The sequence below is a fragment of the Rhinatrema bivittatum genome, chromosome 3, assembly GCF_901001135.1.
Source record: "Rhinatrema bivittatum chromosome 3, aRhiBiv1.1, whole genome shotgun sequence".
Lineage (NCBI taxonomy): Eukaryota > Metazoa > Chordata > Amphibia > Gymnophiona > Rhinatrematidae > Rhinatrema > Rhinatrema bivittatum.
The window spans coordinates 584,425,691-584,485,367 of NC_042617.1; the positions used below are offsets into that span (position 1 = coordinate 584,425,691).

Consider the following 59,677-nt stretch of genomic DNA (forward strand, 5'->3'; position numbering starts at 1 on the left):
GAACGCCCTCCCCCCCTCGGTCAATGTGACTTAGCTGACTTGGCCTTTTTCAGTATAAAAAAACAAAACAAAAGCAGCCCAGATGATAGAGGGGTCGCGTGCGCGGCTGGAGGTGGCCAGCTCCGAGCAGTGAAAGACTCCTGGGCTGGAGCCAGCCCGCAGTCCTCCGGGGCACCGTACAAGCAAGGACCCGCTGAAACCCAACGCACACCACTTCATCCCGGCCTGGCATTTTTGTTAAATATTTCCACCTAATAGCAAAAGCACAAAAAAAAAAAGGCAATAACGTTTGTTTCCGTTGTGTTACCGTGTCTTTTGATCATTTACTGTTGTAACTGTTCTTTCTCAATGCATCAGTACTTATAAATTAAAATGCTGGCCTTCTGATCGCTCCCACGGTGCTTGCAGTGCCCAGAGAAATAACAAAGTTCTTCCCCCACCTACTGCTATTGACCTTCTTGTGGTACAAACCGGACCAGAAAAGGTGGTGGCGTGGGGGGGGGGGGTGAGGGGGAACGTAACAGGTTCTGTTTTGGGTTTTAAACAGAAGCACAATGTATAAGGCAGTCTTCATCTGAAAAGAAGTGTTTTTTTGTTGGTTTTTTTTGCAAACACAGCTGAGCTACCTCCACAAGCCCAACCCACCACTCTGCCCCAACCGTTAACACCGTAACAGGCTCGGCCTGTACCCTTTCCCTGCAACACCGGCACCACCGCGCGTGAAGGAACAGCAAGAACGGGTCCCAGCCTTCTTCCCAGGCAACCAGCGACACGTCCGGGGTGGTTTTTTTTTTTTTTTTTAATTTCCTCTCTCTGGCGGCTGTGTCTTCCGCAGGCCTGACGGAGGTTTTTTTCTTCGCCTCCTGAAACGCAAGGGTTCCTGTTCCAGTCACTGCCCCCGTTTCACTTCAAACGCTGAGTCACGTTGGCCAGAGCGACAGCAAAGGCCTGGACAGCAGAGAAGGGGTATTGAAAGTCGAGAATGTAGGCATTGCCATCAATTCTTCCAAACTGCATCACCTGGGGAGAGGGCCGGGAAGCGGGAGAAACAAGACAGTGAGTTCCCACACACAGCCAAGTAAAACCCATCACTGACACGTTAAGTATCAACACACGATTCCTCCTCACAAAGAAGCTGCCAGCAGGGTGGGAGGGAATTCCAGCCCCCCCCCCCCCCGGTTACTGAACTGTACAGCAACCCAGCACATGAAAACCGTACATACATGGCTCACGGTGGCTCTGACGTACCGCCCAGCACAAGCAAGGCAGGGGAAAGGTCTGTTCAGGCAAGTGAAGGGATGCGTGGCCACACCACAGATGGCGTTTAGGACTGTTTATTTTACAGAATCAGTCATTCTCTGCACCTTGAGACCAGGAGCTTGCTCTGCTGCCCACCAGCAAGTCCTTATATGCTTTACTGTTAGGAAGGAAATTCTGTAGACTATCCTAGCTATGCACTGTCAACACGCTCCCCTCTGGCCAGAGCACCTTGCCTTGGTAAATATATGAAACTGTCAGTCCATCTTTTTTTTTTTTTTTCTATTTTTAATGGGACCTTTAAACCTCCTTGTTTGGTCAGGGTCCAAATCAATTTTATTGTCCTCAGTAGGGTTGAGTTCTCAATCTCAGCCATAAAGTTATAACTCAGATCATACATTTGACTTACCCACAGAGGTGAGAGATTTTTTTTTTTTTATTGGAGGTTCAAGCCTCCTGCTTAATGATCCCCAATGAGGTCAGACCACAGGATGTTCGCTTCCACACTGAACAGGCTCTCAGCCACAAGGCCAAGAAGAGACAGTCCTCAGCTCTGGGTTCAGATTGAGGTTTGATTTTAGGCCAACAGATAGAGAAGTGAATGTGGGATCCATTGCATTGTAATTTCCATACTGTTGGGCAAAACCCTAATGAGTCGAATTGAGGAAAGTGGAGTCTCTGTAGCTAGTGAAACCTTTAATTGGACCAACGAAAAAAAAAAAAAAGCCTGCAGCACCTGAGCTTTGGAGAACTCGCATCAAAGGCAAGGCTGGGGGTTGTGTCTTTTAAGGTCTCAAACTGCCTCATGCTACAAGCTCTTTTGATAAAGGTTATCATAATTAGACTCCAAATTACTTCTTGCTTTTATTATGTACGGGCGGAAATGTTTTGATTTAGGATGCAGGGGTCATGCACTAATTTTATAATGCAGTGGGGGGTGAGACTTTGCTCGGGGCCCATCTTCGTTTACTAAGCATCTTTATAAGCAAACAGGAAAGGAGCACGCTATCACCACACCAGGTATGCCGCGATGGACGCATTAAAACCGAAAAAAAAGAAAATAAATGCAAGAGGACCACAGCTTCGTTTTCATACTTGCCCCACAATATAAGCTTTCATGGTGCTTTTCTGTCCATGAATTGATAGCAAAACCCTGGATGTGCATCCTCAAATGTGCCTAGAAAACCTGAGGATGCTCTGTATTCACATTCAAGCATTCACTGCCCCTCCAACAGGCCGTAAAGCTTGCTCAGCTGAGCGCACTGCTTTACCCTTAGTTGGACGCGCGTGCACTACCCGTTATACAGTAAGGGGTTCAGAGCATCAAACGTGCTTCAAAGCGCGTCCTCATCACATGCAAATCATGTTGATGAGGCTATTAGTTATTCACCTGGGATACTAAAAAAAAAAAATAAAAAAAAAAATGTATGGCCAATCCGCACGTTTTACGCTCAGAAATTAACCCCTGCCCAAGAGCAGAAAATGCTGCTTTTCTGTACACCCTCCAACTTAATATCCTAGCGATATCGCGTGCCCAGGAGAGGTGGCTGAGCACGCGTTGGGAGAGTGGCCGCTCAACACTGAATGCCTGTTTTCCCGCGGACCTTACAGAATCGGCCTGCAACTGTGGGTATGTAAGGTGGGGGGAGGGAAGAGGGTACAGAAGGGTCCTCGTCATCGCTCAAGAATGACACCCACTGGCTGGCGCAAAAGCACACGTGCGACAAAGAAATAAAAAATGGGAGACCCACACCCCCAGGCCGATGCAGTAATTTGGGTGCTAAGAAAATGTGCACTGGATTTCAAGAAACATTTTTAGTGCCCAAATTATTTTTTTTTTCTTTAACTCCTAATGCAGTAAGCTAATGCTATGCTAATACATTGGGAATTAAAAAAAAAAAAAAACAACACACCTAAACCTTAACTCTGGAAGAGAGGCGATGAGTGTGCCTGAACAGAAAACCAACATGGAGAAAGGAAAATGACCCAGAATCCTCGGTTTTCTTAGCCTGCCTTATTTATTTTATTTATTTAAAGAGACTTTTATACCAATATTAGTGGGGACATCATATCGGTTTACAGCGAACTATAGAAAGGAAATTACAAAGAACAGGGCGTGGAGGGGGATACAACAAACCAAAGGAAAGCAGGACAAGAAGGAACAATTGCAATGGGCGTAATTAATAACGATAAGAAACAGTAACAAGGCAAATGTAACATGTTAATATAAAAGGGCATATACAATTATAGCATGACACAGAATGAGGACTGCTAAGAGTTTTGGGGAAGGCTTGTTTGAAAAGCCAGGTTTTTAATTGGGATCTGAATTTTGTCGTGCATGGTTCTAGCCTGAGGTGGGTCGGAAGTGCGTTCCAATGCGTGGGTGGGGCCAGCAAAGGAGAGCGCCCGCTCCCTCGTGGATGTGAGGTGCGCTTTCTTTAAGGAGGGCACATGGAGGGCCCCTTTTTTGGAAATCCTGGATGGCCGAGTTGGGTATGTGAGGCGGAAGGGCTCAGCAAGCCAGTTGGAATTGTGAGTATATATGGCTTTATGGATGGTAGTGAGGGTTTTAAAGAGGATACGAGAGGGGATAGGGAGCCAGTGCAGGTCTTTCAGGATAGGGGAGATATGATCATATTTACGTGCGTTAGAGATAGACCTGGCTACTGCATTCTGCAGCATTTGGAGTGGTTATAGGGAGGAGTAGGGTAAGCCAAGAAAGAGGGAGTTACAGTAATCCATTTTGGACGCTAGTGTGGCCTGTATGACAGTTTGAAAGTCACTGGCATGGAGAAGAGGTTTCAGTTTTTTCATAACGTTGAGTTTGTAGAAACCCTCCTTGAGGATAGCATTGATGTGTTTTTTGAGGTTTAATTGTTGATCAATCTGAACCCCAAGGTTTCTAGCACAGTGGTGTGAGTGAATTTTCTGGAAGGCAGGGTCATGTTGTGAGATCAGGAGAAGTTCTGTTTTGGAGGTGTTTAAAGCCAGATGGAGTTTAGTGAGTAAGGTGTTGATATCTGCAAGATAATTTCCCCAGAATTCAAGGGTGTTGGATAGAGAGCCCTGAATAAGTATTATGATTTGCACATCATCAGCATAAAGGTAGAATTTGAGGCCGAGTTCTGTTAGGAGATGGCAAAGTGGGGTGAGGTAGATATTAAATAGGGTATAAGAGAGGGAGAAGCCCTGGGGGACTCCCTGAGAGAGAGCATAGTAAGTGGATTCAGCATTGCCTATTTTCACAGAGAACTGCTTATTGGCTCTATAGGAGGTGAACCACTTGAGGGCCGAACCAGAGAGGCCAATGTCAGATAGGCGGGAGAGGAGGTGATTATGATTTATTGTATCGAAGGCCGCCGAAATGTCAACAGTGCAAGGATATAAGAATGTCCTTGGTCCATTCCCCTAAGGAGATGGTCGGTTAAAGAGAGGAGGAGGGTCTCAGTGTTAAGGTATTTGCAGAAGCCGAATTGTGAGGAGTGAAATATATTATTGGTTTCAAGAAAGTCCGTTAACTGTGAATTGACGATCTTTTCCATGATTTTTGAGATGAATGGGAGGTTAGAGATAGGGTGAAAATTAGCAGGGTCCTTGGGGTCTAAAGAGGATTTTCTGAGCAGTGGTTTAACCACTGCATGCTTGAGTGAGTCAGGGACGGAGCCTGATGAAAGGGAACAGTTGATGATGTCAGCAATAGGTTTGGAAATGGTGTCAGGTACTGTGAGGAGGGTTTTGGTTGGAATGGTATCGGAAGGGTGTGTTGCCGGTTTAATTTTCTTGAGGTTTGAAGCGATTTTGGTGGATGAGACAAGATCAAGGGTGTTGAAGATGGCGGGAGTAGAGATAGCGCTTATGATTATAGGGAGCGGGTGAGGGTTAGGGGGAAATCTGAGGAGAATGTTTGCAATTTTGTTATGAAAATAGGAAGCCAGTTCTTCACATTTACTACTGGCTTCATTGTCTGGAATAGGAGGGGGTGTATGCTTGGTTGGTTGGATACATAGGTAAATAGGGCTTTAGGATTGTATTTGTAGTCGTGTATTCTTAAGGCGTAGAAATCTCATTTAGCTTTCAGAGTGGCGAGTCTGTAGAGATGGAAGGAGGATTTGAAGGTGGAAGCTTTTTGTGGGGTGGGGTTCTTGCGCCAGGATCTTTCCTGTTGCCTGAGTTCATTTTTCATTTGTCTTAAGTCGGAGGAGTACCATGGGTTTTGCTTTTTCATAGACGGTTTCAATTCGCGTCTGGTGATGGGACACAGTTTGTTCGCAATGTCTAAGGTGACAGTGCTCCAGGAGTCAAGGGCCGTGTCGGGGGTGGAGCAGTCGAGTTTAGAAGAGAATCCGGCAAAGGTTGAGATGAGATCCTTGCTGGGGCACGATTTTCTAAAAACAATGGAGGTGCTGGATGTGGGATTGTTAGAGATGGGTATATTTATGGAAAGAGGATTTAATGATGGCGTGGTCGGACCATGGGACAGGGGTACATGAGGGCTTTTTAGTGGAGTGGATACTGGCATTAATAAAGATGAGGTCCAAGGTGTGCCCTGCTTTGTGTGTGTGGGAAGAAATGATTTGCGTAAAACCAATGGCTTCAAGTGAGTTGAGGAAAGCTTCACAGGACAGGGAGCAGGGGGAAACCGACGTGGAGGTTGAAGTCTCCTAGGACGATAGCAGGGGCATCACAATCGAGGTTAATGGAGATGAATTCAATAAGGGGGGACGGGTTGAGTTCCAGAAGGCCGGGGGGTGCATATACTATGCAGACCTGGATTTCCTGGGATTTGAAAAGCTCAATCTCAAAGTTGGGTGGGGCGTCAGTTTTCACAGGTTTGATATTCATTTGCTTTTTGACAGCTAAGAGGAGGCCTCCGCCTCGTTTCTTGGGTCTCAGGATAGAGTAAATATCGTAAGTGATAATAGGAAATTGATTTAGGACAATATCTGAATCTTTAAGCCATGTGTCTGTGACCGTGCGGATTTCAGGCTTACAATCGACTAATAAATCATTCAGGATTACGGTTTTCTTGGATAGGGACTGTGCATTGAATAGCACGATGGATAGGGTAGTGAGTCCTAGGAGTTGGGTGAGTGGGGAAATAAGGATGGGGAGGAGGGACTTGCGCTGGGTGGTAGAGCTGAAGACGGTGGGGTGGGGAACTCTATGGGATGGGTAATGGATGCGCGGGATGGGGAGGCTTGAGCTGCTTGCCATTAAAGAAACTGAGGAGGGACAGAGTAACACAGCAATCACAAAAATGTCAGAGTATTAAGCAGCAACCACAGTCAGAAAATAATCAGCGATAGCAAGGAATAGTTGCAAGTGCTAGTGGGGTAATGGACAAATTTTGAGAAATGCATAAATTTAAGGCATAAGAGATATTTATGACATTAGGGGTGGAGTGAGGTCTTGTCGCTGAACGTAAAAATATAAGAGTAGATTCAGGTTGGAAATCAAGGCAGGCTTGGTGGTGACTGAGACGGAGAGGGATGGTAGTTTGGCCTTGCCGTGATAGGTGGAAAAAGGTGAGTCGGTGAAAGGGGGATGGGCACAGTAGGGATCAAGTGGAATACACAGGGAAAGGTGAGGTCAGAGGGAGGATGAAGAGTTTTAGGTATGAACTCTAAGTGACTTATTGAGAATGACTTGCAGAATTCCTAGGACATCTGGACAGGCAGTCAACCTGGCTCCGCCTATGATGCCTAATTATAGGGTTATAAAAGGAGAAGACAACAGCAGGAACTTCAGGCTATCCTGTCACAATAAGAGGCATTATTCTCAGGAGTATTTGTAAACACAACATCAGATGTGTTAATTGCCCTGACCAGCAAGATTCTAACAGAACAAAGGACTATCTAGAGAGTGATGGTAAATGGGCCCCACCTTGTAGAAATACTCAGGGGTAACTAGGGATGATCTTATCATGCTGTTGACATGACAACCAATGTAAATTATTTTCTAAGGCAGTCATGCACTCTAGAATCTTCCACCCTTGTACAATATTGAATGTTATCTATAAAAGAAGGATCACTTCCTGTATACGATGAGATACTGGTTTGTCAGAGGCATGGCATCAGCATCTCCCAAGAATACTTATATTGTTCAATAAAAAATTATGCTTTCTACCAAAATCTAAGTGTTCTTGTCTCCATGGCCATAAGCATCATAAAAAATGGCGTGGCGCTTAACAGAGGAGACATCCCTAACCGGCTACCGCCATTTAGCTGGATAAAAACTGATTTATCCATCTGATAGCAGGAAGCAGCTGCTAGATAGTCAGTATTTATCCGATCTGGTGTTATCACCACTATTTAGCTGAATAAGTACTTTATATGGCTATGTAGTGCTGAACTGCGCCAGAGAAGCATTGACTTATGAGATGGCCGCCGCTTACCCCGATAAGTCATTAATTATCCAGATAAGTGGCAGCAGCTGCTGGCACTTACCCAAAGAGTTCTTTTTTTTTTTTTAAACTTATTTTTACTTTTCTACTATTTTTCTCATAGCACTGGAAACTTAACTCCAGCCCTGACCCAGGAGTTAAGTTTCCAGTGCTAAAAAAGTGCACCGGCTAGATGCAGTCTCTCTGCAACAGGAAGTACTGCTTAATGTCCTCATTTGCATGGAATGAATATTTTCTGCACACAAAACTCCAGATAAATACTGACTATCTGGTGGCTGCTGTTGGAGAAAAGAAGAGAAAGCATGCCTTTCATTGCAAAAAAATAAAACACATAGGAGTAAAAATGAAAGACTTTAGTTGATCTAACAGGAAAGTTGACTTTTTGAAGCATCTAGCTAGTGTTGCTGCTTTATTTCCTGTTCAAACTAATTAGGGGATTACTGTAAGGTGCTGTTGGCATATACTCTAGAAGGCCTTCTTTGAATTCTTGTCTATAGATCTGCAAGTACAAATTTCACCTTGTCTTAATAGCCTCTTGCTGAACTGTAAATGCAGTGTGTCACTGCATATGATCCACTATCACTAACACTGTACTAGCAAAAACACAGCTTGGAAGCAAAGCATGTAGGAAATCAGTCAATGGATACTTAAGATGTATTCTCTTTGTTCCACCGATTGTGCTCCATCAGTTACCACGCTCTCAAGCTTCTAGCCACTAGTCTCATGCAGGCCTCTCAGGAATAGGAATTGATATACCTAACTCACTTTCCCCTTAGTGGTGTAGCCAGAACTGATTTTTTGGGTGGGCCATAGGTATATAGGTCTGAACCCTACTGGTTGTACTCTTACTGAAAATAAAGAGTACAACTAGTAGGGCTTGGCATGCATTCTTCAATGGATTTCTAAGTAGTCTGATGCAAGACCGCCACGAGGAAGGGCTCCTGCGGTGGTCTAGCAGACCCTCTCCTTTACCACCATAGGGATGGGATTCTGTGGTGGCTCTCTCCCTTCTTCAGCTGCAGTGGGAACAGGATCTGCGATGGCCATTCTTCAGGCCTCTTCCAGTATTGGTGAACCCATCCAGGCCCATCTGTGGCTAAGCCTGAGCTATGTTTGTAGTTATTGGGGATGGGGGAGTTACAGCAGTTGTGCAGTAATTAACCATACCAGACTGCTCTCTCCTGCTGCTTCTCATTTAAGGGGGACCTCTTGACATCACGTCATTGGGCCATTTTAACTCCCTGCAGTTAAAATGAAGAATGAATTTCTCCATCTGCCACTGGCAAGAAGAAACTCTATGCGTTCTTCTTGCACGTAGGAGTTTAGTCAAAATAAGAATTCTCATGTCTGATCAGAAAAATAATTACTAAATAAACCCCTTGGTTCTGACAGCTCTATGCAATGTGCAAGTCTTTTATGGTGAAAAACTGTACATTCTAATATTGACACAATTAATAACTTCTGTATACTGAAGAGAACGGGGAAAGCACTACTAATCTGCAATCATACCTGTCGGCCTTCCAGCTCAATCTGGAAGTTTTTTGCTGACTCCTGCGTCACTCGACCTCCAAAGTCCAACTGATATACTTGGGTTGCCTCATTCCACAGTGGCTGTTTATTAGCCATCACGTACACAAACCCTTGATTTCCCAGCCTTCCATCCTCCTTCTCATTGGCTTTCCGACACCTGAACTCATCCAGCTCACTGGCTGTCCTTAGATTTCTTTTGGTCTTCCATCCCTTCTTACCACTCTGACTCTGGTTCATCAGTTCATCCCCACTGATGAAAAGCTCTGGCTCGCTCTCTGAACTGTCTTGGAACTCATTGGTCTTGTTCAGCTTCTTGACTTTCAGCTGGTCCTTCTGGTTCTTCACCTTTTTCTTTTCCCTTCCCAGTCTGGGGCTGGAGATGAGAGAGTTGAAGTCACTTAAGGTCCTTGCCTCTTTTTTCACTTTGCCCTCAGTGATGGCTTGAACATTACCCTCCTCTGCTCGGCTATCCAACCGCTTACGGTTTTTCTTTACAAGCTTGTCTGCCCGCTGAGGTATGGGGCTTTCTGTCAGGGACAGGACTTCCTGGAAATTGTCTGCTGTCTCTACCATTACCTCTGTGCCCACCTGACTTTGGGGCTCTGCTGGAGGTGGAGGCATAAAAGGTTTCTCCACTGCTAAATGTGGCTTTGGGGGCACAGTGCCTTGGGTGCCCTGCATAGGTGGACATGCATTGTAGGAATTCCATGGGTGCAAGGCTATTTGTGGCAGTTGCAAACTGGCACAAGTGCTGCTTCCTGGATACATAGGTGGCAATGGGCAACAGGAGAGGTTAGATGGGTAGCCTGGCTGGAGCACAACTGTTGGCTCCTGTTGTGTAAACTGGGTTGGGGCTAAAGCTTCTTTGGGGGAGTAAGGGGTCTGCACTGTCTGGACAGGAGGGATGCTGTAGCTTCCTGGATACGGAAGTCCATAGCTCACCTGGAAAGTGGCAGTGGGACTGGCTGGTGATTTGGGGGAAACAAATGGCACACGAGTTATGTCCAGATGCTGGGTTTGACTAAGCATAAGAGGAGGCGGCGGCAGCAGTGGCTTGTGAGGGTTGGGCATTGAATTTTGAGCTGTCCTTTCCTGAGGAACCCAGATCTCTTCATTCACCACAGGGTCCCACTGGTATGGAGGTGGGCGTTTCACACCCATGCTGGCCTCGGTGAGAGAGATGTGTCTCAATAGTTTCTCTGTGTGAGTATGATGGGAAATTGTTTCATCCTCTGTAAAGGCAGAATTGACATAATCTGTCCGGTCTCTGCAGCTGTCCGCAGGGCTCAGCAAATTGTACGAGGACTGACAGGCCAAAGGGGAAGTACTAGCAGAGTGTACAATGATGGTGCTGTGCTGTGAGCTGTTCCCTGCAGGTACCTCGGATCTAACGTTGCTAACACTGGATGTGGCGGAAGTACTGACACCATTGCTGCTGCTGCTACATTGGCTGCAGGTATACAAAGCTGTGGGCACCCTTTGCTGGTATTGTGCTGCCACCACATTGCTCTTGGGTTTTGGTGGATGTTGCAAAGTGGCCCTCTGGTTGTCCATCAGCTGAGCCATTTTGAGAGCCGCCTCCCGACTGTTTCTCCGCAGGGTAGCATGAATGATACTGCTGTCCAGTCGTTGTGCAGCACCTCGGACTTGGGACAAATTGTTGGCAATCTCAGGGTAGGGTGGCGGGTCCCCGGTGGGTATGGAGTACCGAGGGATAGTGAGTCTGTTCAGTGTGGCGCTGGTGCAGGGCTGCTGGATTTTCTTTTCTGTACCAGAAACCCGGAGTGTGGCAGAGCTGCCAGGACCCGGCAGGGTGTATTTTTTCTGAGCACGTACTGCCTGAGTTCGCGGCCGGCACACCTCTTCCACATTCCCACTGCTGTCAAATGTTGTTATCCTTTCATAGCCTAGAGGAGTCTGGTAATGCCCCACTGAGAAAAGGGTGAAATCTCCCTTTTTCAGGCACAGGTCCAGAGGTGGCTGTGGAAGCGGAGGAGGTGGAGGAGCAGAAGTAGGGGGAGCTGGTATGGTCCCAGGGTACGGAGGGGGCGGGTTCATCTTGCTCATCTGTATGTCCGGGGCAGCACCAAAAACCACAGCATCGCCTTCTGCGAACTGCTGCACCTGCCGTAATGTTTTTGTCTTTTGCAACTGCTCATGGTCCCTTTCTAGGTGATCCAACACTGGCATCTGGGCTGCACTCTGGGGCTGGTGGGACAAGAGAGGTGGTGCCTGGATCACACGTCCCATTTCTACTCCCCCAAAAATGACCTGCCCTGGGTTTGAGTACCGACTGGGGACTGGAAACTGCATGGCGCTGTCCCCAGCGTGGTCTGTGGGTCCTCCGGGCACAGACTGATTAGTCAGAACATCCAGCTGCACATTCTGAGTGGCCAACAAGGACTGAACGAGGCCCATGCTCTGAGTGGGCGACATAGCTTGGGCTGAGCTGTGAATTGGAGCGATGGGAATGTTTACAGTGCAAGGAGGGTTGTTGTCCGGAACTCCAGATGCTCCTGTTACTGCAACAGAATAATAAGAATTCAGAAATTACAAATTCACTTACCATAATATAAAATAATGTTTATAGCTTCCTCAATATTTTCTGTTAAAAAAATTATCATTGACAAAAATCTGAATCTTGCATCAGAAGAAAACAAGTAGCACACAGGAAGTCTTACTTTAATAGGGTGCATCTTATCGGCATAAACGAGCACTTCTGCAGACATGATAGCAACTTCTTCAAATATTCAGAAGAATGAAATCTGATCTACACCTATATGACAACATATGGTTTTCTAAGGGGAATAGAATAGAGTGGCAGAAGCCGCTTAACCCAATGGAGAGAGAGAGAGAGAGACCACATCAGCAAATGCAGCACTAAATTAAATCTTTTAGGAGATACATTTCAGAAAATCGGCAAACAGAGAAAGCATATAGGTTTCCCTCTATTTTTTTAATAAGCGCTTCAATTTCCAATTGAATTTAGGTCAGGCATCTGTGGAGGTACCTTCATGTCCTACTGCAAAGAAAGAGAAATGGTTGTGTAACATTGCTATCCTCTCTCTCCACTACCATTTCCTCCCCTTCTTTGTACTTCTACAGTCTCCTTTCTAGGCACAAACCCCATCTTGTTCAGCAGGCAGCTTCTTCCAGAGGATATTCTAAACACCATTCCCTGGAGGAGGCACAGCATGGGCAGAAGGAGGCCAAACCTCACACACATTGTTGGGTACTTATAACAACTTGCACTGCAAAACAAATACTATACCAGACTCGTCTGTTGCCACAGTGCGGTTACATAGCACAACACAGCAGGGTTTATGCCAATTTATTTTATTCCCCGCCCCCATCAACCACCACGCACACCATTACTCTCTGAGCTGGGAAAATACAGCACCATCAGATTTTGGGCCAATCCACCAAAATGGCGGTAACTCACAGAACTGCACTGGATCCCAATGGCGGGTATGGGGGTGCAGATTAGGATAAAGGGGGGGTGGGAATGGCCTCACCAGGTAAATCATCTTCATCTTCACTGAACACATTTGGATTGAAGACTGGCAAATTAATGTAATCCATGGAGATCTTGCGCACCTCCGGGAGATAGATGGTCATTTGCCTGGGTTGTAGATGCAGCAAGCTGGTTTTATAGATCACTAGAAAACAGAAAGTGGTGCTCACTGTAAACGGGCCATGATGGGGCAGAAGGCAAAACAAAATATAAAGGCAGGGACTACGCACATTAAATACAGGTTAAATGGTGTTTTAGAATATTGACTACTGAATGCCCACAAATTAAGTGCTTTATTAAAAAAGCAAGATGAATAATTGTTTTCTACAGTGAGATGTAAGAGGTCTCACACAGAGGTGTTAACTAAAGCCAGAAGGCAGTATATTTAGGAGAATGTCTCCAGATATCAACTTGGGAGATGAATTATTCTGAACTAACTGGAGGGAATGTGCTTTGCTAATTGTGGAACTGCATGTCCTGACTGTGTAGAGCTGTTCAGAAATGGAAATAAATGTTAACGAACACAAATATAAGCAGATACCTTTTTTTTTTTTTTAAATTGGACTAACTTTATATATTTCTTATAGAAACCTAGAAATGACGGCAGAAGAAGACCAATCGGCCCATCCAGTCTGCCCAGCAAGCTTCACGCTTCTTTTTTCTCTCATACTTATCTGTTTCTCTTGGCTCTTAGTAACCTTTGGTTCTATTTCCCTTCCACCCCCACCATTAATGTAGAGAGCAGTGATGGACTAGCTTTAAGGTGTTAACACTCTCCTTTCCTTGGGTCTGAACAGAAAGTTATTTCCATGTATTTCAGTGGACTAACACGGCAGCCACACTGCTTTACCCACTGACTGCACAGGAAACTGAATGAGAGGGCGGTCTCCCTCCTGTCTGTCTGGGGTTAGAGCTCAGAAGCGAGTCTGGCCCAAAGCTTCCTAGCATGACGGAGGAGGAGGAGGAGGAGGAGCGGAGCTTCTGTGTATAAAGGATCATTATACTGAGGTGTTAAAAGGCATGATGATGGGGGACCAGACTCGTTGCGCTTTCCTAGGGTTACAAACTGGCCAGAGAGCAGGCCAAGCCAAGCCGCACATTTTACTTTCAGAAATTAGCGCCGACCCAAAGGTAGGCGCTAATTTCTCTGGGCACCGGGTAAGTGCACAGAAAAGCAATAAAAACTGCTTTTCTGTACACCCTCTGACTTAATATCATGGCGATATTAAGTTGGAGGTCCCGAAAGTAAAAAAAAAAAATAAAAAATAAATAAAAATTAAAATCAGCCCGAAGCTTGAAACCCGGACCCAATTTTGCCGGCGTCCGGTTTCCGAACCCGTGGCTGTCAGCGGGCTCGAGAACCGACGCCGGCAAAATTGAGCGTCGGCTGTCAAACCCGCTGACAGCCGCCGCTCCGGTCAAAAAAAAAAGAGGCGCTAGTGTCCCTAACACCTCTTTTTACCGTGGGCCCTCGTTTGAATGCTAAATCGCATGCACAGGAGAGTGGCCTGTGTGCGCGCCGGGAGAGTGGGCACTTGCCGCTCTCCCGCGACTTTTACTGTATCGGCCGATATGCGAGTACTTGCATTTCCTTCTAGGACTTTTAGATATTAACTGTACTTGCAGCTTGCCAGAGAAATCCATCTGCCGGTTCTCCAAGAGCCATATTTGGAAGAGTCTTGCAAATCACCTTGAGCACAACTCAAATGGCATCATGCCCAATGCATAGACCAGGGGTGGCCAAACCTTTCATCCAGCAAAAGCCAAGGAAGCAGAATACACAGTAGCAAAGAGCCTCACAATTTCAACAGACTGGCGGCAGAGGAGTGGGGTATATGTGGCTCTCAATCCGCCAACTCTGTCCCCATCCGTCTCTCTCTCAATCCCTCCATCCTCTCCCCACCAGTGTCTCATTTCCACCCTGTTTTCATGAGTCTCTTTCAATCCTCCCCTACTAGTCTCTCAATTTCCCCACTCGTCTTTCTCAACCCCATCCTGCCCATCTCGCAGTCTTTCCATCAGTCTCTCTATTAATTCCCCTACCCTGTTCCTACAGTCTCAATTCTTTCACCTTGTTCCTGTCTCTGATTAGCATCTCTCTCTCCCGCCACCATGCTCTGCCCAATCTCTCTCTCTCTTATCCTATCAGTCTCTCTCTCAATCCCCTACTCTGTCCTTAGCAGTCTCTCATATAACATCCCTAACACCTACCCGAACAACACAGGCTCAGTGGCCCCATCACCGCCCTCCCCACCCCATATGCACCTCTGCCCAGCACCAGTATCTCCCTCTGCCCCTACCCCCACTTTCTCTCTCTTCTCTTATTTCACCCCCTCTTACTCTCTCTCTCTCTCTGACCCCTCCCCTCCAGTGCCCTCCCTGGGCCTCTCGCATACACCCTCCACCCTTGCAGAAACCCTCCACCATCATGCCTCCCTCCACTTCCCCAACATCCATCTCTTTTGAAGTCACTCCCCCAGAAGCATTCACCTCCTCTTTCACTGCTCCCCTGTGTATGTTTCTCACACCCTTCCCCCTCCCAGTCATCATCTCTGCCCCCCTTCCTTTTCTTCACCTCTTGCTTTCTCTCTCCTCCTTTCCACCTTCACAACCTATGGCCCTCCATCACCAATCTTCCCCTCCACCCCCCCCCCCCCCCTTCATCCCCTCTGGCTCTTATACCCATGCCCTCATCACCTCTGCCCCACCCTGACACCATTTCTGTTTTTTCACCACCCCGGGCTTTCTTGCACAGATACCTCTCCCCCCCCCCGCCCCCTCAGCTTTCCCTGTTCTCTTGAACCCCTATTAGCCGCACCCTGGCTCTCTCATGCCCCTACACTTCTCCTACATGTCCTGGCCCTCTCTCACCCAGGGTCTGGCCCCCTCACAATGTGTTGCAGAACAGGTGGCGGCGTAAACCTTGGGAAGGAATAAGGTGCCAGACAGTTCCGTTTGCATTGCTGACTTCAAGGAGATTGGGAGGGAAGCAATACTCACCCCTCCATCTCATCTCTCCCCCCTTGTACTGTCCCCTCCCCCCCCCCACCCCCAAACTAATCACAACATTCACTCCTTTTCAGGGCACTGTCCCCAGAAGCATTCACCCCCTCTTACACTGCTTCCCCCACCACCCCCCCCAAGTATTCATCAAGGATATCCTCCCCTTGCCACAAATCATTCTGCTCTGACTGGCGTCCTGCTATCAGCCGAGCCCCAAAGTCTTGGGAGCAGAGTGAGCTGCTGGGCTTGGGCAGTGTACACTCCATCCCCTTCCTCCAGAGAAGAGCCCTCTACTCCAGGCAGGAGAGTTGCGCTCAGGATGGGGAGGGCTGGGGCAGGGAGCAGACAGGCTCTTTTTTTTTTTTTTTGCTATCCTGTTAATTCCAGCCTCTCCCCTCTCCTCCCCCTCCATTGCTGCTGCTTGCTGAAAGCAGGGAGGAGTAGAGCAGTGCCAAAAACCCAGAATATATATCAAATGAAAGTTAAAAAGTCAATACTGCAGCCCCCTCCGTCCTGTCTCTGCAGCAGCCATGTCAGGGGGGATTGGAGCAGAATGGCGCTTCTCTCTGCTCTACACACTCCTTGCTGCAGTCAGTGCTGCTCAGTAGGGCAAGAGCCACACTTTGCACAAGGAAGAGTGAGCCACAGGTTGGCCACCCCTGGCATAAACCAATCCTGTACAATTGTGTGCCCATGTGTGAAATAATTTTGGGACACTTGCCAAGAGAGCTGCTCTCCAGGGAACAGAAAAATGGAAAAGTTGCTGCTTAAGGAATTAAAAAAACAACATATATATATTTTATAAAGGGAGCGCACTGCTGCTTGCCACGTGGACTTTCAGAGAAAGGACACAAAGCACGGTAAACTTTTCTTTCAAAGGATAATCAGCAAAAACAGGACACCAAGCGACTGGATCTTGCCCTTTAAATATATTACTAACCCCCACCTGCTTAAATAAAACAAAAAGAAAAATCTGCCGGTTTATGCTCTGTGCTATCTTGCACGCCTCGCTGGTGCTTTTCAGCTGAGTCACTCACTCGCTCGGCAGGGCAAAACCGGCCATGAAACCGAGAGCTCGCTCACGAAGGTGAGACGAGGGGACAGGGAGCGTGGGAGTTCACCCTGAGTCACTCTGACAAATCCAAAACAGCAGAATAAAAAAAATAAAAGAGGTTAGGACCCGTTTCCTAAAGATCACCTGCCCTGTCCCTGCTAAAGGTGAAGGAGAATGTAAATAGGAAGGGGGGCAGGAAGCTCATTGCAGGGGAGCTGAGGGCGGCCCTCCTCCTCCTCCTGCTTGTGAAGCCTCCTTTAAAGTAGTCGGTGAAGTCTTGTTTTGCTTTTTTCGTCTCAGACTTTTAGAGAAACAGATGAGTAGTATTTCATTTCAGTTTTACCTGCACCCAGATTAGCTGGTAGAAAAGCAGCCAGGCCTACAATCTTAAACTTGGTTCCCCAGATGTTGGAGGTGACCTGAGCGAGATAGTTCTGCTGTAAAAACAAAAACAGATTTTTCTACTCAGCTTCCATTCTGCTATTATTAAACCTCTATGTATGAAACATTTCTAACAAGCAGGGCTAATACCGAGCCACGTGTACTTCACTAAGAAAAGAAAACCAAAACGGAGATCTCACATCTTCCATGCGTTTCCTCCTCTGTGTACAGCTGCTGGCTATTTCGCAACCTTTCATGACAAGCACAGGCACAAATTGGGTTTTGTTTTAAATCTACGTATTTTGCAATTCATCCCTGCTTTTCCTCTCTCCACTTCCACAAAAGTGGGTTTATGACTTAAAGAAGCCTACAGCTCCCAGGATCACCATGAACCAGCCGACACGATCAAATACAGAAAAATGCAGCTTAGCGCAGATATCAAAAGCCCTGCACACTCCCGCACCCCAAGGCAGCTGTCCCTGTGCTGCCTATCAGGCTGCTTCTAGCATTCACATATTTTATGGTTAATGGTTGCCTTTCCCAGCTATGATACGTATAAACACAAACAGGGCTTAAATTCTCATAAAATATTTCCCAGAGGCCTCCTCCCCTCTGGGCATGGGCAGAGGTGGGGGCGTGAGACTGCCTTGCTGCCTTGGAAGTGGAGGGATTCACTGGAAGATAAGCACAGCTAAGCCCCCCAAAGGCTGAAAATATTTGCTTGCTGTGCTGGCATGCCTTGAAAATATGTAGTGGCATTCTGCACTGGCATCTATATGTACATACACACAAATACCTGTATGCAGACATACATTATAGATGCATAAGCATGCACGTATACACACACACACGTCCGAATTCCACGCAGTAATGCAGGAAGGTCTGTTACACACACACACACACCCACCCATCCTGATGAATGTTTTACATCATGGTTTGGGCTGCCTGTGCATGCTTATTTCTCCATCTGTAAGATGCCACTATTATGCCTTTTGTTTTATTTAAAAAAAAAAGTTAAAAAACAAAACACAACACATTAAAGTATGTGTATACTTATGCACCATTAATGTGAGGTTTTAGGAACGTTAACAGAAGAAAACACTATGGGCTACATTTTAAAAGCCCCATTCGTACAAATCCCTGGAGATATGCACGTGGCCGGGCCGTGCACGCACCGAGCACATTTTAAAAAATGGCCTGGCCGCGTGCCTGTCTCCCGGGAAGCACAGAAGTGCCCGGCTGACCAAAAGGGGCGGGGTCTGGGCAGGGGCCGGCCGGGACAGCAGCCATTAGGCCCTGTCCCGGGGAAACGTGGGCCAGCGCATGGAACTTACTTCATCTCGTAAGAGGAAAGTAAATTCCAAAATTTAAAAAAAAAAAAAAAAAAGGAAAAAGTAGGAAGAAGGGTTTTAAGGGCTGGGGGAGGAGAGGGGAAAATGGAGGCAGAGAAGGTAGGGGGTTAGGGAAGTGCCCTTCCAGTCCGCTCCTTAATTGGAGCAGACTGGGAGGGAACTGGGAATGGGCCCTTTGTGTCGCTGTGCGTTTTGTTTTGTTTTTTTAAATCACCCCCCCCCCCCCACCCAATGCGTGTGAGTCGCGACCCATCGGCTCGTGTTATAAAATCCGCACATCTTTAAAAATCCACCTTTAAGCCTTTACATAAAATGAGAAAGCAGCCACAGCAAAAGCCCTCCAGTGACGGAGGTTTCGGGGAGGAAGTAGCTACAGCCAGAAATGTCTATCCTGGGGCTCCCTTTTACTATGATGGAATAAAGAAAGTCCCTGTTTGCTTGTTTTGGGGAATAAGAGAAGGCTTTCACATTTCGGAAGCAGAATATGACGGCTGATAAACATCACAAGACCCACCTTCCATGCCTACTGCGATAATACCGACTCCTACTCAATCTCTGACTTTGCCGCAACCACCACCATCCTACCCATTAAAGATTCTCCCCGTCCACCCAGGTTCTCTTATATTGTTACTGTTTTCGCTCCCACTGCCTCCTCAGGGAAGCTGTTTTCTGTTAAGAAATGTTTTCTCAAGTTATCACGGAGTTTACCCCGCCTCACGCTTTATACCATGACTCCTTGGTCTAGAACTTCCTTTTTATTGAAAGCCTTTGCCTCTTGCTTAATCAGTTCCAGGCTGCAATACCACACGGATAGTTAGCCGCATGGGATCCATCTACTATTTGGGATCCTGGCAGGTGTGTGTGTGAGAGACCTGGATTGGCCTTTGCTGGAAACAGGACACTGGGCTTGATGGACCCTTGCTCTGACCCAGTATAGCAATTCTTATGCTCTTATGATAAAAAGACACTCTTCACGCTCTGCAGTCACGTCCCCAGCTGTACCTGAGTGATGTCTTCCAAGGGAAACTCTCTGCGAGTCAGGCTGGGAGAACCAATAGACGTCTTCCTTATTGGCAATCGGGGTGATCGCGTTATGTCCTGGGCAGCTCGAGACAACTTTGGAGATTTTCTGGCTTCTATATTAATTCTGTACACAGAAAAACCATGTATTTGAAATATTATGTCTGCATGGAAACAGTACTGCAGTTGTTCTAGGATGCTTTTCTTTTTCAACTTGCGGTAACATTTGTTCCTCAATATTTTAGCTTCAAACAATTCTACACATTAAGAAACAGGCATGGAGACATTACTCTCTTCAGAACAGGGTTGAGGCACATGGGCAGGGCAGTGTGTGAGGAAAGCTTGGACAGCCCCTGACCATGCGATCTCCATTCTGCTGATAAATATAATTCCATGCTTCTTAACCATTTAACTAGAGCTGTGCAAGCAGGGACAAATGTGTACTGGGTGTGGCATAACCTTTGCCTCCATTGGATTATCCCACTAATATCATTTTTGTACCATTTTGTAAGCCATTCAATTTCGAACAGTCCCTTACACATTACTGACATTTATTTTTTATGTATGATACTGAAAAACAGCTTCAGACTGACTGTATTAAGTGTATTGCATTTTGTGAGGAGCAACCTTTATTACGAAAAAGTGGATTGCCTGAAAAATTAGGTCGAAGTGAAAGCTGGGTTGAGAGGACATGGGGCAAGACTGCCAACGAGTGTTTAACGGAATTTGGTGATGGTCAACCGCCAAAATTGTCTCAACATGGCCAAAAAATTATTGAAAATTCCAGCAACAAGCAAAAACGAGAAATTACTTACTTACCTGATAATTTCCTTTTCTTTAGTATAAACAGGTGGCTCCAGAACAAGTGGGTAATGCACCTCTACCAGCAGATGGAGATGGAACAAAGCTGTCTTCACAGTATATATATATATATACACCCCTGCAATATTCTCTGCAAAAGCCAACTGTGGACAGACTAACAAAACTTGATTAACAGATAAACATTCCAGCATTCAGCACTGAACCCAGACAAAGAACGTATTAACAATAGTCTAGGGACTGGACTAACACTTACAGGTAACCCCAGGAACAAGCAGCCACACAAGAGGAGAATAGCACAACCCGCCGGTAGCCAAGGGCAGGAAGGTGGATCCACCTGTCTATACTAAAGTAAAGGAAACAATAAGGTAAGTGGTAAGTTCTCATTTGTTAGTGTTTAGACAGGTGGATCCAGAACAAGTGGGATGTACCAAAGCTACTCCCGAACAGGGTAGGAGGCTGCCTGCAGTCCAGTCAAAACGCGCACTTGCGAAGGCTATAACCTCCTGGGCCTGCACATCCAGAAGATAATACCTGGAAGACGTATGTAAGAAGGATCACTTCACAGCTCGGCAAATGTCAATGGGAGACAACAATCTAACTTCCACTCTTGACACTGCCTGAGCCCTAACCTGACTAGGCAATGTCTGACCAGCATACACATGCGAGCCGTGACTATCTCCTTAATCCAGCGGGCTATTGTAGCCCGTGATGCCGGCTTGCCCTGCGCTTACTTCCACTATGGAGAACAAACAGGCGATCTGTCTTCCTGAGAGGTTTATAAACCTCCAAATACCTCACGATATATGCCTCTTGACATCCAAGGGCCGTAACAGACTATACGTCTCCTCATTTTTTCCCCTATCCAGAAACGGCAGGGAAATGGACTGATTCAAGTGAAAATCTGAAACCACTTTTGGCAAAAAGGAAGGAACTGTGCGCAGCTGTATCACCCCGGAGTCATTCGAAGGAACAGCTCCCGGCAAGACAAGGCCTGCAGTTTGGATATTCTATGTGCCGAACAAATTGCCACAAGAAACAGTTTTCAAGGTCAGTAACCACAAAAAGAGGGCAGGCATCTGTCAAAAAGTAGGGCCCGATAAAATCCAAAACCAGATTAAGACTCCACAAGGGCACCGGTGGCTGTAAGGTAGGATGAAGATGATTCACTCCTTTCAAGAAATGGGCCACATCTGGATAAGCAGACAAAGGTCCACCATTCACCCGACCCCTGAAACAGGCAAAAGCAGCCACCTGTACTTTCAATGAATTAAACCCTTTATTCAATCCATCCTGCAAAAATTCCAAAATGAGTGGTATCTTAACTGAATGAGGAATAACCCCTCGATCTTCACACCAAGCCTCAAACACTCGCTAAACCCGCATGTAGGCTAAGGAAGTGGAGAACGTTCTCGTTCGTAGCAAGATGCCAATCACTGCAGTAAACTATCCACACTTCAGCAACCAAACTCTCTCAAGAGCTATACTGTAAGACAAAATTGAGTCAGATCTTTTGAAGAACAGGCCCCTTAGACCCCTGTGCACTGGAAACCTGGAGGGTGGGGGAGGGGGGGGAGTCTAACAGGAGTCTTCGTAGATCTGCATACCATGGTCTCCTAGGCCAATCTGGTGCCACCAAAAGCACTGTCCCCCTGTGACTCTCAACCTTCCAAATCATCATAGGCCACAGGCGTAAGGCATACAGCAGCTTGCCCTCTGGCCACTCCTGCATGAGAGCATCGATGCCCAGGGACTTTGGATCTCTCCTGCGACTGAAGAAACAAGGAACCTTTGCAGTACGAGAAGTCGCCAGCAGGGTCAGAAATGGAAGGCCCCAGTGATCCACTATCAGCTGAAAAGGCTTGTCTCACAATTCCCATTCTCTTGGGTCCAGACTCTGTCTGCTGAGAAAATCTGTTCTTACCTTGTCAGGAGGCTGAGATCTCCTGAAGATATACTTCATCCATTCCATATGCTGGGCTATTTCCTGCGAAACCTGTTGGCTCTTTTTTCCTCTCTGCCAAATTGATGAAAGTCACTGTCATAAAACTGTCCAACATTATTCAGACCGCTTGACTCTGCAATCAGTCGCTGATCCACAAGCATGCCAACCAGAGTGCATGGGTTTCCAGCCAATTGATACTCCAGAGAGACTCTTCTGCACTCCAGCGCCCTTGCATTGTCAGCTCCTGACAGTCAGCCCCCAAACCGGGAGGCTCACATCTATAGTGAGTACCAGCCAGTCCCATGATCTTAGGAAAACTCCCTCTCTCAGATGATCTGATTTTAACCACCACTGCAGGTGAGTGCAGGCCTCCATTGGCAGGTGAAGCCAAATCGAATAGACCTGAGACTATGGGCTCCAACAAAGATAGCAGACAGTGCTGAAGAGGATGCATGTGTGTCCTCGCCCACACCACCACTTCCAGGGTAGCCATCCATTCAAGCACCTGTAGATAGGACCATACTGTCAAGCGTATTGTGTTCATCAAGAGATGCACCATCAACTTCTGAATACGACCCTCCAGTAAGAACAGCCTGACTTGCTTCGTGTCGAATCAAACCCAGAGATAGTCTAGCGACTGAGATGGCTGAAGACTGCTCTTGGCCAGGATCACCACCTAACCGAGTTCCTGTAACAAGATCACCTTGCATGACACCAGGAGGCTCTCTTCCAAAGTCTTGGTCCGAATCAGACAGTCTAGGTGGACTAAAATCTCATCCTCTCTTAACTCTGCCGCCACCTCCACCATAACCTTGGAAAAAGCTCTGGGGGCAGTGGCCAAACTAAAAGGCAGCACTCAAAACTAATAATCACGTTTCAAAATAGTGAATCACAGAAAACGTTGATGCTCTAGCCGCATGGGAATATACAGATATGCCTCGGACAGATCCAAGGACGTCAGAAACTCTCCTGACTGCATGGCCATTCTCTCTGAGTGCAAGGTTTCTATGCGAAAATGAGTCACTCTCAAATGACAGTTGATCCCTTAGAGATGCACAACAAAATAAATGGAGTATCAGCCCATATTTTCTTGAGACATGGGTACTGGAATCACAGCCCTCAGACTGAGGAGCCTTGACAATGTACATTTCACTGTCTTCCTCTTCTGTGGCAGGGAGACACCATGAACACGTCCAGAGGAACACTGTGAAACTCCAGCGCATATCCATCTTGTATCGCCTCCAGGGTCCACTGGTCTGATGTGATTTCGACCCACCTCGGATAAAAGAGAGATGTGACCCCTATCCTGGGATGGGTTGGCACACTTTCATTGGGAGGCTCGAGGAGTTCCACTACCCAAGCCTGCGCCCCATCTGGGCTATCTGGGAAAAAATGACTGAGACCTACCCAAAGGTAGAGTCTTCTGAAAGGCTGCTCTTCTGTAGGGTCGAAAAATTTGGATCCCCTCGCAAGACTATTCATGCTAAAGGAGCGAGGCGTCTGCTTCTTATCCTCTGGCAACCAGGGACTCGCCTCACTTATTGGCCATTTTCTCCAACTCACTCCCAAACAAAAGCGAGTCTTTAAAGAGTAACTTCATAAGGTAAGACTTGGAGGTTGCATTGGCTGACCAATTTCTTAGCCATAACTGACGCTGGGCCACTATTACAGAAGTCACCCCTCTGGCTGAAGTGTGGACCAAATTGCAGCTTGCATCTGTCAAAAAGGCAACTGCTGGTTCCATCACTGCCCTGCAATTCACCCCAGACTTACTGACCTCCTAAGAGAGAAATAATCAGGAACAAGGCACCAGGAAACAACAAGAAGCTATCTGCAAAGTCATTGCCACTGCTTCACATGCTTGTTTAAGGATTGTCTCAATTATCCTATCATGCGCATCCTTCAAGGCCGCTCCTTCCTCAATGGGGATAGTTGTCCGCTTGGTGACAGCACACACAAGCGCATCCACTTTTGGAAAGTGTAATTCTCTCTTACAGCTGGATCCAGGGGGTATGGTCCTTCCAAGACTCCTTCCCCTCTGAAATTAGCTTCTGGGATGCCCCATTTAAGATCAATCAATTCTTGATTGGCCTCCATAATAGGGAAAACACAAGAGGCTTTATGCAAAAAAATCAAAATAAAATCTTTCTTTGGCTAAGACATGGATTCAGCATCTTTAATGTCTGAGAAATCAAAGCCAGTAACTCAACTCTATGAATGAACCGCAACATAGTTCGATATGGTTCCAATCACGGAGGAATTTCCCCATCCTCCAATGGATGGGGAAATTCCTCCCATGGATTGGCATCACCTCCCATGGATTGGCATCACAATTCCTCCCATGGATTGGCATCACCATTCGTGCTATCCAGGTCTCTTTTGGGAAAGACTGGTCACCGACCTAGGTGTATTTCGACACTTAGCTGCAACAGGTGTGCAGGAGTTCACCACCTATGACTCTGACCTGGCAAGATTGGTCGGAACAGAGGACTGTGCCTGATGAAAAGACTGCAATCCTTGAAAAAATTCCACCCAAGAAAACGCAGAAGGATCCATGCCAAAACCAGGAAGCCCCTATCCTATACCCACTGATTTACCTTCCCCCACTGATGAACCAGTTAGGGGAGTTTCAAAGTCAGGCGCCCCTTCTGACACGTCTTTATCCAGGCTCGCATCAGGCTGGGAAGAACCGGGCTTAGTAAAATCAGATGAAGGCAATTCCTCCTGAGCCTCCTCAAAAGTGATACACGTTCACCATCTGCTGGAGACGGAGAATACTGGCAGGGTGATGTCATTGCAGGGTGTATATATACTGTGATGACAGCTTTGCTCTGTCTCCAACTGCTGGGAGAGGTGCATAACCCACTTGTTCTGAATCTACCTGTCTTAATTTATAAAAATTAGGGAAAAACATGCAGAAGGCTTGAGTTTGCAAGAGTCTTCTAAGTTAAGCAATGCATCAGTGTAGTAATACTATGGAGAGGAAGAGATTGATTGTAGGATAACCACCCCCCCCCCTTGCCACATTCAGCAGAGAATGGGGTTAACAAACTTTGAGGCGGCTTTATATTTCCTTCTCCCCGATTCCATATCCTGTAGTGCGACAGCGGGCTGGGAAAGAAGAGGGAGGGACGAGCTGTTCTGGAATGGACAGAAACATGTCAAGAGCACCATCTATGCTGGAAAGCAGTCCTGAAGCCTTGTCTCTGCATGCTTTCCCTACTTGTCTGCTTTAAAGACAAAGGATGAGTGGCAAAGCACAGGGGAGAGGGGCAAGCTGCCTAGGCAGTTTGGTGAATGGAAGCATGGGAAGAGGCACATTACCTGGGCAGTTTGGGTGATTTGCTAGCTCTTGTTAATTTAGGAGATTTCTTGGCAGCCCAGTCATCACTCAGTTCAATGTCACTTGAGTCAGAGCAGTTACAGCTGTCAATCACTGTGGAGATCAAACTGCTCCCATAGATCTCATCTGGTAAGACATATCCCCCCCCAAACACACAAAATGGAGAAATGTGAATGAAAATCTGATCAAAACTGTAAAATCTGTACCACAAAGATAAATTAGTCTAAACTTCACATTTTCAACCCAAAGCATACCCACTGACATGCGATACACTAGCTTGCATTCAGGCTATTATTTGCTAGGGCTCTGCATTCGTTGCTCCATTCGTTTCATTTATTTTGGCGGTATGCGCATATCTAATGAATGGATAGTAGGTGCGCAAAATGGATGGTATGCGTGTACATCTACTGTTGACTATATACGTGCACATCCATTTGTGAGATATGTGCATACATTTGCCTGATTGTTCTAGTTTATAAATAATTAATTTTCATTAAAAAATTTTCTATGTATAAGTTTTGGTGTTGGTTTTCACTCAGTAGCCTAAAAGACTGGTCAAGCAAACCTACACAGCATTCTCCTAAAGTTAGCCCTTGTATGAGCTCCTGCACACCTAATCCAACACATGCACAACCAGTTTTCAACATGGCAGGATTTTTTTTTTCTTTGCCTGGCAATTTCCTTCTTCTTTGGGGTTCCTGATCTATATGAATCTACATCTACTGGATTACATCACCATGAGCTTTCATTCACAACTGCCTGGGGGTTTTTCCTCCATTGTATAACCTCTTTACTTCACACCCTGCCCAGCAATTGCAGCCACAGTCCTCTGGAATCCAATACATATGCACGCTGTGTTTGGCCACCAGGGGTCATCGCTGAGCAGTGGCTGGGACGGCTCCTCTCCAGGGTGTGTGAACACTGCCTCTACAGTATCCCTAGCACCGCTTGGCCTAGGATGTGGAAGACCTGAGCCAGGAATTTACGCCTGGGTGTTTTGCAACATTGCCACTAAGCAATCAGGCTGGTCCTTGTATCAGAAATACGACATACCACCTGCAGTGCTGTCCCACCAAAAACCAGGAATTCTATAATGCATTTTTGGCCTTCTCTTTTTCACACTAGTAGCGTCCCAAGCATTTTACCATTTACCTGTTTTTCCATCAGTCTTGGGATCCATGATGACAAATTCAGGGCGCAGTTTGCTGATCCGACGTCCTTTCAGGATAGGCACCAGCCCCCCAAGGTACTCTAGGTAGAGTGTGTAGCATGGGCCTCCCACCTCTGGATCATCTTCTGTGCGCTTCATGGTGCAATGCAGACCCTCATTGCCAGCTGTTGGGTAGCTGACAAAATCCCGCATGTTGTTGGGGTCTGGGATGGGAGGCTGGATACAGCAGAGAAGGGAAAAATTGTTTCCATATTATTGTGCAAGGTGGATCAGCTGCAAGAAATCTGGCAGTCTTCACTGAGTCACAACTCTGTGACTTCTGACCCCATCTCCCCCTTTAGAGAGTCATCCACTGTGTGACAGTATACTTGCTTTAGATAAACAAAATAAAAATGTTTACTCTTTAGTAGTGAAGAAATGAAGGTAAGATGTCTTTCTCGGGCTTTGTCTGGTAAGGCTACCAGGAGTGCAAAAATCCCTCCCATCCAACATGCAATGGGGTCTTTCCTCCAGGCAGCAACAGGAACAGAGAGGCCTCAGCGCAGAGACAGATTGCTTCTGATTCCTATAGCTCCCCTCCCTCTCTTTCCTCACATGCACTCTCTCTACACAGGAAACATAATGAGATGGGAGGGAAACCATGGGTACCGAGAGTGCATGCACTCTTACTCTGTTCCCATGCTGCCACCAATCTGCTGAACTCTTATTTGATCTGAGCTGGGGGGGGCAGAAGAAACATATAGGAAATGAGATTTTGGGGGAGGAAAGGAGGAACACAGGCAAAAAATTGGGGGGAGGAGGTAAAATGGATTGGCGTTAAAGGGGGAAGATGAGTATATGGGGTCAAGGACGAGGTAGAAAGAATTCTGGATAGAAAATACAGAGGGAGAGGAGAGGAGAGAAGAGGAATATAGAAAAGAACAGTATCAAGAAGATGAAGTGGGGAGTTCCCGGCTGCAACAACTGACCACCCACCTCCTACAGATCAATGGGGAGAAAATCACAGCAACATTGGTCATGCTGTACAAACCAAGTGACTTCACTTACCACCACTTACTTGGGATTATGGCATTCCCTCCACCTCCCAATCCATTTCTAGTAATTATGTTCTGGGAATGTGATCTAATAAACCTTGCAAAAAAGGTGACTGCCCTGATTAAGGACAGATTTTAGGAGTGTAATCTCAGATGAAAACTCGTCAACCCATCTCTAATTGATAATAGAGAGATAATTGATGGGGGGAGGAGAATAAACCCTACAGAAGTGTAAAATGACGACATGTCATCATAACGAAACATTTCACTCCGGCTACTGGAGACAAAAGTGGTTCCTGAATTCAAGAAAGCATGGGACAAACAGCGGGGACCTCGCAGGGAGTGATGGGAATTGTAAACCTGAATTAGCTGGGCAGGTGGTCATATGGACTTTTTCTGCCATCATGTTTCTCTGTTTCTATTTAGGGTTATAATTTATTTTTGTCTGTACGTCTTTTCAGTCTGTCTTGAATAGATTGTAAAGCTTCGGGGAGTAGGGCCTGCCCGATATGGTGAGTAAATTTACACATGTACTGGCTGCATGCACATAAGTTTACCCTCAGAGAACAGAGGCACTCCTGGGGAAGGGTGTGCACTTACATACATAACTTTTGTATTTTCAAAAAGGTAGGCACATTTAACCTCCTAAAAGAAAATCCGTGCACAAATTATCAGGTGTAAATTATGTGCGTGATTTTGGTTGGGTCATTTTCTACTAAGGGAAAGCAATACGTGCACTTTCCCTTTGAAAATTGGTGTCACTTATGTCATATTTAATTGAAAATTTATGAGGGCTGTTATGAAATTACCCCCATGTGTCCCTGTGTACATCTGGTACGTGTGATACAAATCATGATAATAATTTGTAATATTGCTATTGACTGGACATGCTCAACAGCTCGGAAGAGGGCTGGTCAGAGTAAACACAATGACTGAAGATACGGACTTCCAGTCCACACTAAAAACATCCTGGTAATTTCTTCAAAATCCATTTATAATAAAAGTCAAAAAAGGAGGTGTGCGGAGCAATATGCACATGGCTGGATGACTGCAGGGCTACTGAAATTAGGCTTCTGCTGGTGAAACATACTTACAACCAAATTTGTATAGTAAACATTAAATATATGTAGATAAATAAGTGACAAACGAATGCGTACGTCCTGATGGAAACCCCCCCCCCCCCAAACAAAATCTCAATACCTAAAATCAGTGGAGGTAAGAAATTCCAAAGCAGCAGAAAGGCCTCTTCCAAAGTTAGCAAAAAACAAACAAAAAAAAAAAAAAAACAACCTTTTACTGCACTCCACCAAAAAGAATGAATCTAAAATATACATCTTTAAACTATTCTTAAGTAAGTTCAGCAGCTGGACTCATCATCAGTAGGCCCAGGTGCCTAAAAATTGGCACCTGACAACTATTGCTGGCCTAGGCTCAGGAGGAGCCACTGCAGCAGACCCAGGACTAAGAGGAGCCATCGCCATCAGGGTGGGACTAGGTCCAAGAAACGTTGCTGCCACTGCAGTGGGTCAGGACCTGAAGAAAGTTGCTGCTGCTTAGCTCCAGAAGGAGCCACTGTGACCTAGAGTTGCTCCCTGCCTACTCAGAAGAGAGGCTGGAGGGAGACAGAAAAATAAAAGACCATTAAAAAAAAACCAAAAACAACCCAAGAGAACAAAAAAAAAAAAAGCAGCAAGAGATTACAAGAATTTTTTTTTTTTTGGCCATACCTCAATTTTTGATTGGTGCACAAGTTTATCAAACATGTTTTTATCCCGATCATTAGGATCATGAAAGTTATGGGGTTGACAACTGGAGAGATGCAAGTCTGCACAAAACTGAAGCCAAGCATGGCACAAGAAGACTATACTTGTACTTGCTTGTCAAATCCAACAAGATAGATGGAAGTGATATGAACAGGGTTAAGAGGTTGGATAAAGACAGAAGGGGTACGAAGTAGATGATGTTGATTTAAGTATGCTAATTTATATGCTCAACCACTGGAAGTGGCAGAGAACCAGGGAGGAAGACAACTAGACAGGTTAGATGGATTAAATTGGCCACTATCCATTTGGCCAAAAGGAATAACTATGACAATAAGATAATTTCTGCAGAGAACAGATCTAAGGAGGTTTTTTGTGTTACTCAGGAGATGTATTTATTTAAAAACTTTTATATACCGTCATTCTGTTTTTCAATCATGACCGTTTACAATGAAAGTTGAAATAAAAATATTCAAAAAAATACAATAAAAAAATAAGTAAAATATTCAGATAATACCATAAAATAAATCTGATTTAAAACACTAACATGGTTAAATTAAATCATAAGGTTAGCTAAAAATTATAAAATTAAACAGTTAAGCTTAAAATAATAAGATACAAAACTAAAAATGAAAAACAAATATAAAACAAAAGGCAATAAAATCAACAAATCATATGAAATATAAATCCTGACTACTCATTCCAATGCCTTTGCAAATAGACATGGGCTTGATTCATCAAGGCATTTTCCCATAGACACAGAATGGGAGAAATCCCTCAATGAATCAGGCCCCATGTTTTTAAGTTCTTTCTGAAAATCATATGATATGTCTGTGATCTTAATTCCAAAGGTAATGAATTCCATAATTTTGGTCCTGCTATTGAGGTGGCTCTCTCTCTCACTTCGCTGAGGTGGGCTGTGATTATGAAAAAGATTGTATGCCAGTTATGTTTATTCCAGAGGCTCTGAATTGTAAGAGTTTTGCATAGTATTGAAAACATAAGATGGAAGGATTGAGAGGTAGGTTGGTTAAGAAAGGGGAGTTGCTCACTACTCTAGTCCTAGCGGTAGAAGCTGCCATTCAGATATCAAGGGGGAAAGGAATGGGGACTTTAGAGGAAGTGGGTCGGTTAGAATGGAAGAATAATTTATCTGATTGTAATCCCACTACGTATTATTTGGACCCTTGTCCATAATTTTGGTGCAGAACCTTCCGATAGAATTATTAATAAGACTCCAATTGATTATAAACGTGTCCTTGAATAAGGGAGTTTATTTGGGGATATTGAAAAAGATCATAATTTGCCCCCTCTTGAAAAAGATAGGGGCAGATAAGGACGCTATGGTGAATTACCGCTCAGTTACTAATAGTCCATATTTGTCTAAAATTTTAGAAAAAGGTGGTGACCATTTAGTTAACTAGGTATTTAACAGATAATTATGTTCTGGATGAGTACCAATCAGGATTTCGACCTGGCTATAGTACGGAAACTTTTAATAGCACTGAATGATGGGATTGTGAGAATTTAGACAAAGGAGAGGCTCTGGGGCTAGTTTTATTAGATCTTACCAGTACCTTTGATCTGATAGATCATCAAATATTGATCGGTAGATGTAATGTCTTACGACTGTTGGAATGTGTGTTGAACTGGATATATTTCTTTTCGAAGGATAGGCAGTTGGAAGTGCATGTTAGGGAGGAGAAGGCAGAGGCCTATAGTCTAGATTGTGGGTTACCCCAAGGCTCCCCTCTAGCTCCATTGCTTTTTAATATTTTTTGCAACCGTAGGGGGGCCTTAATCCATTGTTTGGGGTTTAGGGGATACATTTGTGAGGTTGATGTTCAGATATTATGCCCATTTGGAAAGGATCCATTGATGATGTTAACTAAGATTCAGACAGGATTGCGGGAGAATAAGTTGATTTTGAATGAGGAAAAAACGGAATGGATGGTTTTACTACAAAAGCCCCTCATAGAAGTTTAGAGTTAAGGGTCGGTAAGAAAAGATGTGATAACATTCTGGTAATTCAGAATTTGGTGGTAATTTATGATTATAGTCTGTCATTTGAACCACATATCTTTTGATGATGAAAAGGATATTTTTAGTGTTGCGTTTACTGAAGAAAATAAGGTATAAATTGAGTGTAGTGGTATTTAGATCAATAGTTCAGGCCACTATTTGACTACTGTAATGGAGTGTTGATGGGGATGACAGCTAAGAACTTACAACTTCAGGTGATGCAAAATATGGCAGGTTGATTTTTGGCTGCCCTAGACATATTAGTGCCAAACCATTGTTGAAAGCACTACATTGGTTACCAATGAGAGAATTGTATTTAAGATCATGACCCTCCTGTTTAAGGCATATAAGGGAGCAAGTTATCTGGCTAATAGGGTGCAGGAATATATTCCAAAGCATCTGTTGCATTCAACAGAATCATTGTTCATAAAACCAGGAGTGAGGCAAGTAAGAAAAGAGGGGTTTGAAAAGGAGATGTTCTCGGTGGTAGGGTCTGGATGCTGGAACTCAGTTCCATTAGATATTAGACTGGAGGCAAATTAGAGTTTTAGGAAAAAAGTGAAGGTGTGGTTGTTTCCATTCCATGATTCATTTTATTATGAAATGTGATTTATGCTATTTTGTTTTAAACCGCCTTGATCAGCATGCTGTTAGTGCAGTATAAAAGATTTGAGAAACAAACAAAACCCTGTGGCTCATGGAGAGACTAGATTTGGTTAGCACAGGAAGAAAATATTCTGTGGTGCCGTGTAAGTGATACCCATGATGCTAAGAAAAAACAATTCTAACATTACAGTTAGACACAAGGCTAGAGTCAAACCCACATTCATTAAAAAAAAAAACCCCCAAAACTGAAGACATGGTTATTTGAACAAGCATTCATACAGTCGGGATGATTCCCTAGATATAGTTTTAATTATTTTATTCTCATTTTTTACTTTGTTTTATTCAGAATTATATTACCTTATTTTATTTACTTTACTCATTATTTATAATTTTAAGGACAGTTTTAGAGTTTTTCTTTTTTTTTTTTTTTTTTTTTTTTTTTTAGAGTAATTGGTTGGGTTTTTTAATTTTCAGTTAAAAGTTTTTACTTTATTTTAGCTAAAGTTTTGAATTGTTGCAAATTGTTCTTACCAATGGATTTTGTAGTATTTTCTTTGATTTGCCTTGTAAACCGATATGAAGCCAACATGAATATCGGTACATAAAAAGTGAATAAACAAAATAAAATAAAATAATCTGAACTGAAAAGATTAAATTTGCCCAGGGGTGGGGAGAACCTGAAGAAACATGGTCAAGGTAATGGTACGGGGGTTTAAACACTGGGTGTGCCTTATCCCTGGGCCTAGGTTTACACTAAGATTTTAATGTGTGCTACATCCGAATGAATTCAGATAAAATTAGACACATTTCTGTTTGTATTTTTATTCTCCATTCTAACTTAATGGCAGAAAAGGACCAAATGATCCACCTAGTCTGCCCCCATGCTTATCAGTTTACCAGCAATTTCCCTTAACCTTTGCCATGAAAGCAGAGAGTAATGTTGGAGTTGCATCAAAAGTATCAGGCTTAGTAATTAAGGGTAATAAGCGCCGTATCAGCTTGTTACCCTCATGTTCCCCAAACCGTAAATTTCAGGGCATTTGTTGGTTGCTGTCTGAATCCAATTCCCCTTTTCTCACTGCCGTTGGCGCAGAGAGCAATAATGGAGTTGCATTAATAGTATCAAGGCTTAATTGTGAAAGGTAGCAACTGCCACACCAGCAAGTTACCCCCAGTTACTCCCCATGCACTCCTCTTCATTTCCAACCTTTAGCCTTTAGGGATCCACAGTGTTTATCCCATGCCACTTTGAATTTCTTGACTGATTTTTGTCGTCACCATCTCTTCACCACCCTCTCCATAAAGAAATATTTCCTGACATTGGTTCTGGGTCGTCCTCCCTGGAGTTTCATTTTTTGACCCCTAGTTCTATTGATTTCTTTCCAGTGGAAAAGGTTTGATGATGGTGCATCATCAAACCTTTCAGATATCTGATGGTCTGAATCATATCTCCCCTGCACCTTCTTTCTTCCAGGGTGTAGATATTCAGATCCTTCAGCCTCTCCTCACAAGTCTTCAAATGCTGACCCCCGTCACCATTTTGGTTGCTCTTCTTTGGACTGCCTCCATCCTGACTTTATACAAGTATGAATTTTGACATACTTGCTACAACTACAGTTTACCTCTTGAGATGGTGAAATGGCTATTATTTAGGGAGACATATGAAAACAGCCCAAGGGTCCCTTTAAACATGAATCAAGACGACTAGATACAAATCACAGGTGTATCCTTAACATCTTGTGCAAAATACTATTGCTCACTCTGGCAGCTTTTTATGATAATTTAAGAACATTGAATATAAGGCAATTTCTTGATTTTAGCTGTGGCTGGTTTTGTTTCTATTCTTTGCCCTGGAATGTGAGCGCGATTCGTCTGCATTGATTTTTTTAAAATTTCTTTTTAAATCGGTTTCACCACAGGCAGCCTACCATTATCAGCGCCGGCAGCCCCCTTATCTACTCCTGCTGTGGATGTACCCATGGCTCTGTACTACCATTATTCAGGCAACAGTTTTCTTTCCAGGCTGAGCATCTCATGAGCATGAACCAGCTCTGCATCCTTTCACTTTACCTTTATGGTTGCTATGAAAGCAGTTGTGAGGTATGAGCACAGCCGAGGAGGCATGGTGAGTTTGCCAATTTCCCGGTCATCCCGCAAACAGCTGGCGATCGTGTGCTGGCAGAGAAGCTGCAGGCTGGAGATCCTGTGCTCCACTCGGACGACGTACAGGGCAGGGCCAGAGGCCAGGAACAAGCGCGAGTCTCTGTGTCCCCAGCAAATCGACATGATGGGCCGCTGGGAAACAAAGAGAAAGAAAATGCCATCAAGTTTCCCAAGCCAAAGTCACTGCTTCTGAAAGGCCCATACATTTGTTTACTATTACCTCCCCCTCCCCACCCCGGGCAGGTTCTTCTTGGTGTTTTTCCTATGGAGTTATTAAAACACAGACATTACACCAGTGATATTTTTGGAATCATCTTGCAAATTATTCGCTGACATGAAACAATCTACTCTGTCTGCTTTATAACTTGTTCCATATATCCAGCCAGGGCTCTTCCAATTAGCTCTGAGGGCATTCTGTCTTTATTAGCAAAATTCAAATAATTTGTGCCCAATTTGCTCAGATAGATTCAGTTTCTTCTGTTCAGCCAGGCCAATGAAAGTTTACATCAGGTATGTATTCAGATTGTTAAAAAGTGGGAGGATATTCCCATTTTAAAAACTATTATTCATAATATGAACAGTTCAGTCTTTTCACTTAACCCTTGCATTACTTCGTTATTCAAGTTTTTTTATTTTATTTATTTTATTTATATCAATTTTCAAAGAAATATCCAAGTAATATATTTGTTAGGAACAGCATAAGATAATAAAACAAAAAACCTTCATAACAAAGAAAAACTCAGGTAATATATAACACCTATGCCATGTCAATCCACAACTAAAGGGGAGGTCGTCCAAGATCAAAAGAAAAATAAAGAACTTAAACTTTACAGAACAAAATTAATGGCAGAACAGAGACAGGCCCTCCACGCTTTCATCATACAGAGGAACCTTACATTATTACAGGTCATCAATTTTAAAAGCTAAAAAAGTTTTTTACGCAAATAAAATCCATGACTTCCAATATGATGCGAAGGCTCTCTTCTCATATGTGTCTCAAATTACAAAGTCACTACCACCACCGATCCCAGACAAACAAGCTCAATCCAAGGCAAATGAGCTAGCCATATTCTTTCAGCAGAAGATATCAAACACGATCTCCCTCCTCCCACCCAATACCAACACCCTCGTTTCATTTACCAATACCCATATGCTTAAGGAAGCCAAATTAGAAAACTTCGAATTAACTTCATCTAAAGAGATCGAATCCATTCTCAAGAAGCAGAAACCATCCAGCCATCCCACAGACAACCTACCAACCAAGCTACTTCTACTCATACCAAACACTATATCCGGACCACTGGCCAACATCATAAACTGCTGCTTAACCCAAGGACTGTACCCAAACATCCTAAAAAACGCCTCTCTCAAACCCCTCCTTAAGAAACACAACTTAGACCCTAGTGAACTAGCTAATTTCCGCCCTATATCGAATCTTCCATTCTTAGCCAAACTCACAGAAAAGGTGGTTAACACCCAGCTATCAGAATATTTAGAAGATTACAATATTCTATATCCTTCACAATATGGTTTCCGCAAATCACGCAGCACAGAAACCTTGCTCATCTCCCTAACTGACCATATTATTATGGGACTAGACAAAGGACATTCTTTTCTTCTAATCCTTTTAGACATATCAGCGGCGTTCGATACCGTCAACCACGCCATCCTCCTGAATCGTCTATTAGACATAGGCATCTCAGGACAAGTCTACAACTGGTTCAAGTCTTTCCTTAGCGATAGAAGTTTCAAGGTCAGAATAAATAATAAAGAATCACCACCAACAAATTCATCACTTGGAGTACCTCAAGGATCCTCCCTGTCCCCCACCCTTTTTAATATCTACCTCCTCCCCCTATGCCAACTATTAACAAGCCTCAACCTTATTCACTACATTTACGCGGATGATGTGCAGATCCTGATCCCCATAACGGAATCCATCACCAAATCACTCTCGATCTGGAACAACTGCCTACATTCCATCACTAATCTCCTCAACAGTTTAAATTTGGTCCTCAATGCTAAAAAGACCGAACTCCTCCTCATTTCCGCCTTCCAAGATAACTATCAGTCACAGGCCCAACATAACCACGCCCTCTCTCATACTCAAGTTAGAGACCTTGGGGTTATACTTGATAACCGTCTTAACCTAAAGAGTATGATTAACACTATAACCAAAGACTGCTTCTTCAGACTACAGGTATTAAAAAGACTCAAACCCCTTTTATATTTCCACGACTTTAGGACAGTTCTTCAATCATTGATTTTTGCCAAAATAGACTACTGCAGCGCGCTCTTCACAGGATTACCCAACTCATCCATCAGGCCTCTCCAGATGATACAGAATGCGGCAGCTAGAATCCTGACAAGCACCAACCGGAATGATCATATTACACCCATCCTCCGAAATCTACACTGGTTACCAGTCAATTACAGAGTCCTTCACAAATCTTTAACATTAATACACAAATTCATCTATAATCTCCTTTATCTCGACCTTGAAATTCCATTAAAACTCCATACTTCTAACAGGCCAATGAGAGAAATATCCAAAGGAACGCTACAAGCCCCTCCAACCAAAGCCACACGACTCATCGCATCCAGGGACCGAGCATTTTCGACAGCAGGCCCAGCCATCTGGAACAACCTCCCTGCAGAACTTAGGCTGGAACCTTGCCTGCTAACTTTTAAGAAAAAACTCAAAACGTGGCTGTTCCGCCAAGCCTTCCCAGAACCCTGGGATACACATTAGGCGTTATCTACCCATGATTAATGGATCCTCCCCTCCTCTGAATACCTTGACAGCATGGATACCGACTCTAACATGTGGACTATCTCTAGTCTGGACTACCTCTAGTCTGGAATTTGTTTCTCTCCCTTTAACTTAACTTTATATTTCTCTTCTAGCTTCCTAAGCTTCCAAGTTCACAGTCCTCGTTGTAATGTAACTTTGTTTTTTCTTCCTTTATCTAGTTATTTTACCCCTGTTCGATGTAAACCGTCCTGATATGGTATTTTAACCATGAAGGTCGGTATAGAAAAAATGTTAAATAAATAAATAAATAAATAAATAAATTTTACTGTAGTGTCTAAGTAAATGGTGACGAAGTGGCTCCAGGAATGGAAATCTCAGAGCTGTTCCTCTGTTGTTGCCTTTCATTCAAGAAACCAGATAGCTGTGTGGGGTCAAAAAAGACATTTAATCCCTTGAAATTTTACAATACATTTGTAAGGAGAATTAAGCCAAAAGAGTACTCAGTTGCAAAACTCCAGATCGTAATAATCTAAATCCTTTCCTTTTAGCCTGGGTTACTTTTGAAACATCAGGATAAATATGGACTTTTAGACCATTAACAGACTCCTTATTGCGAAAAAATAACTTTAAAAGATAATCTCGATCAGAGTCCAAAGCTAAAGTCACAATAAGAGTTGCTGGAAGTTTTGCTTATCCACAGGTTTTTCCAACTCTGCAGTCAAATTGAGGGCATCCAAAGAAACTTTAGGTAAAACTGGCTCTTGTACAACATTTTTGAAAGGCAAATAAAAGGCCTTAGAAATGGGAAGAATTAGTCTTGAGTGACAATCTACCAGCAATCATCTCTCAAACTGTCAGCTTTTCAGAATGCTATTTAAACAAGCTTCTGTTCAATATTAAAAAAGCCAACTCTTGAGCCCTTAGACCCTACAAACTATAACCCAATATCTTCCCTTCCCGGTTAAAGTATTGGAATCAGTACTGCTTGAACAATTAATAACTACTTAGACGAACATAGTAATATGGTTTTTGTAAAAACCTGAGTACTGAAATATTGTTGCTTTCCATGTTTGATACAGTTTGTCATTGTTCTGAGCATGGGACAAGTTATCTCATTTTACTTGACCTCTCCTCGGCCTCCGATATTCTGATCCACGCCATACTGTTGGCTTGACTTCATGACAATGGTATTGCCAGGCTGCCTATTGTTGGTTTCTAGCTTTTCTTTCAGACCATGCTAAGCAAGTATGGTTTGGGCATACTGTCTTCTTTACGGCATGAATTAGCCCTAGGGGTTTCTTAAGTGTCAGCCCTCTTCACCATGCTCTTCAATATCTATCATACCTTTTTGTGTGAGCTGTTAGCTGGTTTAGGCATTTGATGCAAGATCAATACATAAAAAGTTTTTTGTCAAGTTCATTTATCATGTCATGAAGTCAGGCCAACAGTATGGATAAGAGAAGATGAAGATCTTGAGAGGTTTTTCCTCTGGTTAAACTCCTGTGATACAAACTTGATGTTTACTTTCACACTCAGTAAGGAACAAGTAGTGTTTTTAGATATTCAAATAACTACTACATCAGATGGTTTTGATTTTTCAATTTATCATAAACCAACTGACTGAAATAAAATACTACACTGTACAAGTTTCCATCCTAGGCATTTATGAGAATATACCTGTGGGTCAATTTTTAAGGCTCTGATGTCTTTGCTTGACAGAAGAGGAATTTATCCAACAGGCTACAATTATAAGACGATTTTTACAAAGGGGTTATCTGGCTAAAATAATTAGGGAAGCTTATAAAAGCCCAGTGGGCTAATCATTAATTGTTATTTAGATCTTCTAAAAAAACTACAGAGCAGAAATTGGTTTGCATGTTACCTTTTCCTCCACATACATGTGCTCTTAAATCAAGTGCAAAAAGTACTGGTAGGTATTGAGTGTACTTCTAGTTTTTCTGGATCAACCTATTTTTGCATTAAAAAGAGCTGCAAATCTTTGAGATATGCCTTGGAGTCAATATTGAATGCTAATAACAAACCACCTGGCCATTGTATATGTGGACACTACAATATCTGTGACAAGATATATTACGGACAAGTGTTGATTTTATCAAACTGCATATCATTTAGGTTTTGTCAAAAGCTTACATGCACATCAGGAGCAGTTTATGCATTATGGTGCCCTTGTGGTCTGCTAAGACTAAATGATTGTTTAGGATGTGTACACAGGAACACTTAAGCTATATCCGTTGCTAGAAAAGTGAAGCGCCGGTAGTATCACATTGGATTCTCATACACAAGAAGATGTAAGAGTGGCAGCATTAATACAGTTGCAACATCACAAACGAGGTGGAATTTTGATCTTCAAGTAACTCAAATAGAACAGTGTTTTATTTATAAATGAGACACAGTAATGCCTTAAGACCTTAATAAAGAGACTAGGCCATTTTTTATTAGCACTTTATTAGCATTAGATTCAATATATTCAATATCTTTATTAGTATAAATTCAATTGAAGCGAATGACGATGGCAGCAGGTTAAGAGCGTGTGATTGGTCAGGTTCCTATTAAAAACGTAAGCATAAAGAGAACATACACAGACGCTTTGAAAAATGGAAATTTGAATGAAAAACACTCAAAGTTAAAAGCATTTTTATATGTCTGTTAAGTAAATGTTTTATATACTCCTATTATACTCTGCTCTCTCCAGCCCCTGAAGCAGATAGTGTCGCTGGCAGTGTCAGAACATAAGAGCATAAGAACATAAGATATGCCATACTGGGTTGGATCAATGGTCCATCAAGTCCAGTATCCTGTTTACAACAGTGGCCAATCCAAGTCATAAGTCAGGCACTAGAGAAGGCAGGAATAGTATAGCGCAAACAGAAAAGGACAACATAAAGGTTTTTCACATTTACAAGAAAGATAAGTGTGGAGCTAAGAGTATTATAAGTGTGCTGTCATGAGTACCAGCCACAGCTTCGCTCAACCCCTCATAGAAAAAACAGCCAAACTTAACCCTACAGAACCTCCAGTCAATCCAAAAACCAACGCACAAACACCTTCCACTGCAACAACATGGTCACAGTTCGAGACCGTAGCTTCTACCAAAGTAGAAAACATTATCCGAAAGATTAACCCAGCAGCACACCCCCTAGACTCCATCCCAACAAAATCCCTCAAGCTGATTCCAGACTGCCTAGCTAGACCCATCGCGGACATCACCAATCTTTCCCTTGAACAAGGAATACTCCCGGATTCCCTCAAATGTGCTATAGTTAAACCCATCCTAAAAAAAGCACATCTCGACCCGACCATCCCATCCAACTATCAGCCCATCTCGAACCTTCCGTTCCTGGCGAAGATCATCGAAAAGACGGTTAACCACCAACTCTCAGAATTCCTGGAAAACCACAACATTCTAGCTCCCGCCCAACACGGCTTCAAAAAATTTCACAGCACAGAATCCCTACTACTCACCCTCACAAATACCATACTACGAGGATTCGACAGAGGCGCATCCTTCCTCCTAATCCTACTAGACATCTCCGCTGCATTTGACACCGTCAGCCATAAAATTCTAATTCACAGACTAAAAGAAATAGGCATCACCGGCACCATTCTCCAATGGTTCCAATCATTCCTCACCAACAGAACCTTCAAAGTAACCCTTGGAAATACAACATCAGAAAGAATACCCCTCTCACAAGGAGTCCCCCAAGGCTCATCACTTTCCCCCACCCTCTTCAACGTCTATATGCTACCACTATGCAACTACCTAGACAAAACAGGACTCACCTACTTTCTGTACGCCGATGATGTACAAATCCTGCTCCCTATCAGAGACAACATCGACAAGGCACTAAACCAATGGGAAACATACAGGACAAACATTACCACCATCCTCTCAGAAATGGCACTAACGCTCAACCAGAACAAAACAGAAATACTTCACCTCACTAAAAAATCCTCAATACCCATAACAGATCCCTCAATCCTACCCAAATACAACATACTCCCGACGGTTAGAGACCTCGGAGTCATCTTGGACCAGGAACTGAACTTCAAACAACATATCAAGACTCTGATAAAAGAAGGTTTCTACAAACTTCAAATCCTAAAGAAACTCCAACCCCTACTCCATCCCCCAGACTACCGGACGGTACTGCAATCCCTTCTTTTCGCCAAAATGGACTATTGCAATGCCCTCCTGACGGGCCTACCCTCAAGTCCCTCCAGCTCGTACAAAATGCCGCAGCACGGTCTCTAACGAATAAGAAAAAAACAGATCACATCACGCCAGCACTCAAACAACTCCACTGGCTGCCTGTTCCTTACAGATCTCAATACAAAACACTCATGCTCATTCATAAAGCATTATATAACGACAAAGCCAGCTGGTTACAAAGACCTCTGGCCACATACATCCCTACCAGAAATCTCCGCTCTATCAACACAGGCCTACTCCCCATCCTCCCCACAAAGGAAGCACACAAAGTCTCCACAAGAGAACGCGCCGCATCCGTAGCGGGTCCTCACCTATGGAACAACCTCCCAACCGCTCTCAGAACTGACCCTTCCACACCTACCTTCCGAAAAAACCTCAAGACATGGCTCTTCAGGAAAGCTTTCACCCTAGACAAATAACACCACCACAGTCCCCCTTCCCACCTTATACCAGACCCCACACTTCCTCTGTACATAGTTAATTTATTAATCCTTTTTTTTTTTTTTTTTACATATGCTATATTTATTAAACCTTTTTATATATGCCGTATTAAGTTATGCCATTCAAGCACGTTATAATTGTATAATTGTATAAAACCGTTATTGTAACATAACCAGTTCTCAGTTAAGCTGTTATAATGTACTATGTCATTACAAGGTTCGCCTTAGACATATTGTTAGATGTAAACCGATGTGATATACCAAATCGAATGTCGGTATAGAAAAATAAATAAACAAATAAATAAATAAATAAATAAGAACGAATCTCGCAAAGAGAAAAACAAAGACGAAAACCTTAAATGGTTTTATTTGCATAAAACATACCCCCAAAAAGGTAAAAGCAACAAGAAGTTGGTGAAAGCAATAAGAAGCAGCTACTCTACAGTGGTATATCATTATACATAAATTGGTAACAGCCAACATAGAAATACCATGATATGATTCCAGTTATCAGAGATAGCCATACAGGCAAATGAACTCCAAAATGTTTTGGTTTAATTGAAAGGGGTGGCTTGAGGTGGTCTATAGTTTAAACTTTCAGCAGGTAACAGAAGGTAGAATGAACCAATGCATAGACTTAGTAAATATTTTATCTAATATTACCCACAAACTAGAGTCCATACTTTTGGGTGTCAGGGTCACTCCAGCTATTGGGAGGGGGAAGGGGGTGCCTGAACTTGTTCCCTTCTGCAAACATGTCTCCCCTTATTTACAGGGATTCAGCCTGAGTTTCCACAATAGCCAGATCGTTTGCCTATATCAGTCCCAAGTATCGGGCCGATACAGTAAAATGCGCAGGAGAGCCAGCGCTCCGAGGCAAGTGCCCACTCTCCCAACGAGCGCCCAGAACACTCTCCTGGGCTCGCGATTTTCTATTCAAATGAGGGCCCGCGGTAAAAGGAAGCGCTAGGGACACTAGCGCATCCTAGCGCCTCCTTATTGACAGAAGCGGCGGCTGTCAGCGGGTTTGACAGCCGACGCTTAATTTTACCGGCGTTGGTTCTCAAACCCGCTGTCAGCCACAGGTTCGGAAAATGGACACTGGCAAAATTGAGCGTCTGTCTTCCAACCCATGAGCTGAATTTTTTTTTTTTTTTTTTTTTGGAGCCTCCGACTTAATATCGCTATGATAGTAAGTCTGAGGGTGTACAGAAAAGTAGTTTTTTCTGCTTTTCTATACACTTGCCTGGTGCCGGCAGGAGTTTACTTTCTGGATCGCTTGGGACTAACTAATAGGCTCATCAACATGCATTTGTATGTTGCGGGCGCTATTAGTTTCGGGGGGGGTTGGCCGCACGTTTTCCACGCGCTATTACCCCTTACTGTATAAGGGGTAAAAATAGTGCGTGGAAAATGCGTGGCTAAAAGGGGCTAACGGTGCGCTCGGTCGAGCGCACCATACTGCATTGGCCCGTATGAGAGCAAATGTGCAGCTATCCCTCAGTTGTCCTCCCCAGCCCCTTCCCCCACATCATTGGTTACTCCTATTTTCACTGTGTACATTAGCTCTATGAATTCGCTGGATGTTCCCAACACATGCAAGAGTAAGGGAATAAATACATAGCCCAACCCAATGATTGGAGCAATTAAGGCCAACAATATGTAATGTTCAGGACTCAGACTCACTGAGAGCTGGAACCAGTGATAACTGGCAAATTTTTTTCATTTCAGAATATAATTAAGGTAAACTGCCAATGAAAATTAGACTATTCTAGATGTTGTGGGAAGTATCAGCTTTGGAAAAGTTAAATGTCCAGGGTCCTTGAATTGTGCAATAATAAAAAAAGTAAATAAAATAAAACCCAGATATGTGAAAAATGAGCTTTCTATAGATAGTAACAAGTCTGGACAAACAACTGGACAAGATCTAGGTTAAATGACAGTCTAGCTGCAAAGCTCCCTTGGGACTTTCAGGATGCCAGTGACATGCTAATGCTTGCTGAGAAACCTCTATCTGCTGGGCCTAAAGCTGCTTTCTATCACCTTTCAAGAGTTATACTGAATGTAAAGCAGGGTTGCTTACCTGTAACAGGTGCTCTCCTAGGAGAGCAGGATGTTAGTCCTCATGAAACAGTTGGAGCCTGGCAGGGAATACTTATGTCAAAGTTTCTGGAACTTTTGTACACTGAGCATACCTAGCATGCCCTAAACAACACGTCCACATGGGGTCCCTCTTCAATCCCATAACATAGAATTATGAGTAAAATAAAAAAACAGGGGAAACCCAACTCCGTGGGGTGGTGGGAAGGTTTTGTGAGGACTAACTTCCTGCTGTCCTAGGAGAACACCTATTATAGGTAAGCAACTCTTTCTCCTACGACAAGCAGCATGGTAGTCCTCACACATGGGTGAATCCCTAGCTATAGGCTGCTCTCCAATACAAAAGGGGATCAACAAGCACCAACAGGAACAACAACCACAGTGCTGTTGGTAACAGAGTGGGAGACAGTCTGAACCCAAACAATGGGACCTAGGCAGGAAGAGTTGGGTTCTATACCTCAAAGAGATTCCGAAGGACAGATTGGTCGAACCTACTGTCATGTCAGCCATCCCTATCCAGATAGTAGTGAGATGTGAATGTGTGGAGAGAACATGTCACAGCATTGCAGATCTCCTCCACATGAACTGCTCACAAGTGGGCCTCTGATGTTGCCATGGCTCTGACATGAGCCTTGACACGACCCCCAAGATGCAGTCCCGCCTGGGCATAATAGGAGATGTAGTCTGATCATCAATTGGATAGTGTATTTGGCAACGGCAACTCCCAACCTATTCCTGTCAAAAGAAATAAAAAGTTGAGTGGATTGTCTATGGGTTACTGTCTGCTCCAGATAGAAGGCTAAGGCTCTCTTGCAATCCAAACTGTGCAGTGCTCGTTTGCCTTGGTGCGAATTGGGCCTGGGAAAGAATGTTGGCAGGACGATTAACAAGTTAAGATGGAAATCTGTCACCAGATTAGGCAGGAACTTAGGGTGGGAACGCAAGACCACACATGATAAAATCTGGTATAATGTGGATAAGTCACTAAGGCCTGGAGCTCGCTGACCCTGTGCGCTGAAGTCACCACCACCCAAAATATGACCTTCCAGGTCAGGTACTTCAGGGTCACAGAAAAGCAGCTGCTAAAAGGCAGCTTTCATCAGCTAAGCTAGCACCACGCTGAGATCCCTTAGGGGAGGCTTCAATTGAAGCAGGCCCCGCATGAAGCAGATAACTACCGGCTGTATAGAGATGGGCATACCATCTACACCGCGGTGGTATGAGCCAATTGCACTGAGATGAACTCTAATGAGTTGGACGTCAAGCCAGCTTCCGATAGGTGTAGAAGATAGTCAAGCCATTTTTGTGTGGGGCAGGATGAACAGATCTAGTGCCTTCTGCTCGCACCACACAGAAAACCTCCTCCACTTCAGTCTGTAGGACCTTTTAGAAGCCATCAGGACCCGAGACACATCCTCAGAGAGATAGAGCAGCTGCTGAAATAACCTCGCAATATCCAAGCCCTGAGCAACAGGGCCTGGAGGTTGGGATGCCACAGCCTGCCCTGATCTTGCGTGATGAGATCTGGGGACGTCCCCAGACTGATCGGTCTCTGGATGGACAACTCCCAAAGGAGTGGAAAACAGATCTATCTCAGCCAATGAGGGGCTATGAGGATCATAGTCTCTCGGTCCTTGCGAAGCTTCAAGAAAGTCTTCATCACCAGAGGAATTGGAGGATATGTGTACAAGAAGACCCTTGCCCCAATGCTGGGTAAAGACATCCAAGGCTGGTTTGCTGTCCAACCTATACAGGGAGCAGAGCTGAGTTACCTTTCTGTTACAGGGGGGGGCACAAACAAGTCCATTTCTGGGTCTCCCCAGAGGTGGAAGATCCGGTTCGCCACCCCCTGGTCTAGACACCATTCGTGGGGTCTGAAGGCATGACTCAGTCTGTCCGCTATCATGTTCTTCATTCCAGCCAGATTATATGGCCCTGAGAACCATCCGTGGGACAGGCCCCAGGACCAGATCTGGACCGCTTTCTGATACAGGAGGAATGACCCTGTGCCTCACTGCTGTTGCCATACCACATTACTACTTGGTTGTCTGTTTGGATCAGAACAATTTTGTTGGACAGCCGGAAAGCCCACAGCACGTACCTGATCGCCCGGAGAACCAGGAAGTTGATTTGACACCTTGCTTCCTGTGCGGACCACAGGCCCTGAGTGCGGAGCCCCTCTACATGAGCTCCCCACCTCAGGATAGATGCATCCGTGGTTAGGACAATTTGGGTAGGGGGATTTTGGAAAGACAGTCCCCGTTCCAAATTCGAGAGACCCCGCCAACAGGACAAAGAGTCCGGGAGAGATGGAGTAACAATGCGAGTCTGGAGGCTCTGCGTTGCCTGGCACCACTGCGACCTCAGGGTCCATTGGGATCTGCGCATGTGTAAGCATGCCAAGGGAGTAACATGGATGGTTGCGGCCATGTGGCCCAACAGCCTCAACATGTGCTGAGCTGAAATCTGCTGGCCTACTGAATCTCCGCCGCTATGGATGCCAAGGTGACCGCCCTGAAACATGGCAAGAAGGCCCTTGCCTCAGCATGTCTAGCAAGGCTCCTATGAAGTCTAATAGAGGTGACGGGCTAGGGTGGAACTTTGGGTAGTTGATGCGAACTCTAGTGACTCCAACACCCGGATGGTCAAATGCATGGATCGATTGGCCATAAGAACATAAGAAATTGCCATACTGGGTCAGACCAAGGGTCCATCAAGCCCAGCATCCTGTTTCCAACAGAGGCCAAACCAGGCCACAAGAACCTGGCAATTACCCAAACACCAAGAAGATCCCATGCTACTGATGCAATCAATAGCAGTGGCTATTCCCTAAGTAAACTTGATCAAAAGCAGTTAATGGACTTCTCTTCCAAGAACTTATCCAAACCTTTTTTGAACCCAGCTACACTAACTGCACTAACCTCATCCTCTGGCAACAAATTCCAGAGCTTTATTGTGCGTTGAGTGAAAAAGAATTTTCTCCGATTAGTCTTAAATGTGCTACTTGCTAACTTCAAGGAATGCCCCCTAGTCCTTCTATTATTCAAAAGTGTAAATAACAGAGTCACATCTACTCGTTCAAGACCTCTCATGATCTTAAAGACCTCTATCATATCCCCCCTCAGCCGTCTCTTCTCCAGGCCACTGCCTGAGAGGCGCTCTTGACCAACCAATTGTCCAATTATGGGAAAACGCATTCCCACCACAAATCTGAGATGCTTCCTGTGACTTGGGAAGATTTTTATGTGAGTGTATGCATTCTTTAAATCAAGGAAGCATAGCCAGTCCCCTTTTGGCAGGAGAGGAATCAGGGTGCCCAGGGAAACTATCTTGAACTTTTCTTTTTTGAGCAACTTGTTCAAGGCCCTCAGGTCTAGGATGGGACGTAGTCCTCCTGTTCTCTTTGAAATCAGGAAGTACCACCAGTAGAATCCCTGCCCTCTTTGCTTTGGTGGGATAGGTTTGACTCCTCTGCCTGTTAAGAGGGCAGAGAGCTCCCTTAATAGTATCTCCTGATATACCATTGGCCCCCAAAATGGGCATGGAGGACAGTTTGCAGGGACACCCAATAGGTTCAATTGGTATCCTTGTTTGAGGATTACCATCCTGCTTGTCCTAGAAGAATATGGAATATCAGACCAGTTTTCACAGTGCAATATAGATGCTTCTCCCTATTTAGTGTGTATTCTGGATTTAAGATGTTAGTGGCAGCACTTGCAGTAGCAGCTTTGTAAAGATACAGGTGCATTTTTGTTTAAGTGAATTGAAGGAAATTTTAACTTAGAATTTGAGACGAGGAATATCCAGTCTTATAAGAAGGGGTACAGCCTGCTGAACCACAACTAACTTGTTGGAAAGGCGAAGGAAAAATATTTTTTTTTAATGAGTAAAACCCAATTTGGTGTTCATAAACACTAAATTTCTTCAGTCAACACGTGAACCACTTCTTAGCAGTCTGGTTGCTAAGACAGATTGTTAAGACACATGTAAATGCTTATCAAGGAAAACCTTGTACAGCGTTTATCTCAAACACAAAACAGAGGTCCACTTTCATTTGAGTACAAATTAAGCAATATTCTGTTTGTAATAATTAAAATCCACACGCTTTTAGGTGTCACATTGAAAAGTACATAAGATTTAATGACTCTGAAATTGTTTGCTAGGTAAGTAAATACCAAGGTTGCCATTTCCTGATTATAACATAGAAACAAACTAGACAAAACACTGCCTTAGAGAAAGACCACATTCTTCCAAAGTTCCAGGAACTTCCTAAGGACAGCAGAAAACCTTTATAAACACCATGGGCTGTAGGACCTATGTGGACTAGCACCATTACAACTTGGTATTTTAACACCTCCATAACCACCCATTGCTAAATCCCTTTAAACACTATAGGGCCGATGCAATAAGTCGCACATAAAAACGTGCGTCCAAACTGGGTGCCCGTTTTTTTTTTTAACGCACACCCAGCCATGTCTCCTGTGTGCCCGATGCAGTATGGTAAGGAGGTACCGCACTAAAAAAAAAAAAAAAAAAAAAACGCGCTAGAGATCAATTGTGCATCCCTAGCATGAACTTGGCATCAGGCGCACAGGAGATGTGGCTGTGCACCCAGCCACGGGTTAGGAAAACAGATGCTGATAAATTGAGCACCCATTTTTCTAAGCTGGTGCCATCAAGATTTTCTTTTTTTTTTCCATGTTGTTGCTTTCTGTGGTTCTTCTTACTTAGTATTGTGATGATATTAAATGTGGGAGGAACCACAGAAAGCAGAATTGTTTGTTTTTTAGCGAGTCCTTGCCGCGCAGCAAGACTTAACGCCAGCTTTGCTGTTAAAATGTGTGTCAAGCGCATAGCAATTTTTTTGCATTGGGGGTAATAGCTAATAGTCTCATCTACATGACATTTGCGCTATTAAGCCTCGTGTCAGCTTGGACATGCATTTTGGACATGCTAATCCCCTTATTGCACAGAGGATTAGCCAAGCGCATTTCATTTTTTCGAAGGGGTTAAACATGTGGATAAAGGTGAACCGGTAGATGTAGTATATTTGGATTTACAGAAGGCATTTGACAAAGTCCCTCATGAGAGGCTTCTAAGAAAAGTAAAAAGTCATGGGATAGGAGGCGATGTCCTTTCGTGGATTACAAACTGGTTAAAAGACAGGAAACAGAGAAAAAGATTATATGGTCAATTTTCTTAGTGGAAAAGGGTAAACAGTGGAGTGCCTCAGGGATCTGTACTTGGACCGGTGCTTTTTTATATATATATATATATATATATATATATATATATATACACACACATACACAGAGAGAGAGAGAGAGAGACAGAGAGAGAGACAGAGAGAGACATCAATTATCTGGAAGGGAATACGATGAGTGAGGTTATCAAATTTGCAGACGATACAAAATTATTCAGAGTAGTTAAATCACAAGCGGATTGTGATACATTACAGGAGGACCTTGCAAGACTGGAAGATTGGGCCATCCAAAAAGACAGATGAAATTTAATGTGGACAAGTGCAAGGTGTTGCATATAGGGAAAAATAACCCTTGCTGTAGTTACACGACGTTAGGTTCCATATTAGGAACTAACACCCAGGAAAAAGATCTAGGCATCACTGTGGACAATACTTTAAAATTGTCGGCTCAGTGTGCTACAGCAGTCAAAAAAGCAAACAATGGTAGGAATTATTAGAAAGGGAAAGGTTAATAAAACAGAAAATGTTATAATACCTCTGTATCGTTCCATGGAGAGACCGCACCTTGAATACTGTGTACAATTCTGGTCGCCACATCTCAAAAAAGATATAGTTGCAATGGAAAAGGTACAGAGAAGGGTAACCAAAATGATAAAGGGGATGGAACAGCTCACCTATGAAGATAGGCTGAAGAGGTTAGGGCTGTTCAGTTTGGAAAAGAGACGGCTGAGAGGGGATAAGGAAGGTCTTTAAGATCAGGAGAGGTCTTGAACGAGTAGATGTGAATTGGTTATTTACACTTTCGGATAATAGAAGGACTAGGGGGCATTCCATGAAGTTAGCAAGTAGCACATTTAAGACTACTCGGAGAAAACGTTTTTTCATTCAACGCACGATTAAGCTCTGGAATTTGTTGCCAGAGGATGTGGTTAGTGCAGTTAGTGTAGCTGGGTTCAAAAAAGGTTTGGATAAGCTCTTGGAGGAGAAGTCCATTAACTGCTATTAATCAAGTTTACTTAGGGAATAGCCACTGCTATTAATTGCATCAATAGCATGGGATCTTCTTGGTGTTGGGGTAATTGTCAGGTTCTTGTGCCCTGGTTTGGCCTCTGTTGGAGACAGGATGCTGGGCTTGATGGACTCTTGTTCTGAACCAGCATGGCAATTTCTTATTTATTTATTTAAACGTTTTTATATACCGAAGTATAGGTAGGTGCCTTCACTCCGGTTTACAGATATAACAATTTAGTACATTTTCCAACAATTGAAACAAACATTTTCAACGATTGAAATGCTTAAATTAAATGCGAGTCCAATCTCTGGTAAAGCCGTGCGCTAGCCAGAGCGCACAGTATTGCGATGGCCCCTACATAAATCAAATGAAATTAGTTACATCCTGGATTTGTAGCCTGTGCTCCTTGTCCTTTCAGTTTATTTCCAGTGCATTGCCTTAGAAAGTAATCTCAGTAGTCCTGAAAAAGTCTGCAGCTTTAAATATGCAGCTTTAAATAGCTGTGTGAAGGCACAATCCCTACCCAACTACTCAGCTTTAACAAATTTTATTTCTGGCTAAAAAGCTATCTCCTTTTCTTCCTCTACTTGGCTTGCAGGAGGAAATTCTCCCATCAGCTTTGATGATGCATCACTATACAAGATGATGAACGACTTGCAGAACAACTATAGGCAGACAAGTTACAGATTTTTGTAAGTAGGCAAACCGTTTTCTCCAGGAGCACTTAAGCAGGGTCTTCTGACGAAAACAAACGACTGTGTTCAGCACTTCTCTCAGAAAATGTGGACCTAGTTGAATCTTTCTTACTAGCACTAATAATGTGATGACATTTTATGTACTGCATATCAAAATAAAATCCATTTACAAAATTTGTTAAGCTGGGAGCCCTCCAGTTGGCTGGTCTTTCAAAAACAGGTGGACCAAGTCATTTGCCATGATTAATCCAGCCAGTCAAAACCTCAGTATTTTGGAGTATACCTGCCTGTGTTCCACCTCAAAATCCATCACAGAGAAACACAAAGCAATTCGTTAATAAAAAAATAATTTCCTCCTCCCAGTTCTGTAACCTTTCCTCAATAAGCCATTCGACCAATGGTGGCCAGCTCTGGTCCTCAAGAGCCACAAAAGGCCTGGTTTTCAATATACCCATAATGAACATGCATGAGATAGGTAAAATGGGAGGCACGCAAATTTGTCTCGTGCATATTCATTATGGACAGCCTGAAAACCAGGTCTGTTTGGGGCTCTTGAGGACTGGAGTTGGTCACCCCTGCATTATTTAGACAGATCCAATGCACCAGAGAGAATTGTATTCTTCCTCATCCTTATAACTCATCATTTTATTTATTTAAAAACATTTCTATACCGTCTTTCACAAGCAAATAGCTGACCAAAACGGTTTACAATAAAAATGTAAAAATAAAACAGTAATTTGAGTAAAAATAAGTAAAATAAAATGAAATAAAAAATGAAATAAAAGTAAAATAGAAGATAGCATCAATTAAATTAAATAAATGAAAAAAATATACTAAAAAACAAAGAATAAAAATGAGAAAATAAAATAAGAAACTATAAAGCAAAAATAGTAAAGTAGGAAAAAAAATACAATGAATTCATTAAATCCCTAATTCTAATAATTGTTTCCTTAAAGTTTAAATTAACTATACTAAATATTTATAAAAAACAGAGTAAAGTTGGAAATCAACAGGAAATAAAATCGAGCTCTGCTGGGGACGTTGGATCAACAGCATGGCATCAGCAATTTTTCAAACAAAGCAGGGCAACGCCTGGAAATAAGCCACTGCTATCCTGTAGTGCTTGGACTGGCAAGACACAATTAGGGAGGCAGAAGAGAAGGAAGGCCAGTAGTTTGAAATACAACATTAAAGGAAATGTGAACAGGCTCTGGGGATAAACTCTGCTGGTTTTCCAGCTGGTACTGAGACTCTGAGAAGGATTACATCTCAGATTCTGCTATGCTTGGACACGATCTGTGAGCTGTCAGAAAGAGTGCAGACGAGGAGAAAAGTCCATTCTAAATCAATTAAAACAAAACAAAATGCATGCTTGAGGTGGCAAAAGAATTAAACATTATGCTGCTTCACTTGACTGTCTTCTTGAACAGCCTGGACTAACAGTGTCTGCTGTCATGGTTAAGTCACTCTAAATGTGAGGGCCAAAAGAATTGAAGTAGGAGATGGAACTGTGAATCTTAGATAGAGAAGTCGCCCTTTTTTTTCATCCTTGTGTGTTCAGTAAGGGTGAGCCCCAAGGCAATAGGTCAAGTGAGTAATGAAGAATAAATTATTTCAATTGGTCAAAGTAATTTCCTTATCACACCACAGATTGGTGCCATTAACTTTTTTTTTTTTTTTATTATTCTCATTTTCCTATAAAAGTTTCTGAGAGACAGAGGAGAAGAGGAGTACATAAAGCTGAGAGATGCCCTTACCATATGTCAGCAGAAAATCTTGTTATAAATTTAACCATTTTATATGCTATACACGTTTCGGACTAAATTTGAGAAAGCGTCAGAACGTGTTTATCAAATCATTTTTTCTTTTACCAAACTCTTGTTGGAAGCATAGGAAAGCTACAGATTGACCTTAATTTCCATCTTTGCGCTCTACTGCACGGATGCAGGCATTATATACTATCAATTTGTAGTTTTCCTTCAAAGGGACCTGAATGCAAAGCAGCTTCTGAATCAAGGACTTATTCAAATTTCCATCTGGCTGAAAAATGTTTATTTTATGTAGAAGCTTCACAGACTATTGCCACAATAGTAAGAGGATGAACACTGAGGGCAAAGCAAAACTCCCTACCTTGCGCAGGATTAATAGCTGTCAGAAATGACAATTTAACGTGGGTCATTATGGTCTGAATCACAAACAAACCAAAAAAACAAGAGGACACTCTTCTTATATGTCCAAAATAAACAAAAACAAAGAGCGTCATAACCCTTGAGACAGGAGGTCGCCGAAGGTTTGATGAGATATAACATTATATTTTAAAAGATAAATGTGATAAGTATTTTGCTTTTCTCAAAAAGAATTCTCGTTAAAGACAAACCACACAGTTATTGGTAAAGATATTGAGATTTTCGGTTTGTTTTGTAAGATACTGAACCGGTGGATGAGGAATTATTAGCGCTGGTCTCTGAAAACCGCTTGAGGCCCAGCGTGTGGCGTGAGGCAGCAGATTACCCATTTTGCGCATTCATTCTGACACTGCTTCAGTATTATTTTTGAGTCATTGCCGTACTTTTGATGTTTTTGTATTTATGTGAGCATTTCTCTCTTTGAATGACTTAAATGCATCAAGGCTTCTAAGCTAAAATCTAAAGCAGGGGTTCCCAGCCTTTTCTGTGTCGCGTTGGGTTCATTTCATCATGGCACACCAGCACCTTTCCTATCCCCCCCAGCATCATTTCATTTTCTTCTCCCCCCCCCCAACCCCTGGCATCATCACTTTCTCTTCACTCCCCCCCCCCCCCACATCACCTTTCCTCTTCTCCCCATCTCCCACCCCCTCACATCTCCACCATATTTTCCCTTCTCTTCCCTCCACTGAAATCCTATTCTTCTCTCCATCACCCTCACTTCCCTTCCCTCTTCCCCTCCCCACCTTCTACTCCCGTCCCTCTATTCCTAACCCCCCAGTATCACTACCTTCTCTTCCCTCTCTCTCTACCCCCTGGCATCATCTTCTCTTCCCTTTTCTCTCCCCTCTAACCCCCTGCATCATTATCTTCTCTTTCCTTTTCTCTCCCTCACACCCTGTATTATAACCTTCTCCTCCCTTCTCTCTCAGTCCACTACGCTGGAATCACCTTCCTCTCCCTGCTCTCTTCCCCTCCACACTCGGGGCGGATACCACCACCATCACTTTCCCCTTCCTACTCTCTCTCCACCCCCTGACCTTTCCATCAACTTCCCTTTCCTACCCTCTCCTTCCATCCCTTCCCCAATATAATCTCCATCAACCTCTCTCTTACACTCCACCCCCTACCCTCTTCCCTTCCGTCTCCCCCCAACACCTCCAGCTTCCTAGCAAATTTCAGCTGCCTCTGCTTCCAGCAGCACTCACCTGGTGCCTCTTCTTTCTTCTATGCCTGTTGCCCTCTGTAACCGGAACTGTGTGGGGCCGGCCGGACTTGCAAGCTTATAGTCTCCCCATGCAGTTTCAATTGCAGAGGAGAAACAGCAGCAGATAAGTGCTGCTCTCTGACTCCCCCTGCTGGCAGAAGGGTATCCTGCAGGCCAGCCACGGGGCAAAGAGAAACCGAAGACTGTGGCGGCTTACCAGAGCTTCACTTATGGCACACCGGCTGGGAAATGCCGATCTAAAACATATTCCCTTGGCCCAGCTCTAACAGTAACTGCAAACTGGAATTTATTTTTAAAAAAAATCCTTTTCACTCCCCCCCACAAAAGGTTCAGTGTGTGGCTGCAGATGTAACAGCAACATCGGCATTGCCTGTGAGACCAGGCCAATCATTTTGAGGTAAAAAAAAGTTAAAGGGGTTTATCTGGCTAGGTTCGGGACGTAACCAAACCCAGCATTCTGAATTCTCCATCTCAAGGAAGGGAGTAAGATTAAACTGTGTTAAATCCTTACAGCCAGCTAAACTTACCTGAAAAGAAAAAAAAAACCTAGCTAAGTTTTTCGAATCGAATGGATTGCAAGATCTGAGACAGCAGGGTTTTTACCAAGATTTACTTTACTTTGTAGCCTCACGAACAGAGGCTACAAAGTAAAGATCAACTACAAGGAATCTCCACTCAACACCACAAGAGGCGTTCCGCAGGGCTCCTCTGTCTCCTACACTATTCAACCTATACCTTCTTCCCCTTTGCCAGCTGCTTACGAATCTAAAAACTCAAACACTATCTCTACGCCGACGATCTACAAATCCTGATCCCAATAACCGAATCCCTCACAAAAAACACTGAAGTTCTGGGACAACTGTCTCCAAGATATCAACGACCTCCTCACTAACCTAAACCTTGTTCTTAACACGTCTAAGACAGAAATGCTCTTTATATCTCTCAACCACAACGATAACCTGCATTCAATTCACACCAACACCCTGGTCAGCCAAGCAAGAGACCTCGGAGTTATAACTGATAACCAGCTAAATCTAAATATGTTTGTCACCAACACAACCAAAGACTGCTTCTTCAAACTTCAGGTACTAAAAGACTCAAACCGCTCCTGTACTTTCAAGACTTCAGATCGGTACTCCAGGCCATTATATTCTCCCAAATTAGACTACTGTAATTCCATTCTGCTAGGCCTTCCCGCCTCTTCCACCAAACCGCTTCAGATGCTACAAAACTCGGCCGCCAGAATTTAACTAACTCCAACAGAAGAGACCACATCACACCCATCCTGAAAAACCTGCACTGGCTCCCTGTAAACTTTAGAATTCTACACGTGTCTCACCATCATCCACAAAGCTATTTACAACAGAACACCCATCGATATACACTACCCACTCACGCTACACTTCTCTTCTAGACCCATCAGAGAAGCATACAAGGGCTCGCTACACCCCCCCCCCCCCCCCAGCCAAATCTACACACCTCTCATCCACCAAAGATCGAGCCTTCTCGACAGCGGCGCCAACCACCTGGAATGCCATGTCCCCTGACCTTAGACAAGAACCTTGCATATTGACATTCAGAAAGAAACTCAAGACTTGGCTATTTCTACAAGCCTTCCCTGATGTATGACCTCCCCAACTACAATAACTCGCCATGGTCCTCTAGTCGATGTACCCCAACCCTGACATGGCATTTGACCCGACATTAGTTAGATCTGAGTTTTTATGACCTGATACTATTTAGTCATGAATATACGATATTATTACAGTTCTGAGTATATGATATTATTTATATATTTGATAGTATTCAGTCCTGAGTACATGTTAGTATTATTTAGTCCTGAGTATATGACCTGATATTATTTAGTTCTGAGTTACACTTGCCTCTGGCTCTTCTTCCTCCCAGTTTGAGTGCCCCTGTTTTATTGTAACTTTTCGCCTTATTGTTCATGTTGATGTTAATGTTATTGTTATTGCCCCATTGTTTCTTGTAAACCGATATGATATGATTGGTATCATGAATGTCGGTATAAAAAAGCACTAAATAAATAAATCAATTTCTATAACTGGGTAACCAGAAAGCTGGATAAAGGGAGAGCGTTAGATGTAGGGGACTTGGATTTCACTAAGGCCTTTGACATGGTTCCACAAAGGAGACTTATAAACTGAAACCCTTTGTATGGGACCTAGAGTGACTGACTGGGTTAGAAACTGGCTGAGTGGGAGGCAACAAAGGGTAGTGGTGAATACATTTTCTATGAAGGGTGGGGGAGGTGTTACTAGCGGTATGCCTCAGGGATTGGTCCTTAGACTTTTTTTTTTTTTTTTTTTTATATTTTCATGAGCAAGATAGTGGAACAGGGTAGACAGCCAGGAAGGTATGAGGAGGGATCTAGTGAACCTTGAGGAATGGTCTAAAGACTGACAGCTAAGATTTAATGTTAAAAAATGCAGAGTAATTCATTTAAGATTCAAAAACACTCAAAGGAGAAATTCTTCAAAGTACAAAAGAAGAGCGGGATCCGGGGATGATTGTACGTGATGATCTTAAGGTGGCCAAGCAGGTGGATAAAGAGACAGCAAAAGTCAGAAAGATGCTTGGTTGCAAAGGGAGTGGAATAGGCAGCAGATAAAAGGAGATGATACTGCCCCTGTATAGGTCCCTGGTGAAAACTCATTTGGAATACTGTTTACAATTCTGGAGACCACAACTTCAAAAGGATATAGGAAGGATGGAGTTGGTCCAAAGGGTGGCTACTAAGATGGTCAGTGGTCTTCTTTCTAAAGCAAATGGGGAGAGACTTAACAATCTAAACATGTACACCTTAGAGGAAAGGTGAGATGGGCGATATGATAGAGAGATGTAAATATCTCAAAGATTTCCATACACAGGAGGTGAGCCTATTTCAATGGAAAGGAGGCTCTAGAACGAGGGGTCATGGATAAGGGTCAAAGGGGATAAACTCAAGAGTAATCTTAGGAAATATTTCTTTATGGAGAGGGTGGTGGATACATGGAAAGGCCTCCTAGTGGAGGTGGTAGAGACAAAAACAGTATCTGAATTTAAGAAAGCATGGGATAAATACATGGCATCTCTAAGGAAGTAATGGGAATTATAAAGCGAAATTAATTGGGCGGATGGGCAGAATAGATGGGCCATTTGGTCTTCTTCCGCAGTCATAGTTCTGTGTTTCTATTTCTATCAATAATTTGTAAAATTCACTAGAAAAACAATCTCGGCCAGGTACTTTAAAAAGTTTGGCTGGCAAAATTACCTTACACAATTCTGCCAATCTAAGAGGTTCATTTAAAAGTTGAATCTGTTGCGGAGTCAGTTTTGGAAGATCCGCTGAAGAAATATAATCGTTTTCAGTCATAATAATATATGATTCCATACTATAAAAATGTGTATAATATTTGTGAAAAATAGCAATATCTTTATTGGAATTAACTACTTTACCAGAGTCATCTTTCATGGCAGACAAATTTGGGAGCTGTCCAAGACTCAGTAGTCCTTGCTAACACATTCCCAGTTTTGTTACCATATTCAAAGATTCTATATATATTTATAATACAAAAGATGCCTTTTTGTGCACTGATGTATTAGAGAGTTCAGAGAAACTTCTGCTGCTATCATTTTGGTGTTATTTTAAGATGAGCGGGTACTCTCTCTCTCATAACATTTTAAATAAAAATCTGAACGGGAAAAGGAAGATCGTAACCATGTTACTTATTTATCTGCCAGTGTTCAGCTAATAAAAAGGTTTTGTTACAGCTGCTGCTTTGATATAATTTAATGAAAATGCCTGGATCATAATTCTTTATGAACAGCACCCAAAAAAAAAAAATCACGTAGGCAAGTGAGAAGGGTATAGTCTCATTGTATTTCAAGATACTTTTTAAATCTTCTACAGCATTAACAAACCCCCTCCCCAAAACAAAACCAACACACAAACACATAGAATCAAACATCATTGCCCCTTCTCCAAGTCCCCAGAGAAGGAAGGTAATAAACTATAAGTCTCATACTAGAACAGGGTATGAAGTTCACAGAAACATGTATTAAAGGAGTTCAAGTCCTTGAAGACAGTTTACTAGCACAAAACGTTTTCCACAGTGCTCGGCTATTAAAATGTATATTCTCGGCAAGATGGCGGCTCCATTCTAGTTGCTGCTGGGCAGTTTGGACCTACTCTCCCCTTTGGTGCTTTGTTTTGGTGGTTCTTAACTTTTCTTGGATCTGGTGCACCTTAGATTTGTACAGGTTTTTACTTAAGCCGAAACATAAGTACCACCAATGAATTCACATTGTGCTGACTCCTTTGTGCATGCTGGAGGGATTCAGGGCTGCTTGCGATGGGCCCTGCTAGAGTTGTAATGCCAGCTGGAGCTTCATTGTTTTCAGGGAGGTCTCTGCCTATGCTTTCTCTCCCCCATAAAAGCACTCCGGGAAGGCTAGTCTGGAGTGGATGATGCCCGCTGAAGGGACGATGAACCAGAGGACTGGTGAAGTCTGGAACCATGGTGATATTGACAGGCAGGGGATTCCTCTGGCTGTTTCATTGTCCTTGTCTAAGAGCCTGATATGGCCATTGTAGTGACCTGCAATGCCGGAGAGCAGCTTCAAGGAGCTAATTTTCCTATTAACTTTTTGTTTTGTTTTTTACTTTCAGATCTGATTGTGCCGTGGAAGTCTTCTGCTGAGATCACCTTGCAATCTGCAGGATTTTTTTTTTGTCCTGGCAGTTCCTTTCTAGTCCTTTATACTTACAGCTTAATCGAAACTAGGGATGGATGTGGTACTATTAGCCTTCAATCATAACTACATGTGGAGTTTTCTCCCCTAGCAATAGTCTCATGCACTAGGTATCCTGCATATTATGAGCCCTAAATCCAGCCACTAGGGTTGCTGTGGCAGATAACAGACTCCCTCCTCTCCAGGGCTGTGAACACTAGCTCTGCAGCATCTCCAGTACAGGAAGCGGAAGACCTGAACCAGGAATCAAACTTGGACTCCTCTGCATAGCAGTGCCGCACTGCCACTGAGCCACCAGCCAGCCTGCAGAAAGCTCTTGGGGAATAAAGTTAGATATTATCAGAAGCTACCTGCTTGACTCAGTTGAGAAGGAAAGCAAATGTTGCTTACCTGATGTAACAGGTGTTCTCACAGGACAGCAGGATGTTAGTCCTCACAAATGGGTGAGTACCGAGCTGAGGATGCCCGGGAATGCACCAGATACACCGCAGATGCGCAAAGGCGTAACGACTGAGGTGGAAATGGGAACGGAGGCATCCGCAACACCATAATGGGTTCGTGAAGGATGTTGGGTAGTGAATTGAAAAAAGTAAGTAGGCGGACTGCCAAACATGGAGCATGCCGGCTAGTCAAATGTAAGCAATAATAGGCTGCGAAGGTATGGAGAGGACTCCAGGGCTGCAACCTGATAAAAA

The 59,677-nt window shown here is 43.7% G+C and overlaps 1 protein-coding gene across 2 annotated transcripts; it reads right to left on the reverse strand.

Moving 5' to 3' along the window:
• Nucleotides 1-748: 748 nt before the first annotated feature.
• On the reverse strand, nucleotides 749-34,546 carry LOC115088411 (tubby-related protein 4-like). 2 transcript variants are annotated; one of them, XM_029596652.1, is made up of 8 exons: nucleotides 34,285-34,546; nucleotides 26,774-27,008; nucleotides 25,603-25,747; nucleotides 19,497-19,641; nucleotides 17,105-17,198; nucleotides 12,706-12,849; nucleotides 9,170-11,706; nucleotides 749-1,020 (listed from the first exon to the last, which is right to left on the reverse strand). In XM_029596652.1, exons 1-8 carry the CDS (start codon nucleotides 34,498-34,500, stop codon nucleotides 904-906), a joined length of 3,633 nt encoding a protein of 1,210 aa, XP_029452512.1. In that variant the 5' UTR covers nucleotides 34,501-34,546; the 3' UTR covers nucleotides 749-903. The 2 variants fall into 2 exon arrangements, with proteins under 2 accessions (XP_029452512.1, XP_029452511.1); XM_029596651.1 differs by having other exon boundaries at nucleotides 9,170-11,712; nucleotides 34,285-34,545.
• Between the last annotated feature and the right edge of the window lie 25,131 nt (nucleotides 34,547-59,677).

Coding starts and splice junctions, on each gene's coding strand:
- LOC115088411 (XM_029596651.1), bottom strand. CDS start 34,500: ATGTCGATTTGCTGGGGACACAGAGACTCGCGCTTGTTCCTGGCCTCT. Junction 17,199..19,496: donor CCTTGGAAGACATCACTCAG/GTACAGCTGGGG, acceptor TTGTTTTTACAG/CAGAACTATCTCGCTCAGGT. Junction 1,021..9,169: donor TTGAGCTGGAAGGCCGACAG/GTATGATTGCAG, acceptor CCCTCTCCCCAG/GTGATGCAGTTTGGAAGAAT.